At 37.5% G+C, this 72,089-nt stretch overlaps 1 long non-coding RNA gene across 1 annotated transcript; it reads left to right on the forward strand.

Annotated features, from left to right (window-relative positions):
* The first annotated feature begins 43,985 nt into the window (after nt 1-43,985).
* LOC135153998 (uncharacterized) lies at nt 43,986-54,343 on the forward strand. The gene is made up of 3 exons (XR_010293458.1): nt 43,986-44,476; nt 52,745-52,985; nt 53,358-54,343. It is a non-coding gene; the product is annotated as an uncharacterized LOC135153998 (long non-coding RNA).
* The last annotated feature ends 17,746 nt before the right edge of the window (nt 54,344-72,089 follow it).

Raw genomic sequence — 72,089 nt, forward strand, 5'->3', positions numbered from 1 at the left:
CTGAATTTCTGTTTCAACTTTTAACAGACAATAAATATTTTCAGGGAATAATTTTGCTTTACAAATTTGAATAGCATTTTTGGTCGCAAGAGAATAGCTCTCAACTAAGTAATGTACAGTCCTATGTAAAAATATGCTACTTGTATACAAAAGACTTTATATGCAAAGCAGTCTTTCAAAAATATGGAGCAAATTGCGATGCGATACCAGGAATATTTTCGTGCTCATGTGGGTGTGAAAGCTACCTTCTATTACCCTCATGACAGATGGATGGGTAAAGGTGGTGGTGATGATGATAGCAAGATAAAACTTCACTCATCACTTCAAATTGTTCCCACATCAAAAGATAGTCAATGATTGCTACATCTATTAGGTTAAAATTGAAGAGGGGAACACTGACCAATTGGATGGCAATGCTAAAAGCAAGATGGCACTCACAGACCTAAAATAATTTCCACAGGAGAGTGCATCAAACTTTGCAGCAAGAAGGGTCTTACATTGTACATCCCTGATATTTACATTAGGACTTGATACATGTATTGTCTTTATGTTTCTGAATAAAGGTCAAAGCAAGATCCAAACATTTGACCACAGACACTTCCCTGGAGTCCAGAGAGCGTTTCATGAAAGGACTTGTCGCACGTTTTAGCCGACAAGTCCAGTTTTATCTGATAGTTACCATAGTAACAGTGGTTCTCAGCCAATCACATTCAGGGAAACTGAACTGACAACTTGTCGGACGAAATATTGATGAAACACTTGAACCCCGAGGCACACAAGTTTATGAACATCAGTATCAAAAAGCTTTTTTCCTTGTTTAAAGGAGATACGAACCAATAGCGCCATCTCGAGTCCTCAACTACTACTAAATACATTAATATACCGCAATAATTGTGTTACCAAGTAGCAAAACAATTACTTTTCCTCTCAAAACATTTTAGTTTCTCTATAAAAATACAATTTTAGGTCACTTTATTCTCTGTAGTATTGAAAACGTATTAAAGACTATGTATTTAATATAACACACAGTCAATGAGAGACCACACACAGTTCACTCCCCCTTTAAAATTGTGAATTTTTATAAGTTTTACATATCATCACTGTCACATTATTTGCAAGTAATTGAAAATAATATGATTCATTGACACTATTTAAATTCTTTATTTGAACTACATGTACCTGAACCACCACAAAGTCAAGCTTTGTATCTATATGTGTACAGTATTGGGAGCAACCAGCAAGCACAAATAAACATGGATGATTTGAGCTGGAAAGTGGGCACTCTCACTTCCATGATTTGTGAATACATGTATAAAAATAGTATGAAGCAAACATGACTTGAAAGTTGGAGGGGTGAGAAAGGAGACAAAATGAAAAATAAGTGTACAGAAAATGGTTACTAGTACCTGTACATGTGTAGATTTAGATGGAAAAAAGAAAAGCGAGGGAGGGGGTGGAGAATACCTGTACATGTCCATTTCATACTCTTTAAAGGGACAGTATTAAGGAGAAGTACCATAAAGGCTCTAATTATCAAAAGGAAAGAGACCTGGAACATGATGCCAAAACACCCTACTGGTTGTTCTGTGCCTCCCCCCCCCCCCCCGAAAAGTGAGAGAAAAAAAGAATGGATGAGAAAGGAAGAAAGAAGGGGCAGAGAGACTAAAATAGCGAACAAACGTTTGTGAAGGAACAAGGATGAGATACAAAACATAGGCCCACAGTTTAGATTGATGGCATTTTACGAGATCTCCATGGAGACGCCAAGCCATTCAATATGATTTATTATCCACATACCTCAAGTTCATGTTCATGTCAAAGGTTTAAAGAAACAGTGAATGCACAATACAGTATACTGTAGTTTGCCTGTGTTTCAGAGTAAATCGTATGTATACAGTACTCATACTTTATAGTTTGGGGATCATTTTTTTTTGTTTCATTAAAATCACATAAGAAAATGGATTTTAATCAAACAGCCAGAAGAAGGTGAATTGATCAACAAAAGGCACATTGAGGCAAACACCTGACCCATTCAAAACATTCAAACATCTTCCCTGACTATGGCTGTAGAGTGTTATCATTTTTATGGAAGCTGTTAATAAAAAGAAAAAGATTTCCTCTTTTCACAGGTATTTTTATGAATTACATAGAATAGTATGATGATGGAGAAGAGATTAGAGAAACAATGCGACAAATTGTCCTTCTCAAGCAAATTCTTCCAACTTTTTAGAAACTTGAGGCACCCAAAAACTTCTTTTCAGAAAGTTGAAATCTGGGGCCTGTTACTCAAAGAGAAAGAGTACAGCGTATGTCAACTATCATGGTACAACAGATACAATTCAGAGCATTTCACGAAAGGACTTGTCAGAAGTTATATCCGATAAGTCCTGTTATATCCGACAGTTACCATAGTAACATAGCCAATCAAAATCCAAGAAATTTGTCAGATCTGACAAATTGTCAGACAAAAATATTGATGAAATGCTCCCCAGGGCCCCATCTTTCGAAGGCTTATGATTGATCCAATCAATCGTAACTCTATGGAAATCCATCAGTGTCATAATTTTTTCTAGGGGAAATTTGCAAAATGTCATTTGTAAACAAAGGAGAACACACCAAATTGTCAAGAAATCAATGAATTCATGGATATACATTCATATCTAGAAAGTCTTTTGAACAAACATGCATTTTATATGTTGACTTTGCTGACTTCCCCTGGAGTTTGAAACCTTATCATCTTTCAAGATACAGTACTTGAAATCAAAGCAAAACTCACCTCATTTCTCTGAATCCTCCATCTCGACGATGACGTCCAGCACGCAGACGGACCGCACAGCTCCTCGGATGCTCCCAACGCCACCGGCAGAAAGATTCACATCTGAAGGATCCTCGGCTTGCGTCAACGTCAACGAGACATCGAAGAAGACTATCACCATTCCAGGTATGAATAGACCGCAAAGTACTTCAACATCTGGTGGATGGATCCAACGTCGTCGGGATGCTCACACTTCTCTGCCATCAGCAAAAGCAGCTGAGAAGAGATCGATTTACAGTACTGTTTGTGAAAGCTCTACCTGTTAGGTTTCGCCGAGTTCTTGAACGATGTGGAGGAGGATAGAGCAGTGATTGTTTTTATGTTCACTAGTATCAGTACATGTATGTACATATATAAGTCCATTGGACTTCCTTCTTGATTGATCAATCACAATCCACACAAAATTATCATGTTTAGAATTTCAAACATCAAAGATATTACAGGCTATCATTTGTTTCCTATTATGTAGTGAGTTTGTACGCTCCAAAAAGTCTATTACACAAGAAATATAAGTTTCTCAATCATTCTTTGTTTCACAATTTCCCTTTATATTTCATGATTCCAAGTTTGTTGACTAACATTCACCATTCTTTTGGTCAAATCTTTATGCTTTCCATGATAAGAGTTCAAAAGCTGAGAAAAGATGATGCGAAACGCAGTTCACAGTCAAAGTGTCCACCTCCGTCTCCCTTGCTCCCACCTCAACACGAGAATGCTCTTAACATGAGAAGAAAGTTTATTCTTTCCACACTCGCTCCCTCCTCATGACGATGCACCAACCATTGCCAGATGAAAAGCGAGAGAGGATAATCAGGTGTCGCGGGAGAGCGGTATTCCAAACATCACCTCTCCGACTGTTCTTTGCATTCACAGCTAGCATCACACACATCATCTGTGAGTCTTCACTGGCTTGTAACGCTACCACCATCGCAGCAGCAAGCTGCCGACCAAGGCTGGGGAGGTGGCTGACAAACGGTTTGTGATGAGCCTGAAATGTGTACGAGTGAAAAAAGGCACGGGTTAATTAGGAGCGAATACGGTTGATCAGTTTCAAATGATTTGAGGGACAGCTTTTCAAATTAGCTCATTACCGAGGTCACTTCATTTAAATCAAGGAAGACATTTGTTGCACATGTGCATTTGAGTTTAACCGAGATTGACAGATTAATGGACTCTGTACTGTGCATATGTGTACATGTAGTTCCAACAAAATACAGCACAAAAACAATTGCAGTGAAAGATTCAAATTATCTATTCTGCAACAAGGGACTTTGATCCTTTCAAGTAAATTCCTCATTATCCCCCTCGCCCCCTCCCCCCCTCCCCTCTTTTTTTCTTGAACAATTGTAGATATATCAGAAATGTACATGTGTTTGGATTTTTCACTTATGAGAGCAGCACATTCCCAGATAAAAATACACCTGCAAGTAGGCTACCCCTACCCCAACTGTCCCTTCCTGCTAAAGTAACTAGCATTTTAGGCCCCATCTCTTTTGATTCATTGATTCATTCATTGATTCCACTTTCAAAACAAATTACATAATATACATAACAAATGTATTCGTAAAGTGAAACATAGTGTATCAATGATCAAATTAAATATCTAACATAAGTACAATGTATTTAAACATAAGGTAACCTACAAAATGTAAAAAAGTGAGAAGCCTATTAAAGCTTGTAGAAAATTAGGCTCCCATTTGGAGAAAATATACATGTTGTTACTTTGAGCGAACAAATGTGAAAATGGAATACATATTTATTACATAGATTGTTTTACACAAAATATATTGAAAGGCAGAAAATGATGAAGTAGAAAAAGAATAAAAATAGTAAAGATAAAATGAATTTTAAGTATAAATGGGGAAATACATAAAATCAAAGACAATGTATACCTGTTATTAAAGCATTTCTTGAAAGGACTTGTCAGAAAACTTTCACAACAGTTACCAAGTATTAAAAACATCTACATGTAGGCCTATAATTCTAATCGGAATAGGGAAAATGTCAGATCTGACAACTTATCCAACAACAAATGCCGATGAAAGTCACTCCCATGGCCTGGTTATTCCCCTATTCAAGTGAAAATTCTTGGGCATTTATAGTTTGCAGTATTTATCACTCAACAATATTCTCAGAATTCCTCTTTTAAATGTCACTATTTTAAATCATGGTCCTACGGTATTCAACTGCCACATTCATTTTACAAAAAAAAAAATTAAAGGCAATTACCGAGCAAACCACAGAATGGCTCTAATTTACGACCAATAAGAGAGTAGACTAAACAATCTCACTCTTCGCGGGAGTTTGGTTGATTTCTTCATAGGCGAGATCGCAGACGTGAATCGCAATCAAAGTTTACATAAAACAGTCGGTGCAAATTAGACCCATGATGCTACAAGGTGCATTCAAACAATATTTCATTTTCATCAACATTGATTCTCACTTATTTTCGGTGTAGCCACTTGACCTCGGAACTAAAGGTCACCTTCCAGCTGGAAACAGAGGAATTGCCTCTCAAAAGAAGTGTAGGGCCATACCTTTTTTTCAAATTTTCACTTTCGTGCATTTACAAAGACCATCACTTTCAGGACCGACAAGAAAAAGCTTGTTCCAAAGCAATTATGGTTTAAAACTCATTACCGTACCTCCTTTCCAAGCCAATCCCCTAAATTGTATTTTCAATGAATTTGAATTTGAATTCATTAACAAACTTCATTCATTTGGCATGAACATTTTGTTTTATGACAATGCATGTCATATAAATCAGTAATAATACATTTTCCATACATTGTAGATTTCCAATTATTATACATATGTAGGGGAAGGCGGGGTAAGTTGAGCATAGGGGCAAGTTGAGCCACCACCCCCAGGCTAATAATGAATGAGTCAGACATTGTGGTGGTGTCATTTATTGATGACCCATTGCATAACCCTCAACCCCACCACATTGTTTTCAACTTTGAAACAGTACAGAAAAAGTACTTTTTTAGTGGAAAAAATACAAATTTCAGCCAAAAAAGTAAAAAAGGCTGTAAAATAGATAAGTGCTTTTTACCCACACACATCTTTAAATATATCATAGAAATAAGAACAATATTGTTTATAGTCCAGGTATGGATTCTCCCCGGGGGGGGGGGGCACTCAGTATATAATGCATAGTGGGTATGTGCCGCGGAGGGGACCCCCATTTTTACACTCAAATTTCCGTTCCGAGGCATAGCATTTTTGTCTTATTGAGAAAAAGAACAAAGAAAGCCGCTCCAAAGCATAGCATTTTCTTCTTCTCGAGAAAAAAGAAGAAAAAAAAATCCGCTCCAGGGCTTCGCATATTTTCCGTTACGACGTTCCGGTCGCAATTTTGGTGAAAAGCGACCGCAGCTCGCTGTCTAACCATTGCCTCTGCGCTAGTGCGCCCGGCAGTCGTGCCGTAGCCCAGCTGCATGCACGTTCCATAGGGATGCATACGCACTCGCATGCAGGCGACCCGTTCCAAGGACCCCCGTTTTCACAAGCATTTGTAGTTCCGAAGTCCGTTCCGAGGACCCTCCTTTTTACAATAAGCCCGCTCCAGGGCACCCGTTTTTTGTCTCGCCCGCGGCACACCCCCACCACTTTTTTGGTCGAGTGCCCCCCCCCCCCCCGGGGGATTCTCACTCTTGTCTTAGTTTTTTACATGATGGATGCATAAGAAATATGTGGATGTGAAAATATCGCAAAAAGTTTGGACGGGGCTAATTCAAGCCAACCAACATGGGGCAAGTTGAGCCATGGTATTACTCTTATGGTAATATATTTAATTAAAAAAAATTTAAAACATAAAAAGCCATTGATATGCAGGCAGAAAGGAGCAAATTCACATGACAGTTCTTTTACTTTTAGAAGATGTTAGTATTTACATGTACAGAGAATTAGCAAATGAAAAGACTTTAAATGAAAAATTGACATCCTGGTTCTCCCGCATACATTTTGTACATAGTTTTTGTGGCTCATCTTACCCCAGACGGTGGCACAACTTACCCCACAGATGGGGCAAGTTGAGACATTTGACATCAGTTTTTTCAAAGGTCACAAAGATTTTCAGTGTGGGGGTAGAAAGTTATATATAGGTGAAAAATATTTCCCAAGAATCAAATTTAAAGGCAAGGTACTTATTTCTACAATATTACTAGTCATATCAATTCTAACGTGCAAAATGCAAAAAGTGTCACAACTTACCCTGCCTTCCCCTATCTAATATACAAAGAGAAAGGATGAATTAATTTTTTCAACAGAGATACATAGCATAATGCTGAACATAATAAGTTATTATTGAACACAGATCAGGAAGCAATGTACATACTGTTGGAGATACATGTACATGTATACATGTATATCTTTGGTGTACATCACTAGCGCACCTACGGGGGGACAGGGGGGGCACTCTGCCCCCCCCCCCCTGACGAGCCACAACCCATACAAAATACATATCCCTGCCCCCCCTGACGAGCTTGAAAGACCTTTTATGCCCCCACCCCTGACGAACTTGAATACCTTTATTGCGCCCCCTGACAAGCTTGAAGACCTTTTTTTTGTTTTTTTTTTTTTGTTTGTTTTTTTAGCTTATCAATTTTTTTTCTGGTACAATAACCTTTATTTTTTATTGAAGAACTTTTTTTTTTTTTTTTAATTTTTTTTTTTGCTTGTCAAATTTTTTGGCGGCTGATTTTGCCCCCCCCCCTGTGGAAAATCCTAGGTACGCCACTGGTGTACATGTTGGAAATATCTCTAATACTAGATACTAGTATGTAGTTTCATGGTCATGTACAGAAGACCAACATGTAATCTGGCTTTGAAATGGTGTAGCTTTTTCAAGAACAGGCGATGAAGTACATATGAGAATCAATCACACTAATTAAAAAAGATGATCTCAATTTTAATTCGATTTAAATTTATCACAACTCTCTATCAGCAAGATGAGCGCTGGATCGATGTTTAAAATTTTGGGGACAGAATTTTCATGAGGCTAATGAATTCACTAAAATCACTACGGGCCTATTCTATGTACATGTACATACATGTACATGTATTAAGGCAGTGGCGTACCTAGGATTTTCCACAGGGGGGGGGGGCAAAACCGTCCACCCAAAAATTTGACCAAAAAAAGTGGTCTTCAATCACAAATAAAGGATTTCGTACCAGAAAAAAAATTGACAAGCAAAAGAAAAAAAAAAGGTATTCAAGCTCATCAGGGGGGGGGGGGCAAAAAAGTCATTCAAGCTCCCCCTGCCCCCCCCCCCCTGTAGCTACGCTAGTGATGTAAGGTCTCGATATAATGTGTCTTGTTTCGGTTTCAAAATGTAGAGGGCTCCATTCCCCTACAAGTGTATCCAGTAGAAGAGTATGATCCCCTACATAATAATAATAATAATAATAATAATAATAAGTGTGCTGCAAGCTCGCATTACTACAATGTGGTTTTAGCGCCGGGAGCTCCCTTTAAGTGATTACAGGCTAGCATTGAACAAAGATCACTTAATGTTTTCCAAATCTTATAAAAGCTACCCACAAGACACCAATATGCATGCAGACAAACCACCCCCCCCCAAAAAAAAAAAAAAAAAAAAAAAAAAACATCACTACTCCTGATAAGAGGTACAGTTCACACTGAATTCAGAATCTCTATATTAAAGTCTATTTTAAGGGGCAGTCCAGGCTAAAAGGAGTATGAAAAAGAAAACCAAAACTACAGGAATTTCATAAAAATCAGTCAAGAAATAACAAAGTTATTGCATTAAAAAAAATTGAAGAAAAAAAATGCTAGTTTGTTAGAACTAGAGAAACTATTCAGGTATCAAAATGTAATGAAACACAAAATAATTCCTGAACAGACAGCTCTCATTTCTGTCTTAAAAAATGCATTGGATATTTGTGTGTACTGTAGGCTCACCTGCTTTTTTGCAGCATGCCCACAAAATTGTCCTACTGTTTGGCAGCTTTTTTAAGAGCCCTGTTGCATTTGCCACCTAATGGTATCTTTCATGGATTCCTTAATTTTCATTGGCTGATGTACATTGTTACCATGGTAACCATTGAATGGCAAAGTTACCAAATAACATTTTTTATGCAACAGGGTCCTGAGTGCTATACCAGTTGCGAAGATTGGCCAGTACAGAATAATCCAAAATATAGCATCAAATAGCATGATGAACGGGCTACTCTAACACAAAATAAGAAGAAAAAAAAGTTTCATACCTTTATCTGGCACAAAATATATAATTTCTTATGAATACAGAAGTTACAGTGCTGCACTTAACAAAATCAGATTCCTTAATTACTGAATTCAAGCGCATGCAAGATGTACATGTACATGGATTGCCTCTACTCGTTTGATGAATACGCTATTAAGATCCACTAATTTGTTGTATTTCAAGGACCAATTCTGGCTGGCTGTGATCTTGTTTGCACAATAGTTAAGCAGTATTTGTTCGACAGACATCTGTTGCTGCTGTATAGACATTCAGAATCAATAGTAGAATTAAACAGTATGCAATCAGGGAGCCATTAACACAGCTCAAATAAGGTGTTTAGGGGGGTCATTCAGACAGTAAGAAATTATTTTTTAAAATAGTCACCGCACAAATATCCCCTTTTTTTTAATATGTCACTTGGACCTCTATTTAACAGGAACTCCATGCTGAATAGAATATGATTCAAATATAAAGGAAAAGCAAACAGAATACCAAAATTTGATCAAAATCGGATAAGGAAAAACGAAGTTTATATGACAAATAATGATTGACACAGTTGTCTTCATGAACATGCAAGGGCCAAATTGATGATGTCACATCCCAACATGTTCTTTTGTATTTTTATCATATGAAATAATGCTTTCCATTTCAAGAATTTGAAAATGAAATGATTTTTAATGAATTATATTCATATTGCTGTACTTGTTTAATTATCATGCACACATGAATGAAAATATGAAATTCATTTTGATGAAATTTTCAGCATTCAGCTTGGAGAATTTTCCTGATTTCATAGAGATGCAGATATAATCATTCTCAGCCTGGAATACAGTACCCCCTTTTAACCAACATCTCTTCTGGCACACAGATTACATGGCAGCTTTCCTGATTTGTGAAACTTTGCTAAAAAATTTGAAGGATCAAATATGAAAAAAAAATGTTAAGCATCACATTCTCACAAAAAAAAAAGTTTTGCATGGCTCTCTCTCGATCTCTCCCCTTCCCTTTCTCCTCCCCCTCACCTCCCCCCCCCCCCCTCTCTCTCCCTCTTTCTCCCTCTCATTCCCCTCTCTCGCCCCTTCTATTTTCCCTACCTCCCTTCATCTCTATCTCTCTCTCTCGCACTCTCTAGAGCTAACAACTGTTTATTTTAATTCTGCATCACTGTGCACATTTCAACATCACTGTGAACATTTCAATTTATTTTTTAGTGTAATACTGTTTAAAAAAAAAATTGCTTGACAAAATTTGGTTTAAGTACATGTACCATTCAGTGAATGAAAGCCACTTCTGCTTTAGAGTTCTCAAATCTTTCACAGACTACAATGTAGCTGAAAGTTGTCCTTTCAAACCAAATTCAAGGCAACTTTTGTTGTTTTCTCTGTTTATTTTTGTTATAATATTCATTTTCCATTGACACAGTACTACTTTTCATTTCCGTTGTAAACAAAATGTATTTTGTAGTCAAGTTACGTCTTGGTTCTTATTCCCATCCTAGTACTAAGTACTTGAGGATCACCATCAATCAAGAAAATATTCCTTTTTTTTCCCGGACAACCCAGCATGGGATCGCACTTAATATATTTTGGTTTTTATTTGTAAATAGTGCACATCGTTTGCCAAGATCTCCCTAAAAGCATCATCTCCATCAATGGTGAGAGTTCACAATAGCAGGTCATTCATATTCATTCATGCATTGATAATGATGTCACAAACTCACAATGCTGTCTTCAGCAAAACACTAGGATAGAATTACTGAATGATTCCTTTTTCTGATTTTCATATGCTTTTCACACTGCATTTCCTTAACCCCATATTATCCTTCACCCTGGACTATCCTTAACCCAATACTATCTTTCTTTTTTTTCACACTGTCTTTCCTATAAACCCCATACTATTTGCTTAGCCGGGGTTAACGCCTTATTACCCCAGACTATTGCACAGCTTTTGAATAATCATGATTTTACCATACAGAGCGTGATTAAGGTACAATTTCCACTTCTGTGATTGGCAAATGCTTAGCCCCACTTTTCCTTAGCGCACAATACACTGCATCACACTTGTGGTGCTAGCACCGCAATTGTGGCTAACAGCAGGCTAACCCTGTTTTATTTCAGGGCCAGATAGTACCGTACTATTTACCATGCTGGGGCCTTCCCGGGAATTTTCAAGGTGAAAACTTTCCATGGGAATAAACGGGAATTTATCGGGAATTTTGGGAATTTTCAGCAATTTTCGGCAATTTTCAATAAATGTTGGGAATTTTCAAAAAGTAGCAATTTTCTGATATTTATATATAGGAATTTAAAAGATTACCCTGGCAGATGATGCTTGATTGTGCTTTGACAGCAAGTTTCAAGCCAAATATTATGCTTAGTCAGTCAGACAAGGCAGAATTTCAATTAATTTCATGTAAAAGTTGATTTACTATGTTAGCGGCTGAATGATACGTGCGATGGCAGTTCATGTACACTGCAAATGCTTTACACAAGGGATATACAGTGCGTCCCAGAAAAAATGAAACCGAGGTTTAGCGATGATTTATCACAACTTTATCATAAATAAAATAGACAAATGACCTATCATTGTAAAGCTTAGAATCTCCTCTTTCATCTGGTATTACTTCGATTATTCCTCATTCACGCATGAGTGAGCAGAAACAAACCAAAGAAAGGATGCCAAAAACTCATTTGGCGGGGGGTATCTGAATTTTAAAAAGAAAATCACATGACTAAAAAGTTCAATATCTGCTCTTTTCTTTGATACCTTAATCACAGAAAATGGTCAAGAAGTAAAAAAGTTATGATCCCTCAAAACAATGCTTGTATTTCCATAATTTCATTAAATAAACGTGTTTTCACTGGTTTCTCACAGAGGCTATCGCACGGTAACAAAAGACTTAATGCATGGCTGATCGTCAACAAAACGGAGTGTTGAGTGAGTTTGAACGCTAGCCTGTAAAACCTCTTCATTTTATGAAATTATTGAAATTCAAGCCTTATTTCAAATAACCAGAACTTTGTTTAATATTTCTTGATCATTTTCTGTAATTGAGGTATCAAATTAAAGAGCAGATATTGAACTTTTTAAAAATGTGGCTTTCTTTTTGAAACCTAGATACGGCCCGCCAAGTGACTTTTTGGTATCCCCTTTTCAATTTTTTTTTGCTCACTCATGCGTGAATGAGAAATAATCTAAGTAATTTCAGATGAAACAGGAGATTCTAAGCTTTACAAGTGGAATGCCTCTGGCCGTCTCACCTGCATCCCGCGATTCAATATAGCAGCAGTGCTGATTTTGAAAACTACTATAATACGCACAAGATGTTCAGTGTTACTTGGTTACTCTTATTTCCACGTTTTATGAACTAGATCCATAAACTTTTAAGAGTTATGATGGTAATTCTACAGATACCCCCAATTCGGCCAAAGTTCATTGACCCTAAATGACCTTTGACCTTGGTCATGTGACGTGAAACTCATGCAGGATGTTCAGTGATACTTGATTAACCTTATGTATAAGTTTCATGAACTAGGTCCATATATTTTCTAAGTTATGATGGTAATTCAACAGATACCCCCATTATGGCCAAAGTTCATTGACCTTTGACCTTGGTCATGTGACCTAAAATGCGCAAAGGATGTTCAGTGATACTTGATTACTCTTATGTCCAAGTTTTATGAACTAGACCAACACACTTTCAAAGTTATGGCGGTAATTCAACAAATACCCCAATTCGGCCAAAGTTCATTGACCCTAAATGACATTTGACCTTGGTCATGTGACGTGAAACTCATGCAGGATGTTCAGTGATACTTGATTAACCTTATGTATAAGTTTCATGAACTAGGTCCATATATTTTCTAAGTTATGATGACATTTCAAAAACTTAACCTCGGGTTAAGATTTTGATGTTGATTCCCCCAACATGGTCTAAGTTCATTGACCCTAAATGACCTTTGACCTTAGTCATGTGACATGAAACTCAGGCAGGATGTTCAGTAATACTTGATTAACCTTATGGCCAAGTTTCATGAACTAGGTCCATATACTTTCTAAGTTATGCTGTCATTTCAAAAACTTAACCTCAGGTTAAGATTTGGTGTTGACGCCGCCGCCGCCGCCGCCGTCGGAAAAGCGGCGCCTATAGTCTCACTCTGCTATGCAGGTGAGACAAAAATGGTAGGTCATTTGTCTATTGTACGTGTGATAAAGTTATGATAAATCTTCGATAAATCTCGGTTTCGTTTTTTGTGGGACGCACTGTACATTGTTGATGGAATGATGCCTATTGGATATTCTGATCTATTTACAGATGAAGAAAATCATTATTAATAATAATTATAACATCATTGTTGTTATTAGCATTATTGTTAATACTATTTTATTATCATTACTTTATTTCTCATTTATTTCTGCATAGCAGAACTTGGTGCTATTTGTGACGTTAATTTAACATTTTTCTTTCCAGGACCTGATTTTTCCCATGTAAAGACTCAAGCCAGTGCCACAGCTGCTGGTGGGATAAGCCTGCTATGCAAACCTAGTCTGCAGGCACAGACCCTGATTGAAACATGATCAACAAGTGGGTCTCCATGCAAAGACTAGCACATACAATCTTCCTGTTTCCTGAGTGAGAGGGCCTTTATTACACAAGGCATGAGTAGGCTGCACATTCAGACCCTTAACCCGAGTGAAGGCTTTGCACAGCAGAGTATTGCAAACCACTCACTGAAGGAAAGTGGTCTGGATATGCAGCCTAAGGTTTCTGCCAATGACTTGTGTACAGAAGGTCCTTTCATTCAACAAAAAGTTGTACTCGTGCTAGTCTTGTGAGAAGACCCACTTGTGGATCAAAGATCCAATAAGGGTCTGTGCATGCAGACTATATGCAGGGGACAATGTTCTCTTTGTTGTTGTATAAATGGCAGGTTGACATTTAAAGAAAAATGTAAAATAGTGTAATGCAAAGTGTTTTTTCATGTTGAATTGAAGCTTCATTTGTACATACTGTAATGCTCCATCATGTTACTGGAATGTATTATAATGTATTTATGTACAGTTTGATGAATATTTTATACCCTGGGCAATTCAAAGAACGAAGAATAGTTTAAATACAAATGAAAAGTATAATATTTGAGGATATCAATGTATAATTTTGTATTTAAAAACAGAATTTATAACTTTTTGTGAAAAAATGAAAGTTCCCGAAAATTCCCAAAATTCCTGAAAGCTGGAAATTTTCCAAAATTTCCGGAAAGTTTTGAGTCCTTTGCAACCACTTTGCTAAAACGTAGTGTGAAAACAAAGTGGGCTATTAAAGCTTAACCCCGAGAAATTGGTGGGGCTAAGACCCCCCCCCCCCCCCCTAGCCCAAACAATTCCCGGGGTTAAGGAAAGAAAGTGCAGTGTAAAAAGCATAATAGTAAACAGTGGAGTCTGGTGGAAATATATCAGTAACCCCAAAGAACAAATAATGAACATACATGTACTGTACATGTACATGTACAGTGTATGCACAATTAGTGTGCATTTCACAATCATTTGTTAAAAACTGAGACAGCAAACAGGGTTGGCTGATTTAAATCACTATGATTCTTTTATTTAACCATTGATTTAAATCACTTCTATTGAAAAGTATTTACAAATGATTGACAATTTTTTTTTTTTTTGAGGCAGTTTTATTTATTTTTTACTCAAAAGAAAAAAGATCTTTATTATCAACTTTGTATCATCAAAACATGAATAAATCCTTCTATTTACCATACTCAGAGCAATTGAAATCAAGTCAATAAAAGCAGATTAATTTTTCAAAGCCAAAGATGTAGATGTACATGTAGCCTATAAAAAGTGGTTAACACATTAGACCCATACTCCAGACTTAAAACATTTTCCCTGTAAAATATTTCTTTGTCACCTGATAGTATTAAAACTTTAATAGTTCTTGTTTCTTTAATGTCAAAATCCAAAAGAACAGTTTTTTGGAAAATATAAGAGTAGGTAAAGGGTTATTGGCAGTTCTATATTCTGAATTCACATGAACTACTACATATTGCTCTGCAACATCAACAATTTGTTCATCTATCCATAGCAATGGCACTTCAGAACCAAAAATATGCAAAAATAAAAAGGAATTTCAAAAAAGAAACCCTGAACTTTAATATACGGCTGAATTCCATCAGAAATTTTTTTCTGGATGGGTTTGATTACAAGGCCTGTTCAGACTTTCTGTTCACGACTATTAAAGTGCTTCATTCAGCTGGTACACTGAGAAAGGTTCAGTAATGCGTATAAATAAATGTATGCATGCTCTTGGTAAAGGACACTACTACATGTAAATCATGGCAACAACCATACAAGAGCCCTATGCCAAAAGTGAGCATTTATTTTTTGTACATTTCTCGATGAATGTGTATAATTAAGTGCAATAATACAAAAATCTGCCCATTGTCCCTGGTAACCCATACATGTAGTTTAACAATTTATTTTTAACATGTATTACATAAATGTTTTAGCTTTAGTTACCTGTTTTCACATTTTTAGCACAACTGCTAAGAACTGCCAAATACTGTATTCAGGTTTACTTTATTGTAAAAAAAATCATTCAAATCATCTTGCAACTTTTTTCCTATTAAACGCTATTATTACAGTAAATACAGTAGATGAAAAAATGGCAGCCGGGTGTTGCTGCCCTCTTTGAGGTGTGCTCTTTATCAAGACTTTCCGATAAGAATTTTCGATATCCTGGCGAATCAATGCGAGCAACGAGATCTGAACACACGCACGTAGATTACAAGCGCAAAGCAGCGACACAAATAGCGATATATAGCGACTGGTAAATACGTCTGAAAGGATGATGACGTCATCCAAGATGGCAACTTACATGTACGTTGACCAACGAAAGGATCGAAGATGACGATGTTTCGATATCATTTGAAAGGAATTAGCGGTAACTGCGGTCTAAGATACGATACTTCTGAATTTTATACATTTTTCGGGCATTATCGTGATATTGGGAACCACCGTTCACTTCATACAGCAGCGCTTTATTCAGTCACACGCACGGTTCCCTATTTCCACCTCCATTCACTTTGTACACAAGTGCGCGTACACTAATCGACGAGTGGTTCCCGAAACCACGATTTGGCCTTTTTTCGTAAATATGGATGTTATTTCTTTTTCATAATGTGACATTTTATGTACAAAAAAACGATCGGAAAATCGGGTTTCCGAATATTAGATCTAACGTTACTGCTAATACATTGTCTACATGTACGTACGGGCCTCCAAGGTCTTCAGTCTGTTGGTGAGTGAGCCAACGCAGTTCAGCGGAACAACCAAAATACAGAGACTGAAGCTTTTGGTCTACTGCCAGGCCTGTCGTGCGTATGCTGCTCGCTCCGGTCCCCATCGGAAAGGAGTACATGTAGTTGTGAGCTTTGGTGATCAGTTCATTTCAGGCTCTAGTCACGTGAAAAAGCATTCAGCTATGAGGCATACCACGTTCCTCATTTATTATGAGCATTAAGCATTTGTTCCTAAGGAAACTGCACACCAAATTACGCTTATTTACTAATCAAAATCCATAAGAAGTGTACTCTATTCTATTGGATACTGTACAAAACATATTGAATACCAGCCTTTCATGTATTATTTTACAGTTGTATAGTAACCTCTCTTTATCTCTTCTTTCAAAGTTTCAGGATCACTCACACAGCCACATAAAAAATTTGATAATCAGATTTTTCTACAATAGCGCTGAATAAAGACAAATGGCAATATATATCTAAGTAAATCATTCATTACTTTTATTAGTAAAAAAATAGTAGAGATGGCACATTAAAATCAAATGGTATTTTTGCAAGATACTTTTGTTGGTTAAAGAAATAGTACAGATGGCACATTAAAATACAACAAACAATACTTCAAATTTAACATGTCTAAAATGATAATTACAAATGATATGTTTCCTCTTTTATTTCCAAAAAATCCAAAAGATATTTGAATTTTAATATATTGATTTGTGACATATAAGCCGGCAGCTTTCCCATGTATAATGAATTTTCAAAAATATACCAGTATGAAACTTTCAACTACGGTACCGGTAAATGTCATTCTCGAAAAAAAAAATTTAATGGGTTTTATTTATTGTACCTTCAGAAAATATTTCCCACCTGGTCCTGAAAAGAAATATCAGTCATCACAAAACATTAAAAATTTGAAATTTATGCATTTTATAATTATACTGTATGCCTACGTGTATAGCCAGTTGTTGTGTGTCCGGGCAGGTCGTGTATCCCGGACAATGATTTCAAACAGCCATTTCATAAATTTGGCGAGGAAATTATGTACGGTATGGGGTCCTAAAGCTACGCACCACTCACCGCGTATGCAACATCAATGGCAACATGCTCACTCTGTGTGGAATTGCACTGCAGAGTGACAAACGATTCCTATTCATGTTTTTCACAGAGGCTGCAATAAATCATAAAATGCAGAGAAAGTCAGCAACTCTTTTGGAATTTTGGAGTTAAATTCACTTTAAGTTCATATCTTCCTCCAATATATGTTAGAAATTGTGGCACAGAAAATACGATTTCTGGGCATCATAAATCGAGTGTGTAGCTTTAGGACCCCTTCTACATCAGGCGGCTAAATCAAGAGGTGTTCGGAAAAACACTGCAGGATTTTCGTACGAGTGTTGCATAGTGAGTTTTGTGATAATTGAAGGAGGCAGCGTAGCTGTCAGAGCGCATGTTTCAGATAAGATCGTAGATCTCAACATGAGGTGTTGGAGTCCCGCTCATGTCGGAACGCGTCTAACAACAAATCTGATGCTATAGCGTTGTGTGTAAGCGTGCCTCACCACTGTATTCAGTGCAGGTGTGAATGAAGTTGGAAAACACTCTGTCCATCGGAAAGGACGCAAATGTTGGTCCCGTTTATAGGAGAGTCACAACCTATGCACGTTAAAACCAATACACTATTCGTCAAAGAGTAGAGTGTTCACCCGGTGTACTGCACCTGCTGGCCAGGGTACTACAATACTGCAAGAATCTTCAGGATTGAAGGAGGCAGTCAGTGTAGCTTGAAACCTTGAAACCTAATTTCTTCTTGGTTATTAGGATTTAGGGATCTTTAGGATATTTACCACAAATTAGTGAAATAATTTGTTTAAATATAATTGGCTTAGTTTTTATCGTTTGAAAATAAAGAGCGTAGCTCTGTCCCCCCATCATTATACAATAATTATTAGGACAAAGTGTTATTTAGGCAATAAGACAGAGAACATATTAGTGAAAGTGAGACCACCAAATATAGACCACCTCTTTTGAAACCGACCACCTCACACACATTAAAATTATTGCGTATTACTTTCTTAATCTTTATTATACCGAGATTTTTTTACCTGACTGCTAAGAAAGCACGAATGCCTGTGAGCAAGCAACCAGGGGACCAATGGCTTAAGGTCCTCTCCCAGGAACCTGGTAATGAGGATAAATGCCTTACCAAAGGGCACTAACGCACCACTTGGGAATCGAACCCGGGTCATCGGGATCCGAAACCCCCGCTCTACCGACTGACATAACCTTGTTCATTGAATCAGTGCCGACTGAGCTATCGCACCTCCCTCAAACCTCCGCTTCACTGCGCAGTCCCCCCTGTTTGCGCACACGCGTATCTGCGCGATTCTAGTTAAAGAAGATACGCAACGAGCACGAACTTTACACATGCAATGCATAGACAGGCATTCATAAAAAATCTGACTCAAAATGGTGGAAAAATAATGAAATTAGGGCATTTCATGTTACGACCTCAAAATGCAGCCTTTCTCATCAAAATCCCTGAATCATGTGCAAAGTGAAAGAGTGCGCAGACCACTCCTAGTACCAATGAGGTCCAAACATTACATGTATGGACCTCATAGGCGACACCAGTGTTATTTTTGGTTGGAAATCTTTGAGAACAGGATATTTCTATTTTATATAAACATTTACAAGTTACATTCATGTATATTGTCTAAATTTCAATTCTACAATGTACATGCATTGTTAGCAACAACAAAAAAATGAAAGAAATTAAGGGAAACTTACATTTTGACGAGTTTTTGCTGATTTTCTTGGCAGGTGCTCTGCTCTTCTGACTCGCGATCAAAGCAGATATGCAGATTACGTGATACGCGTTCTCGTCAGCTGATCGGTTGGTTATTCTTTTCGCCAGACGTTGATAATTATATATTTCATAATGCTAGCATTCATCGCAAATTTAGGTGAAAGAGATTGAATTTAAACGGCGCAAGCTTTAATTTTCTCAAAAATAACATTTAATTAATTGCACAAGTTTCGCCTTGGACAAGTAGGATAATTTGGTCCCATGTTTGCGTAACTACGGGGGGGGGGGGGCGGGGTGTCCCTACCAAGTACCATACACCCACTAGCCAGCAATTATTGTTTTTTCTCTTTTTTTAAACCAAAATACCTCCCCCCCAAAAAAAAAAATAGATAAATAAATAAAAATAAAATACGGTTAAAGAGAAAGAGAATTGAGGAACACAATATGCTTTATTTTTTCCTCTTTTACTGTTTAACAAGACTTATAATAAAATATTAAATGGGGCTTAATTAGAACACCCTTTTTTTAAAGTCAAATTAATAAAAAATATTCCTCCTCAGGATTTGAGCTTTCATGAAATATCAATCTTTTTCATGAATACCGAAAATGCTAAAAATGTCCCAATTTTTTTATTGGTATATAAAGCTTTAGCTCATGCGTTGCGCCCGTCTTATTTTAATGTTATACAATTTTATGCTTTTAATGAATTTCTAATTCTCAGATCTTGTTGCAATCCGAGTGGTAACTATAATGAATTATTATTATGTTTCATGAATCGTTCAAAATTAATGTGTCTCTCTATCAGTTTTGAATATTTAAAAAATGTCAGCTCATGCTTTTTGCTCGCAATATTTTGATTAGTAAGAATTTCTTATCTTGTATATGCGAGTTTGATAGATAAATTACTAGAGAGAGAGGGGGTCCCTCGGCTAATTATTCCCATTTTTTTATTATGCTCGTGTTCAGAGTGTTTCAAAGTCTATGAATATGAAGGACAACTTTTTAATAAAGAACACAGTTTTAGAGCGTTAGAGCGTGATTTATACCTACAACCGCTTAATCCTGTCACTGTCGGTATGACATTAAGCAGTTGGAACTTTCTGATTCCATCAGCTTAATAAATTTTGCAACATGCGCCAGTCCAACAGACAGACATTTGCCCAAACAGACTACATCTCAACCTCTGCTCATTTCTTTTTGCACAGACACATAAAATCTCGACCTACCCATCACCTTTCTCACTATTTTCTCCTCCCTTTTATTTTCCATTGATTTTTCTTTCGTTCACTTTTTTTGTCCTCTTTTTCCTTCTATTTTTTTTCTCGTCTCACCGCTTTTCCTCATCCCCCAGCCCCCGACGCCCACGCAGATTCGCAAACAATATAAAGCGTACTGTTAGGCAAGGGCGGAAATCTCGCCCCAATGCAGTGGCGTACCTAGGATTTTCCACAGGGGGGGGGGCAAAATTGGCCGCCCAAAAATTTGACAAGCAAAAAAAAAAAAAAAAAAAAAAAAAGGGTCATCAATAGAAAATAATTATTTTCGTACCAGAAAAAATTTGACAAGCAAAAAAAAAAAAGGGTCATCAATACAAAATAAATATTTTCGTACCAGACAAAATTTGACAAGCAAAAAAAAAAGGGTCATCAATACAAAATAAAGATTTTCGTACCAGATAAAATTTGACAAGCAAAAAAAAAAAAAAAAAAAAGTCTTCAAAATCTCATCAGGGGGGGGGGGCAGAGTGCCCCCTGCCCCCCGTAGGTACGCTAGTGCCCCAAGGTAGCCGGGACCAGAGGCTGGAAAATTTGACAAGCAAAAAAAAAAAAAAAAAAAAGGTCTTCAAAATCTCGTCAGGGGGGCAGAGTTTCATAATGTGCCCCCTACTATTTTAGGTGAGGGGGACATGTCCCCCTGGAATTTGCGCCCATGTGGGTGGGGGTGTTACGCCTCCCTTTCGGAATCATTATGGAAGAGTGTAAATACTCGCTGTGATTTCGATCTCATACCCGGTCTCATACCTATAAAAAAAATAGAACAGCTACGCCTTGAACACAGGCCAAAATGCCTAACGATTTCTCCGCGGCATTAACAACTATCGTAAAGGGCGCTCCATTTCATAATAAAGATGGATGCCTAGCTGTCTATGACGACAGGGCTTGTCGCGAATATTTCCCAACAATTGCAAGAAGTGGTCTGAAAATACAAGAAAACAACCGGTGAGTACCGATTTAACATTCTTAATGTATAAAATACATTATAATGTAAATGTAAAATTTAACAATTTCTAGCTAATAAGACTTAGTTCTAAGCTAGGGCGGCCCAAACGCGCGTGAGCGAAGTCCCACTTTATTAACACGGGTAAGTATTGCGGTGTCGCCTAGAGTGGATGGGGGGTCAGGTGTCCGGACACTTTTTTGAAGCCTTTTTTTTGTCTTTGGATTACCCTAAAAATATAAATTCAATAGTTGTAATCATCTTCTATTTTGTTCTCTATAATATTTCGGCCTTATCGTGAAATTTGTCACCTCTCTTCTCGTGTGTGTCGGTGTGTGTGCGCTTGTTGTGTACAAAGTCAATGGGAGTGGAAAGATGTCACCACCGCTGACGAAATACACGGCAGTGAATGGATTGGTGACATAAACCACGATGCCAATATTTCCTACATTTTGTACTAAAAATTGATGAAACTTCACCTATAAATTTTTTTCAAATGACTTCCTAAAATTGATCGTCCGGACACACAACAACTGGGTTAGACCAAAAGCTTCGGTCTCTGTTATGTTGGTTGTTCAGCTGAACTCCGTTGGCTTCACTCACCAAATACAGAGACCGAAGTTCTAGCGCGATCTGTACATACAGGGGACTCAATGGCCATATGTTTATGTACTTAAGATCGGATAAAACGGGGAAGTGAATTTGCGCGACAGCCGAGGTAAGTCACTGTTTTTGTTCCTTTTAACTTGATTTTTCTCTGTTTTTTGGCAATTGATGCCAAGAGGGAATATTAATTTGCATTTTGGTCGCGTGAATTTTCAAAATTTTGACTCATTAAACTAAAGACAAAATTTGAAGAGCCCCGACGGGGGGATTTTGCATTGCAAGTCCCCTAATGGTGGGTGCACGCTAGCGAGCCGTCTGTGTATGAGGAGAAATTTAAAAAAAAAAAAATGTTAAAAAACTCCTCGAAACAGACGGCTGCCAGCTGTCTACAACTGGGTAGGCCCTATACTATTTTTTCTGGTACCGGTATTTTTAGAACAAGCTTTTCGTCAGGGCGAACATCCCACTTCTAAATCTAAGTTAGAACTAGGCCTACTATTATTAAACCAGAATAAGTAAGCGTGATGTGCCAACCCTGGTATTTTGCTGACTGAACGATACAGATACAGAATACAGTGGGAAGGCCTCGTTCGTAGGATGAGTGGGGCAGCTAGAGCAAGGCGAGCGTACAAAGGCCAGGGGCCGGGCTGACCCGGCACGGCGGATGATGAGAAAATACCGTACCGGTCGTACCGTAAGTTGTACGTTGTTGTGCCAGTAATGAGCCGTACAATTATGCGCCATAATTTGAGAATACGGTAGGCCTACCTAAAAATGGTAAGATGTAACGTTACACTGCTCCCAAAATTAAAGAAAACATGTGCCTACCACTACATAGGTTCCTTCCTCAGTTAACTTCTGCTCCGCTGTACCTTTTGCATGTGTTATTGGAAGCTGCTACTCCAATGCTTGACTCTCCCCCTAGGCGAAAGCTTCCCGTTACTGAGAAGCCATTTTGGTTGATAACCTTGCTTGGCCTTTTGGCAGGCGAAGTAAAGTGATCGCTGAATGGCTGCGCAAGTTTTAACGACGGCGATGATTGGTCAGTTGTTTTACACCTGTTAATTGTTTTGCAGAAGTACGGTATGCGAGGTCGATTTGACCATGATTTGAGCATGGATCCATGATTTGACTATGCTTCATAATGCTTGTAAGGCGAAGCAAGGGCAGGTCCAAGTTCACACTGTTGTCAGAATCGTAGATTTATGAGATTTATATCATATTACCTGAGTAATGGAACATAATGGGTAGAAAAGCCACATAATTTACAAAGTTAATACTAGTAGACTTGTTAACTGCAAAAAAAGGGGTGAACGCTGCATTTTTTAGTACAAATGTCTCACTTGGCACAAATGTTCCTTGAGTCAAAAGAAAAAGATTCATCCAAAGAGACACGCTGTATCTATGCAAATAAGCAAGTAATTTGCATAAATTTGCATATTAGGTCGATATAGTGAAAACAAGTATTTAATAATATATATTTAACCAGAACTGCCCTAAAATTGGAAACAAAGACTTAGGATAAGCAAGAGAAGAAAATTGTCATAAAATAATTGGGATATCCTTGTTTATTATTACCTAATTTACATAAATTATGCAAATTATAATTTAAAACAGAGTATTTTTTTCATGTATCCTGAATTATTTTAAAAGCACAGCAACTAATACACAATGCCAACATTCTACATGAAAGAGAATATATTAGCGAAAACATCGAAATGCTTCATGACAGTATTAGTGTCTTAATTTGCTTAGAAAGAGGGAAAATATGTCAAAATGTATGACGTGATATTGCGCTAAAACGAGACCAAAACAACCTCTATGTCACAGTCACACTCACGAATCGGACAATAAAGCGATCAATGGTATGTCATTCGAGATAACACAATCTCAATACAATAGCTTCCATCGGCTTCTCGTATCGCTTTTGTTGGTGTGTCTGCCACACCGTAATCTATGGTATATACGGGTAAATTCATTTCGGTATCGGTAAACACTATTAATTTTGTTTTATTTGTTTCTCTTGGAAAATTTACAGTAGACATTGCTTTGCAGGTTACTGCGCATGAATCATGACGAATGTACCCCACCTCAATCCATATTTTAACTTTGTTAAAATATATATCTTTTGGAGACCCCGAAGTGGCAAAACTGCATTCCCCCGCAGCATTCCCGTTACTTTACAAAACCAGTTTGACTTGTATAATCGACTTGGAAAAGACAGATGTATGAGACATCAGTTAACATGTTTCCTGAAGATAGTTTTTTTTTTATTTAAGCCTACGCCCACGGGAGCCCTCCGAATTTACCCCATCTTCTCTCTGTATTTCGACAATAAAAAACATCGTGTTTTAAAGCCATCGGCAAGGCAAACTGCGTTTTTGGTATAATAAAGCAACTTTTATATCTATATTTCATATCTATCTATAGTAATATTATTATTATTATCATTATTATTATTGTTCTTATTATTATTATTATTTTTATTATTGTCCTGCCGTTTGTAATAGTGCTCTAGCACAGTAAAGCTATTACCCAACAGGCATGACAGGAGCATGCCTAGGATACCCTTTCCCTTTTTGGTTTTATGTATTAAAAATAGTTTATTGTCTTTAGAACTCTTAAAAGATTACTTTTGTTTGTAATGATATCTTGGAATAGATTGAGGAGAAAATACTCTACAACAGCAGGAATCAAGCAGAAGCTGGAAAGAAAAAAATGTTCAAAAAATCTAGAAATTTTTGGGAGGAACTTATGAATTCACCAAACTGGAGTTAAAATTCAGTAAATTGACCAGGTGAATCATCATACACTAGTCAAAATGAACCGCGATGGAGTCAGATTAATAATTCGTGCTACATTATTGGACATTCTAGGCGCATTCTAAATATTCTGACTGCATTCTGAGTGCATTCGAAATATTTTTGTCATTTCTTTTGGCCGTCCCGAAGGTTTTGGTCATGTTCAAAACATTCGAACGGTGTTCGAAGTAGATTTGAATGACCGACTGGTGGTCGAACAATAGTCCTTTCATTCATGCCAATTCTGCTTGATTCGGAATAAGTGTGATGGGGGCTTTAACATCTCGCAGTGCACCTCTGCTGCATGTGGTCACAGACAGGGGGCGTAACAGGGGTCGGTGGCCATGGGGGGGAGGGGGGGGGGCGGGGGCAAGAGCCAAAATTTTCCCGGTCATATCATGGTATGAACAGGATTTTTTTATGATTGTGCCCCAAGCACGGGGCGAAGCTCAATGCGTGATTAGTACAAAAAAGAAGGGGGTACAGCATATGGCGCGCCCAGCAAAGAGTTGCTTAATATAAGTCCCGAGCGAGCGAAGCGTGCGAGAAAATACATCTAGGCGGATCCAGGGGGCGAGGGCCCCCCCCCCCCTTATTGGCAGAGCAAAAAAGGGAAGAAAGAAAAAAAAGGAAAAGAGAGGAGAAAAAAGAAAAGGAGGAAGACGATTGAATAAACAAGATTAAAATGAGGGGAAGACTTGGAAAATAAAAAGAATCTTTCATGTCACTATACAGTCTAAAATTTTCGCTCGCACTTCGCGCTCGCATTGCCTGGTAGGTGATTTACATAACTTGTTCAATATGGAGCTTAAATATCAAATTTGGAAGTCAATATACAAAACATTTTTCAACTCGGAAATCGAACTTTCATTATTTTGTGTTATTTACTAATTGATTTTTATAAAGTGCTCTGTCAAAATGTCAGTTTTATGGTCAGAATATTAACATTTTCTGCTCACGCTGCGAGCTCGCAAATTTTGATTTATCAGGTACTTATTATTTCGTGTATTCCATAAAGTTGTTGTCAAAACGTATCAGCATTTTGATTGGAAAGTTATGTATGTGTCAACTTAAATCCCCTTTTCATGACAGTTTATCAACAATTTCGGCTCGCGATTTGCACTCGCATTAATTCAGCGCCCTAATTATGCATTAATAAATAAAATATCAATTTAATAATCTTCTTCTTCTGTGTTGAATTCCTCCGTTCACTGGAGAACTGCAAGCCTTTGGTTGCAGAACAGCAAGATAAAATAAAATAATGAGCTATTGGTCACTGTTTGCAGCAGCTTGATCAACAAGGCGCTGTCTTGAGAAATGTATATCAAGCACAAATTGGAGAGTAACTGGATGAAAATCAGGAAACTGATATGAGACATTGCCAATTACACCAAGGAGGATAAGTCTGGTTCTTGCAACATGAAGATAAGTGTCTGTATTCGAGTACCTTGAGAGCACTTTAATTGTATCCTCTGGAAAATGTTTTAGAAGATTATTTCTCAGATGGGTATAGGCTATGCATTCACTAACAAAGTGGAAGACAGTTTCCGCAGGTGCATGGCAAGCAGGACAACTTGGGTCGGAAACTAGTCTGGAGATCTTGCACAGTCGACTTTGGGTGAGATAGGTGCTGGTAAGAAGTTGAGCTTTCATGCTGATGGCTACCCGGAGATGTGCAGGGTGAATGATGGATGGGAATACATGATAGGGAAGCACCACGTCAGTATCATGGAACAGAAGAAGGGATGACTTAAGGGAGGTTTCTTCGGAGAGAGATGCAAGGGCTTTACATTCCACTGCATTTGTTACTCTCTTCTTCCATGTCAGATACGAGCAGCCTTGCTGCAGGAGATCCAGTAAAGATGGAAGATTGTACTTCTCTAGAAGAACCTTGAGGGTTTTAATGGTAGGAATAGTAGGCTCCTGGCAGACAACACTCGAAAAGATCCTGTGCTCAATTCTGTCCTGAGGAAGAGAGATAATCTTTCCCAGAAGACGCAGATGTAGGAGATTAATTGAGTCAGATAGAAGGGGAATCCCTGTAAGCAGAAGAACAGCCTCCTGTGCAGTTTTTGGAAGACCAAGTAGCTTTTTGAAAAGGTGACTCTGCATCACATCCAAGGCCCTCTTATCTCTATCCGGTAGGTTAAGAGCCTCAATTCCGTACAACATTCTGGGGGCACAGAATGTTTTCCATAGTGAGGAGACAATGACAGGGGACAAACCACTCCGGTAAGCACCAGTACCTGTCAAGCTGTACAGAGCCTTATTACCCTTTTGAAAGATATCATGGGTGCGATTCAGTTTATTAGAGGAGCGCAAGACACCAAGGTGAGGATGGCAGGCCTGAACTGGAATGATGTCTGAACCAAAGTGCCACTGGAAATCTGAAGAGTTACGTCCTGGGTTGAAAATCACTACAGCACTTTTGGAGGGATTGATGGTGTAGTGCCACTGTTTGGTGTACTCCAAGACAATATCTAGCATACGCTGTAGATCTTCAGGGAGGTTGGCGAGGAGTACTACGTCATCAGCAAGCACAAGAGTTCCTGTGTATCTGGAAAGTACTTTACAGCCTATGCCACTCTTCCTAAGCTTCTGTATGAGTCCATCGATGTAGATCAAATAAAGAAGGGGAGAGAGGATTCCTCCTTGTCGTACACCTTGTCGGATAGGAAACCAGTTGCTCTGTCTGTCCTTCCATGCAACAGCTCCAAGAAGACCTTGATACAGCTGAAAAAGGATGTTCCACAGGTAACCTGTCACCCCATCATGATAGAGCTTGTACAGAAGACCATCGTGCCACACTGTGTCAAATGCCTTGGCAGCATCGAGGAATGATGCATACGTTGTTCTACCATGTTTAGTATTAGCTTCAATGATGAGGTTGAGAGAGGCTGCTGTTAAGGAGCAGGAGTGCTCTTCTTGGAAACCACTCTGTAGTTCATCAGGGATCCCTCTTTGATGAAGCTGTTCTAGAAGTTTGGGTTTTATAAGCAACTCCAGTACTTTGCAGAAAGTAGATGACAGGGTTATCCCTCTGTAGCAAGAGGGATCAGTGAGAGGTTTACCATTCCCCTTGTGTAGTGGTATAATTATTCCATATTTGAAGGCATCTGGAATGAAGCTGTGAGCAACAAAGGTGTTCATAATGACTAAGAGCAGATTTCTTGCCTTTTCGCCACCAAAGAGCACATGCTCAGCCGATATCTGGTCAGCACCAGCAGCCTTTTTCTTCTTCAACTGTCCTATGGCTTTATCTAAGTCCGTTCTTGTGAAAGGTCTTTGGTTCGGAGTACGTGTACTGATTACATCAGCCAGTTTGTCCACTGTATCAGTAATGGTTGATTGATAATTATTACCAGGGTTGGGCATGGATAGCATCTTGAAGTACTCTTCAAAACCTTGAATGGTAGCCTTGCCTGTGTAACTCTTACCATTGACTATGAGTGTGTCCACATGAGAGGCAGCAGCACGAGATCTTCTTTCCTTGATCAACTTATAAAACAGCCTGTCGTCCCCTTTCTTGGCTCTCTCAATTTGTAGAAGCCGGCTGCTCTCTAGGTTATGCCTTTGTTTCCTGAGCTGCTTACGAAAAGCTGCCTTGTCCGATCTATATCTTATCCACAAAGGGTTTGCTTGTGATCTATTTCTGCCACCTAGCTTCCACTTCTTCCAAGAGAGTTTCATGGCCTTGTATGTTGAGTCAACTGATGAGCTCCATTCAGGCTTCTGACGCTTACGCTTCTTGCCAGAAGCATATGGCAGATTTCTCATGCTCACATTCAACATCGCTTGAGATAATGTATTAAGCATGTACTCAGCATGTTTTCCCGTCAAGGAGGCTTCATCAGGTAGGCTGGACAAAAGCTGGTCACAGATTTCGCCAATAGGTGTTGAGTATACCTCCTGAATCTCTTGCGAAGAGGCCTGGTTCCACTTAATACGGATATGGTTATACTTATGGTTTGTCATGTTAATCTCCTGTCTCGCCTCCTTACATGGGTGCAAGTGGGACTTGAATGAGGCTTTTATTGGCAGGTGATCTGAGGTATTTAGAGGGTCATCAGGAACCACCATGTATTCGAAGAATGAGCCTACACTAGCGGAGTGAGTAATGATGTGGTCAATGTAGGATTTCTTTGAACCGTCATCACTTATGTAGGTGTAATCACCGGAATTTCGGTAGATCATCCTCAGACTAACCAAACTATTCTCTGTGAGATAATGATGTAATAGTTGGGCTTTCTTGTTCCAAGAAGAAGGCAGTCCTGTGATATCAGCATTAAAGTCTCCCATAAGTATTACTTTAGCACTAGGGTACTGACCAATTAGGGATGAAATTTCTGTCAGGGTATCAGCATATTCAGCATGGTCAGCTGCACTACTTCCAGATGGCATATATACATTCACAAGTAATAAACTCCCAGAACAGTCCTTGTCACAAATATGTGCACACAGCAATCTGTTGGATGTGGTATCTACAATGGCACAGGCTGCTTGAAAACGGCGATGAAGGAAAAGAGCTACCCCACCTTTTCCACGACGAGTGAGTGATGGGCTGGACAATCCGTTATCAAAAGATTTGGCATAAACAATATGGGTGTCATTAAGCTCAGAAAGTTTGTGTTCTGAGAAGCTCTGCAGCCAATGCTCCTGTACTGCTACAATATCAACTGATTCCAATAGTTTAAAAAGGTAAAACTTATTTGGTTCAAAACCTCTCATGTTGAACGACAAAATTCTTATACATGGAGGGGATTGTGTTGATTGCTGCTGGGAGGAGTTGTGAGAATGGTTGGGAGAGATTCCTGGTTTAGAAGAAGGGCATGATGCAGAATGACCTGTAGGTGACTCTGTATAAGGAGGCTGTTGACTTGTGGAATAGTTGGGTCTGAGAGGAGAAGATTTAGGGCCGCTGATGCTGCTCGGAGAATTATCGGTGCCGCTATTTCAGTGTTCCGACCGTGCCGAAAAACCTGGTTCGATGGAGGTGACATTGATTTATCATCTGTACAAAACTTGTTGCCAATTACACTGCTATCTCTCCTTTGTGTGGGTATGGAGTGATTAGAGTATACCTTGTTCCTGTTCAACACAGTTGAGTAGAGTGGGTAGTGTTCCTGTGAAATAGTCGGAGGTGGGGGCTGCTCTGGTGCCAATGACGGTTGTGGTCTTGGCACCTCTGGTCTTTTTTCCTGTACTGTATGCGATGTCCTGTTCCTGTTGGTCTGAGTTGGAGGCGAGGGCTGATGTGGTGCGAATGAGGGTTGCGATCTTGATATTTCTGGTCCTAACGTATGTGAAGTCCTGTTTCTGTTAGTCTGGGGGTTGTGATGACCAGGTCTGGATGGAGGTGTATCTCTTAAATGGGCTCCTGAACCTGTGGGTCTTGGAGTATTCAACCGAGTTCTTTGGTTCTTTGGTGTTGTACACTTCCTTGTTGGTTGTGGCGGAGAGGGGTAACCCCCTTCATGGGATTTTCTACGCCTTCGTTTTGCACCAGTTCTTTGGCTCCTCATCTGAGTTGGCTCAGCATTACAGTCATCACCAGAGGAGAGATCAGAAGCTTCATCCCAGAGGGCTCCAAACCTATTACTTGTGGTAGTAGGAACCGAGTATTTGTTGTAAGTCTTCTTTCCATACGGATCTGCTGTTGTCTGTTCTTCACCAAGTACCTCAAGACCATTGTTAAGGCACAAAGCAGTGAGATGGTCACAACGACATTGAAGAGATTCTGAGGTAAGTCTCAGTTGCCCTTTTGTTTCATCTTGCACTTAATTCGCAAGAGGAATAGAAAGATAGTCATCATTTTCATATGATGAAATGTCGTAAGGATGTCTCGGTCCTATGTCAAAACTCAAAGTAATAATAATGGAAAATATCAGCTCTTTATTAAGTGCGATCCATATCCACCTCACAATTTTTATACAAAGTGCTTGAAATATAGAGCTGAAATTGAGCCTTTTTAGATCGAAATATCAAATGTTTTAAGCTCGCGCTTCGCGCTCGCTTTGATTTTCATGATAAAAGATTATTTAGAATGCCTAGATTCTAGGATTTAATCTGAAACACGCGCGCGCATCTGCTCGCATTATTAATGTAGGAAGATCCCCTATTACCAGTGGCGTAACAGTGCCCCCCTGGCGGATTTCACCGGGAAAATAAAAAAAACGGGGAAAAGAGAAAAGGGAGGGAGAATGAAAGAGGAAAGAAAGGGGAAGGAAAGGGGAAAAGGAAAGGAAGAACAGGAAAGGGAAAAATGAAAAGAAAACGAAGAATTTTTTTTTTTTTAATGGAAAAGGAAGGAAAGCGGGAAAAGGAACGACGAAAGAAGAATATTTGAGAAAGAACAAATCATTCCGAAATAGGCCTATGTAATGCAATAGCATGATGGGAAATTAATTAAAAGGTGACAAATTGGCAAAAATAGCGGGAAACGAGGGTAGAATGGAATTAGTCAAAAGCTAAATTGGAAAACAAAGAAAATGGACAAGAAAAAAATTAATAACACGACCGGGCTGCCGGAGATTGAAAATAAAGAGCGGGCAGAAAAGAGCATACAACATTGTGCTATGAGCTTGCTAAATTTTATGCAAATAAGCTACCTGGGCTTTGCTCCAGACCCAACGCAGTAAAGGCTCTTCATCTATAACCTTCAAATGACTCTATAACGCGATTTCTTTTTTTTTCCATATTGCTATGTTTTGCCCCCTCAGAATATTTGGTTCATTACGCAACTGGGTTGAATAAATGTGTTGTGTAAAAGCTATATTCTGTATATATCCGCGATTTGATTAAAAATAGCGGCAATCTGCATGCATTGATATCAAGAAGTTCAGGGGGCTCCGCCCCGGACCCCAACCACATAGCACTGCCGTATATGAGTATGGCAGGGACCGCGGAAGCGGGGCGGGTGGGGGGGGGGGGCTGGGAGGGCTTCAGCCCCCCCCCCCCCCACTTTTTTCCAAAACCGTGTACAAAAACGTGAAAATGACCATATGATTGTGATTTTTTGCATGGTCAGCCCCCCACTTTGAAAACCGTTCCGCGGCCCCTGTATGGAAGGGTTGGGCCATGGCCCCAAAAGTTCTACACCCAAGAACAAAAAAAAGGAGGAAAGAAAAGCAAATGAAAAGTGTAGGATATGATTTTATTTACTGAATACAATGTCAAAAAATATCTCATAATTAGGTAGATTCTCGATCATATAAAGGTAATTTTTTTTTCTCGCTCGCTTCGCTCACGCGGGACTTATCAAGGAGCTTTTTAGCACATGCGCCACACAGCGCCCTTCGTTTTTTTTTGGTACTCTTCACGCTACTGCCGCGAAGAATCCTGTTCACAGTGGCGTACAGACCACAAAAAAGGAATGGAAAGAGAGAAGAGTGAAATGTATTATACTTTGGATATCATGTCAAAATCTATCACAAAATTTGATTTTTGTATTAAAAATGTCAATTTTTTTACTCGCTCGCAACTTTTTTTTAAAAAGATAAATTCTGCCCGATACGCAATATCTGTCCCTCTCAAAATCGTCGCCTCATTACACAATTACGCCTTTTCATACCATGATATGACCGGGAAATTTTTGGCTCTTGCCCCCCCCCCCCCCCCCCGACCACCGACCCTGTTACGCCGCTGCCTATTACTCATCCTTTTCATGATTCACAACACGTGAACAGAGCGTCCAGTTTTTAGGTCTAAATCTCGAATTTTTCTGCTCGCGCTTCGCGCTCGCATCAACCTATCCTGTTCACGACTATAAATATTTATTAAAATTTTCCATTCTTTATTAAATGTAGAAATGTAAAAATATTTAAGCTCGCGTTTCGCGCTCGCATTATTTGATTGTTGAAATATTTACGTCTCCATGGCTAAGTGCAAGCAGTCCTTAACAGGTAGGGCCTACTTTTTCGATCAGTTCAAAACGTATATAAAAATTTTCTGCTCGCGCTTTGCGCTCGCATTATTAATGTAAGGAAGATCCCCCATTACTCTTCCTTTTCATGATTTACAAAACATAAATAGAGTGTCTAGTTTCTAGGTCCAAATCTCGAAATTTTCCGCTTGCGCTTCGCGCTCGCATTAATGGTTAAGTTATATACCTATTCTGTTTAAGTTACAAAAAATGCTTAGAATTTCTATTCTTTAGATAAAAATGTCAAAAGATTTAAGCTCGCTCCTGGCGCACGCATTATTTGATTGTTGAAATATGTAACGTCTTCATGGCTAACTGCAAGCAGTAGGTAGGCCTACCTTTTCGATCAGTTCAAAACACGTATCAAATATTTCTGCTCGCGCTTCGCGTTCGAAGTAATTATTTAGTTGCATACACATCTTTTTCAGGATATCAAACATTGCCTAGAATGTTCAAATTTTAGGAAAAAATACATAAAATTTCAAAAAAAGAATTTGCTCGCGCTTCGCGCTCGCATTAGATATATAATGATTATGATATTATATATTTATTTTGATTTATAAGAACAAAGCTAAGAAGTAACTATTAGGACTACTCCTTCAAAGAAACAAACATAAATCATGTTCGAGTGACCGTGGACGATCGGGGAAAATATGGCTAAAAAAATTCCGGGCCCCTCCTATTGGCGAAGGCTGGATCTACCTCTGTTGTTGTTATTATTTTTGTGGCCTGTACGATACATTTCCATTATTCATTTGTACACTCACTCATATAGAGAATGAAACCCTTGAAACCAGCTGAATCCATATCAAAGAGAAAAATCAAAGAAACATATTGTTGAAAGTTTGAGGAAGATTGAATGAATAATAAGAAAGTTATGAGCATTTGAATATTGACATCACTAGTGCCATGTAGATCCTCCCATCGGCAATGCGACCAAGATCTGTGATATCACACACGTACAACTCCCTCATTACTTTAGTACTTATTTCACTTATATTCTTACTTTTATAGAGTCTATCACAAGGTGAGGTGTTCTCTTTATGAGATGACAAGTACAGAGGCTTCACAACATTATATCATTGATGAATCGTTTGTCATATGATTAGAATGAGCAAAAAGAGATGTTTTGTGGTATATTTTCAGTATCCAAATGGGAGAGTTGTACGTGTGTGACATCACAGATCTTGGTCGCATTGCCAATAGGAGGATCTCCATAGCATTAGTGATCTCGACATTCAAATGCTCATAACTCTTTTATTGCTAGTCCTATTTTACTCAAAGTTTTGTTGATCTTATTCTTTGATTTTTCTGCTTTCACAAAAGCTAACTTGCTCCAAGAGTTTCATTCTCCTTTAATCTCATTAGTTATAGTCTTCTCTACATAACTCGAAAATCACCCGACTTCCAAAACTTCTCTCCCTTTTATTTTTTCTCTCTTTTTTCCTTTTGCTCCTTTTTTCATTTTTTCCCCGACGGCGGCGCAGATTTACTATCGATACCCAGAGTAGTTTTGCACCTTTCCCCTTCCACACTCCCTCCCCCTTTAGCGACGACCCTGACAGTAACATGTATTTCATATTACACATTTATTATTTTCTCTTTTTAAACCTCAGAAGGAGGGGTTTGTTGACAGGCATTACACTGTCTTGGTTTTTTTTTTTTTTTTTTTTTTTGGGGGGGCCTAGACAGTGCTTGCTTTTTATTAGCAATCTCGCGCATGCTGAGCGTGGGGAGCTTTCTGTTCCATCAGTGATTAGAACGTTCCGTTTTAAGGTCTAAGTTTTAAAAAAATCTAGCTCACACTTCGCGCTCGCATCATATATTTAGTGGGATCCATGTCCTCTCCACAAATTTTCTATCATGTTGACAGTGCTTCAAAAGTTCCTTTCGGGTACATCAGAATATAAAAAAATCAGCTCGCGCTTCGCGCTCGCATATGTTTGTTGAAATACACAGCTTGTTTAGTTAAATAATGCGGTATCTGAGTTTGTTCTTTACATAAAAAAATTGTGAACATGTTATTTTTTAAGTAAAAAAAACAAAACAGTTTTCAGCTCCCACTTCTGTACCGACAGTGATATTATGTGTTTGAGGTCTAAATCTCCGATTTTTTTCAGCTCACGCTTTGCGCTCGCATCATTATTTAGTTAAAATTATCCCTTTTGGATCAGTAAATCAATATTTTCAGCTCGCGCTTCGCGCTTGCATTCTGTTTATTGGGATACACAGCCTGTCCAATTACAGATGCAGAATCTGAGTTTGTTCTAACTAATAAAAACGTGGAAAAAGTAAAAAAATATATATTCGCGCTCGCATCATTCATTGATACCCTCCCCTTTCTTAATTACAAAAACTGCATGGAATACCCAATTTTAAGTCTAAATTAAAATTAAAGAACGATGAACCCAACTCGCGCTTCGTGCTCGATTACTTGTTTGATTAGATACCCTTTGTTTTTCTTGATTGCTAAAAGTGTTTTCATTGTTTAGTTTTCAGGTAGCAAGAGTTATTTAATTCTATGTCCACCTTCTCCGTGGTTACTCTCAGCTCGCTTGTTTACTGTTAGTGTTATGTTTTTTTTTTAATAAAACCATGCTTAACCGTCCTTATTCATGAGTCACAGCAAACAGTCATTAACATGTGCTTTTTTAAAATCGGTTGATTAAAACTTTCAGCTTGCGCATATTATTCATAATTACAACAAATGTCTTGAATTTGCAAATTTCAGATCTTAAAAGAAAAAAAACATTCAGTTCGCGCTTAATTCGCTCTCACATCAATTGCTTAGTACTATGCTCATCCTCTTCATGATTACATTGCTTCGAATGACCTGTTTTAGTTCCAAATCTACAAAAATTCAACTCGCGCTTCGCGCTTACTGACCGTGTTCGTTATTAACCAGTCGAGATTTCAGGTCGAATATCTCAAGATTTTATCCACTCACACTTCGCCCTTGCTGTATTTGACTGGTTAGAAATGTATCCTATTCATGAGTCACTGCAAATAGTCCTTAATATGTTTTTTTTTTTCAGATCAATTAATTAGATTTCAGTTGATTTGAATAAGAGTTTGATACCAAAAGTTGTTAGAATGTTTAGTTTTCTGGTCGGAAATTTCAACTCGCGCTTCGTGCTCGAATCAAATGTTTGATTAAGACATCCATCCTCTTCGTGGTAAAATCCGATTGTTCAGGTAGAATAATTTTTTTAGCTCGCGCTTCGCACTCGCAAATTTCAAATTGGTAAGATAAAATTATATGTGTTCTATTCATGTATCACTCTTAACAGGTCTTTTCACAAGCCAGTATAAATTTCAGCTCGCGCTCGCATGGATAGATATGCATCTAGTTGATGATTACAAAAGCTGCTCAACATGTTCACTTTCCAGTTCTAAATATATGAAATATCAAAAGATTTGAGATTCAGGAAACATGAATTACCTCATTTTGTTTCTAAGAATTAAAACTTAGTTAGGAATAACTCCTAAACAAATAATGAAAAGATTTTTGCGACCGCGGAGGGGAAAATGTGAATGAAAATATTCCCCCGGCCCTTCCTCCTATTCATGAAAGCTGGATCTGCCTCTGGGTATGACAAAAGAAAATGTTACTGAGGATAAAGAGGAACTTTAAAGAGGAACCGACGTCACGACTCATGGTCGTCGGACGTCGGTAATCGGTACCGATATTTGTCGGTAGTCATGCAGGGCTTCCACACCCCCTACTAGAAAAGGCCTCGCGACGCCCCTGGTTACTGTATGATTGACCATAACCAAAATCATTCTGGTGCAATTAATCTCATATGTTATTATTCAATGTCATGTCAACCGCGTAGCCAGGATTTCATTTTGGAGGGGGCGGTAAATGCACGCGAAGCGTGCCAACACTTACAGAGCGCGCGAAGCGCGCTCCCTGGGGTGGGTGCAGGGAGGGAGAGTTTCACCCTCCCGCGTGAAGCTTTTGGTGTTTCATGAAATAAAATGAAAAAAAAAACCGTCTCTCTTTGTCTCTAGTACCTATATCAGCTCCAATTCAGTTGACTATATTGTGATTTTGAACTTTGTTTTCAAAAGTGACTGTGAACGCACAAAAAAGGAATACAATAGAACAAATTAAAATAATAATAACCCCGCGCGTAGCGCGGAAGCTAAAGCGATTTTTTTGCCATGAAAAGGGTCCCGAGAAAAGGGTGTTCTCAAAGATATATTGAATACTTCCCTTGAAAAGATCAGATTTGATTACAAACAATTTAGCGACAGTGCATATCTTTAACTCGCAAAACAGAGGAGAAGATGTGTATATGACGGGAGGAAGATATTCCTCCCGCGCAGAGCAATGAAACTCTGAAATTTCAAAGGGCAGACGTTTCATCAAATGCAGATATCTCTAATACCCCATCGGCTCTGATTCAATTGATTTTGTAATATTATTGAACTTCACTACAAGGAAAATAGTGCGCAAAATGTTGAAACTTCTGTGATTTATTGAAATTATATATAAAAAAGGATGCCTAATATCTTTGACTTATCCTGAAGCGCTTAATTTTGAATTATAAAGAAACTTAAGTGTCATTCAAAATTTCAAACTGAGGGCGCAAAACATGACAGGAGATGAATGTGCAAGGAAATGACATGAAGTTTAATAGAATTTGATAAAAATGTTGTACTTTTTTTATTTAATACGACACAAATTTTATTCCTTGCTCTTTTCAAATTACGAACATATTTGCCCCCAAATTATGGTTGTTTAGTAATGAGCTGAAAAGCGGGAAAAGTTGACTTTATGGAGGTGACGGCAGAAATTGATATAATGATTTTACCCGCCCGGAGCCGACCCGACCAGAAGTTGCGCAAACAATAAAAAAAGATAACTTCATATACTTCGGCCTAACCTTACTCTAATTCCATGCCCTAATGTATACATTTGAACGCAAGAAACACACATATAGCTGAGGTGGAAAAACAGGGTTAGAGAAAGGGTGGCCAAACAATGGAGAACTTCAATATTGGCATTTAACCGCGCGCAGCGCGGAAGCAAAATTTTTAGAGCAAGAGTGAAGGAGTTTCTCTTTTGAGAAGAAAAAAATAATAAAAAGAAAAAAAACACACAAAGCTACCTTTCCTCCCTTCCCTTTGCCTTTTCTCCTCTCTTTTTTCCCTTCTTTTTTTTTTTTGGGGGGGGGCGACCGCCCCCTGGCTAAGCGCCTGTTCATGTGTTTACATGCCATCTGGAATATTCTATCGAGGCATAAATGGGTGACACCTGTGAACATAGACTAAGGGGAACTTCAAAATGCAGTAGCCAAAATACAATTAAATTTAGAGAGAGGAAAAACAACAAGATGAATGCCTCTGGCCGTCTCACCTGCATCACACGATTCAATATAGCAGCATATAGCAGCACTATAACTCGCACAAGATGTTCAGTGATACTTGGTTACTCTTATTTCCACGTTTTATAAACTAGACCAATATACTTATAGAGATACGATGGTAATTCAACAAATACCCCCAACGTGGCCAAAGTTCATTGACCTTACATGACCTTTGACCTTGATCATGTGACCTGAAACTCACACAGGATGTTGGTGATACTTGATTACTCTTATGTCCAAGTTTCAAGAGTAAGATCCAACAACTTTCCAAGTTATAATGGTAATTAAACAGATACCCCCATTATGGCCAAAGTTCATTGACCTTTGACCTTGGTCATGTGACCTAAAATGCGCACAAAATGTTCAGAGTAATTCTTGATTACTCTTATGTCCAAGTTTTATGAATTAGACCAACACACTTTCAAAGTTATGGCGGTAATTCAACAAATACCCCAATTCAGCCAAAGTTAATTGACCCTAAATGACCTTTGACCTTGGTCATGTGACGTGAAACTCATGCAGGATGTTCAGTAATACTTGATTACTATTATGTCCAAGTTTCATGAATCAGATCCATAAACTTTTAAAGTTATGATGGTAATTCAACAAATACCCCAATTCAGCCAAAGTTCATTGACCCTAAATGACCTTTGACCTTGGTCATGTGACGTGAAACTCATGCAGGATGTTCAGTAATACTTGATTACTATTATGTCCAAGTTTCATGAATCAGATCCATAAACTTTTAAAGTTATGATGGTAATTCAACAGATACACCCAATTCGGCCAAAGTTCATTGACCATAAATGACCATTGACCATGGTCATGTGACATGAAACTCAGGCAGGATGTTCAGTAATACTTGATTACTATTATGTCCAAGTTTCATGAATCAGATCCATAAACTTTTAAAGTTATGATGGTAATTCAACAGATACACCCAATTCGGCCAAAGTTCATTGACCATAAATGACCATTGACCATGGTCATGTGACATGAAACTCAGGCAGGATGTTCAGTAATACTTGATTGACCTTATGGCCAAGTTTCATGAATCAGATCCATAAACTTTTAAAGTTATGATGGTAAATCTACAGATACCCCCAATTCGGCCAAAGTTCATTGACCCTAAATGACCATTGGCCTTGGTCATGTGACGTGAAACTCATGCAGGATGTTCAGTGATACTTGATTAACCTTATGTATAAGTTTTATGAACTGGGTCCATATATTTTCTAAGTTATGATGACATTTCAAAAACTTAACCTTAGGTTAAGATTTTGATGTTGATTCCCCCAACATGGTCTAAGTTCATTGACCATAAATGACCATTGACCATGGTCATGTGACATGAAACTCAGGCAGGATGTTCAGTAATACTTGTTTGACCTTATGGCCAAGTTTCATGAACTAGGACCATATACTTTCTAAGTTATGCTGTCATTTCAAAAACTTAACCTCAGGTTAAGATTTGGTGTTGACGCCGCCGCCGCCGCCGCCGCCGCCGCCGCCGTCGCCGCCGCCGCCGCCGCCGTCGGAAAAGCGGCGCCTATAGTCTCACTCTGCTATGCAGGTGAGACAAAAACAAGATACTGCACATAGCAGGCTGTAAATATATTTATATATATATTTGGGTTTTTTTACAGCCTGCTATGTGCAGTATCTTGTAATCTCTCATAAAGAAAAAACTTAAAAATAAGAGAGTATGTGTCCTTACGAACTGAGACAAAAGTGCTCTCTGGTGTGAAGCCTCTGATGAAGACAATATTCCTTCGATATCTGCTGCCTTTTGGCAGTGTGTATCGACTAACAGCATTGTTCTCTCTATGATATATATTTTTAGCATTCAGTTAGGAAATGTCTTGTTGTTTCAGGCACTCCACAAACATCGCATAATCCCGATGGATGTATTTTGAATAGAAATAGGTTTTGGTTTAGATGGAATATCTGTATATATTTTGAAACTAAGCGCTCTAGAAATTACCCCCATACTTACTTACTTAATCAAGAAATCATTGAAAGATGGGAAATTCCCTAGTTGTTGGAAAGCTGCTAAAATTGTACCTATACACAAACATGGTGATAAGTCCTCTCCTGACAATTTTCGACCTATTTCACTGTTACCCTGTGTGTCCAAGATATTAGAACGTGTTGTGCAACGCCAACTACTAGAATATCTCCATAAGAATGACATTTTATGTGAACAACAGTCTGGATTTAGGCCGTTGCATTCCACCACATCAACGTTAATCAAAGTCACCGACGACTGGCTGAAAGCCATGGATGATTCCAAATATACGGGTGCTGTATTTATCGATTTGCAAAAGGCTTTCGATACCGTAGATCATCAAATCCTAATTAAGAAAATGAATAATATTGGTATACTAAGCTTAACCGGCCAATGGTTCTATAGCTATTTAACCGGTAGAACATGTCAAACACTCGTTAATCACTCTCTTTCATCTACCAAAGTCACCTCATGTGGGGTCCCACAAGGATCATTATTAGGGCCGCTTTTATTTATCATCTATGTTAACGACCTTAGCATCAAAATAAAGTCAAGTAAACTAAAATTATACGCTGACGATACAGTACTATATTATTGCAATGCCTCAGTCCATGAAATTGAATCTACTTTAAACAGCGATCTACTTATTCTAAATCAATGGATGACTGAAAATAGATTAAGTGTTAATTACGAAAAAACAGTCTGCATGTTAATTGGCAGTCGTCATATGTTGTCAAAAGACAAATGCCTGAATGTAAATCTAGGCACGAACAAAATCAAACAGGTTAATGATGTCAAATACTTAGGTGTAATTTGTGACGACCAAATCAAATGGAATACTCATATTGATAAAATGATAAAAAAGATAGGTCAAATGGTTGGATTTCTTGGTAGGTTAAGAAGCTTTCTAAACGAAACTATTCTCAAACTCATTTATAAAACTATTATTCTTCCCCACTTTGATTATGGAGATATCATTTATGGATCGGCCAGTAAATACCTAACGGAAAGACTCCAAAAACTCCAAAATCGCGCTGGTCGTTTGATTTTATATATAAATCGTTCATCTCGCACATCCAATTCTGAAATCCACAATGCCCTTAATTGGAATACTCTTTATACCAGAAGAAACAAACACTTGCTAATTTATATGTTTAAATCACTAAATAAAATGACCCCGATTTACATTTCAGACTGTTTTAAAACATCCACTCATGAGTATAACTTACGCTTTGGAGACAAGTTATGTACTCTTAAACCTAATACTGAATTCTTGAAAAGAACTTTTGAATATAGAGGCGCCAGCTTATATAATAATCTTCCTGTTTGTGCCCGATCTGTAACAAATCTACATGCTTTCAAAAATTGCCTTATGACATTAGACGCAACGTCTCACCTTACATAATTTTCAACTTTGGGATTTCTAAAACCATAGGCCCATTCTGTCCCGGGGGGGGGGGGGGGGGGGCGGGTGTCGGGGTTGTCCTCTAATTTTTGTCCATTTGTATTATGTGTAATCATAATGTTATTAACAATCACCTTTTTATTATATTGCTAGCATAGTTATGATCATGTATTTTATCGTAGACACTCATATCCTTTTATTTATTTAGTTTTTGTTTGCTTGTAAATATAACAGTTTTAATTAGCTTCTTTCTGGACCCCATGGAAGACCAGCAGTGTCGTGCCTGGCACAGCTGAATATGGGCTATCCAGCCGATTCAATTTTGTTGTTTCTCTTACTCTTAATATATATGTATGTATTTGTCTTTTTTATGTATTCTGGATCGGAAAATAAATACTATACTACTATACTATAATGGTTATAGTTTCGGTCATGTTCGCTCATTTGGTTACGTATGTAGCAGCAGACGATGCTAAGCCTGCTACTATATAGTATACTTATGCAGACCCTATTGCAAATAAAAATCAATTCCGGACTCGATATGTGCTTCCTCAAACTGTAGCTATATTATAAATATCAGTAGGCAAAGCTTTATAGTACAAGAACATCGTTACTTTCAACATTAAATGCGTTTATTAAGTTTGTTTGGACTGTATTAATTGTTTCATATGAAAAGGGTCTAGGAACGGAAACTATCATACGTTAGTCACGTGACGTTGTACACAAAAATATGCCATGTTCTGCCTGCTCGATCTCAAAGTTTGGGAGAAAATGAGATGTAACCATCATACCATTCCTAAAGTATTATAAACATCAATATGTAGGTAATCTATTTAGCATTGAGATGACAATCAATCTCGACCTTTTTTTACCTTTACGGATATTCCAGTGGGAAAACAAAGGTGCCAGTGTCTCGAAAATATTGTTTCAGAACGTTTGCCATAGCAAGAGTTGTGAACATGGACACTTTCAAATGAACAGCTAGACGTAACTGGTGCCTATTGTAATAATATTTACATCAAATTAATGGAATTGGACAAATTTTTTACACTATTATCAATCTGGTGTGAGATTATGGATTTCTGCAATATTACGTTCATGAAACCACTGTTCCCTGCGTTGAAGCTGTGTGTTGACTTTCGAACACTCAAATGCACGCGACTAACCATTATGTAACATGATTTCACTATTCTTGTGGTTAAAAGAATATTTAAAAGTTTCTGCTACATATTTTTGGATTCTTTTTAAGGGGATACAGTTTCGTCCTCCCATCTATTTTGCCATTTTTGCATGTAATAGAATTTGATCATACTATTTGATTCTCTTTTGTTTAGTGTGTTATGGATGTCGATTGTAGGATATATTCAAGCACTTTAGCGGCCTTATCTACAACCTCATTTTAATGCCCAGGTATCCACTCATAACAAATATGTATTCCTTTTTGATGAAGTTGTGTCTGGAGCATCAACAACTCATAAATGAACTGTTCTTCGTTGTTATTTTTCAAAGCTTCTAGTGGGAGTGCTCCAAGAGAGTCACAGAATATAACTGCTCCTGTGAGTATAATCCTGGTACCTGTATTAGTTTAACCAATATAGTGAAAGAGAGTAATGGCTGCTAATTCTGCTCTGTATAAAGATGTATTGCAGGGGCCGCGGAACGGTTTTCAAGGGGGGGGGGGGGGAGGGCTGACCATGCAAAAAATCACAATCCTATGGTCATTTTTACGTTTTTGTACACGGTTTTGGAAAAAAGTGTGTGGGGGGGGGGGTTCCTGAAGCCCCCCATCCAGCCCCGGGCCCCGCTTCCGCGGCCCCTCCTGTATTGTTATGTGTCTAAATGATTTAAGCGTGGTATAAAAATGGGTTTATTGGGTGTTGAATTAGTCTAGATCTGGGCCCCGTTGTACAAAGAGTTATGATTGATCCGATCAATCGTAACTCTATGGAAATCCATCAGTGTCATAATTTTTTCTACAGGAAATTTGCAAAATGTCCTTTGTAATCTAAGGAGAACACCCCAAATTGTCAAGAAATCAATGAATTTATGGATATGCATTCATATCTAGAATTTTTTTGAACAAACCGTTTGTTAAAAAAAGTGCATTTCATATGTTGAATTGGTGGCTTTCCATACTTACGATTGATCGGATCAACCGTAACTCTTTGTACAACGGGGCCCAGGACGTTAGTAGTTATTTCTTCGAAAAGCCCTACCCGACTCACTCGTATGTCCTACGGTCATAAGGGGTACTGGGGCCCGCGTCTTACAAAGAGTTGTGATTGATCCAATCAATCGCAGTTATGGAAAGCCAGGAACATCAACATGTATTATGCATGTTAATTCAATATATTATCTTACTATGATGTATATTTATGTTTTCTTGAAAATTTGCTGTGCTTCTCTTTGTTTACAAAAGACATTGTGCAAATTTTCCTGTAGAAACTTTTGACACCGATGGATTTCCATAGAGTTACGATTGATTGGATCAATCGTAACTCTTTGTAAGACGGGATCCTGGTGTATGGGTTGTATCATGGAGCTATTAACACTGTGTTTATAGGGATAGGATAGCTCCATGGTTGTATACCCAATCTCTAATAGCTTCATGGTATACCATATATTGCGCATTTATTGAGTGAGTGAAGGGATTTCCGAACAAATAAGTACTACCTTCCAGATGAATGGGCCCTGGGTTTTCCCACGGTGGGTTTTCCCCGCGACTAGTGTATGGGGGAATCCCCGATAGTGATGTCATGGACCTTCGCTCGATCGCAAAGCAGTGCGCTTGTAGCGGCCATTTCTATACAGGAGCAAGCCAGGCCACAACCACCTCGCATGCTTGTGTGAGTGGCCACAACCACTGTGTAACATTAATGGTGGTCCCTTGAACTTGAAGCTAGTTCGAAAAGGAGTACCAGAAGAATGGAAAGAGGCAAGCTCTATCTACTCAACCTGATCTGACACTGTGACACTCACAAGAAAACGGTAAATTGTGCAATTTAGTTTTGAGAATGGAATGGAGATTGACCCATCATTGCACTAGCCACTAACTGTTAGTGCGAATTTCAATATAGCCTAGTAGTCCAGGAAAAATAAGGTTTGACCGCAAACAAATTGCAATAGAATTTTTTTCAACGCAATGCATTTCCATGAAGTCCCCAAAATGACATACTAAAAGTCCAGAAAAATCCATTTAGTGGAAAGATGTCTAATTTGCATATATCCAAAATGGCGGCTACCGTAAGAATTTTTTATGATTATTGATAGTAGTACAAACATTGTTCTGATCATAGCACTTTCAAAAATTATGATAAAAGCATGAAACTTTTACCAGTGTTATATCTTACCATAGGCTTCATTTTAAAATCAGAATACAAGTCATATTTGACCTCTAGAGGTCAATGACCTTAAGGTCAATGACCTCTAAATATAAGAAAATTGATGCTTTGCATCATTAATACATAATAAATATGGTTATAATGAAAACAAAATGATTCAATATTGACTTTCAAGGTATCTTGATATTTCAGAAAGAATTTGGTGGGTTTTAAGTCTTGACCTTTGACCCTGGAGAGCTGGAAAAGGTCAATGACCTTAACATCTTAGAATATTGACAAGTAGCATCTCTGATTTATGAACAAGTTTCTAGTGTAAAAATTGCAATACAATTAATTTGAGCACGATGCATTTCCATGGAGTCACCAAAATGACATACTAAAAGTCCAGAAAAATCCATGTTAGTGGAAATAGGTCTAATTTGCATAAATCAAAAATGGCGGCTATCGTAAGAATTTTTGATGGTTATTGATAGTAGTACAAACATTGTTCTGATCATAGCACTTTCAAAAATTATGATAAAAGCATGAAACTTTTACCAATGTTATATCTTAATTACCATAGGCTTCATTTTAAAATCAGAAGACAAGTCATATTTGACCTCCGCTGACCTCTAGAGGTCAATAAACTTAAGGTCAATGACCTCTAAATATCAGAAAATTTATGTTTTGCATCATTAGTACATAATAAATATGGTTATAATGAAAACAAAATGATTCAATATTGACTTTCAAGGTATCTTTATATTTTAGAAAGAATTTGGTGGGTCATAAATCTTGACCTTTGACCTTGGAGAGCTGGAAAAGGTCAATGACCTTAACATCTTATAATATTGACAAGTAGCATCTCCCATTTATGAACAGGCTTCTAGTGTAAAAATTGCAATTATTTGAGCACGATGTATTTCCATGAAGTTGCCAAAATGACATACTAAAAGTCCAGAAAAATCCATGTAGTGGAAAGACGTCTAATTTGCATGAATCCAAAATGGCGACCATCATGAAAACTTTTCATGATTATTAGTACAAGCACTGGTCTGATCATAGCACTTTTAAAAATTATTATTGAAGCATTGAACTTTCACCAGTGTTATATCTTACCATATGCTTCATTAAAAAAATTGGATGCAAGTCCGATTTGACATCCGCTGATCTCTAGAGGTCAAATACCTTAAGGTCAATGACCTCAAAAAAAAAAAATGATGTTTCGCATCATTAGCTCATGATAAAAATAGTAATAATGAAAACAAAATTATTCAATATTGACTTCCGAGGTATTCTGGTATTTTAGAAAGAATTTGGTGGGTTATAAACTTTGACCTTTGAAAACTGGAGAGCTAGAAAGGGTCAATGGCCTTAACATTTTGGAATATTGACGCTAAGCATATATGATAAACAGGCCTCAATGTGTAAAAATTGTAATACTATTTTTTCAACACATTGCATCTCCATGAAGTCTCCAAAATGATATACCAAAAGTCCAGAAAAATCCAAGTGGTGGAAAAGCGTCTTATTGGCATCAAAAGTGATCCAAAATGATTAATCGTAGTAGTACAAATACTGGTCTGATCATAACACTAAGAATATGATTAAAGCGTAAACTGTCATCACTGTTATATTTTATCATCTAGGTTTCATTTTAAAAATCGGATGCAATTTAGAATTGACCTGTGCTGAACTCTAGAGGCAATGATAATTGAAGTCGGAATATCATAACAATTTATGTTTTGCATCAAAACAATTCGTTAACTTATAAGGCCCCTTGATAAATGAGAAAATTTGCGAGTATTAAAAGTTGTGACCTTTGACCCTGAAACTTTCAAAGGTCAATTCGTTTAGAATATTAAACTTAACTAGTTTACTATGTGGATATCTTCCATGGGACCAGTCCAGTGGAGCCTTCACCTGGATATTGAAATTGAAGGAACAAAAAAGGGAAAAGGTAGCACGCTACGGTGACACCACTCTGAGTAAATGAAACATTTTGATCTGCCGCCCAGATGTTCATTTAATCATCTCCGATTTCTCGTCATGTCTGCATACGGAAAAAGATAAAATGGCAATATCTTAGATTTCGTCATGTCTACATCCTGTGTGAGAGATGATCAGATGGCAAGATCTTGGATCTCGTCATTTTTTTACATCCTGTGGGAGAGATGATCAGATCTAAGATATTGTCATCTTATCCTTTTCCCTAAGAGTTGTAGACATGACGAGATCCCAGATCTTGTCATCGATCATCTCTCTTACAGGATGTAGACATGACGAGATCCAAGATCTTGCCATCTGATCATATTTTCTAGAAAATGTAGACATGACGAGATCACAGATCTGGTCATCTCTTCTAAAAGATGTTGACATGATGAGATCCAAGATCTTGTCATCTGATCATCCCTCCCACAGGATGTAGACATGACAAGATCCAAGATCTTGCCATCTGATCATCTCTCACACAGGATGTAGACATGACGAGATCCAAGATTTCGTCATCTTATCTCTTTTCCTTAAGAGATGTAGACATGACGAGATGATTATATGAACATCTTAAGCTTCCATACTTCAGAATAGCTTGTCAGCCTGTTTAACAATGTGCTACACAGTCCTATCTCCCAGAAATTGTGAGGAATTAAGGCTGAAGTAATTCCTCAAACCTGGGAAAGATCCAAATGTGCCTAAAAGCTACAGGCCAATCACCCTTTTCTGATATCTCTACAAGCTACTTGAGCATCTCATCCTAAAAAAAATGGTCCCATTATAGAACAACATATCATATTCCTAGCCAGGCTGGTTTTTAACTTTGGAAATAATATACAGGCTAGGTTCTCAACCAGACTCAGTTCACTGGGGACTTCCGACTTGATACGGTAACTAACTAACGGGTGTAGAAAATTTTGTTGAATTAGCAGCTGCATCTGATACTGTGGTCTACTCGTACAACTATACAAATCATTGATGACATTCATCTGACCAAAGTCATCAAACTTCTACAAGAAAACAGACATCTCTTTATGGAGCTCAACAGGAAGACCAGCAGGCAAAGAATTCAAAAGAACTGACTCTCTCAGGGTAGTGTTCTTGCTTGAGTCCAGTCTTCAAACCCAAAGACCAAGGTTAGCTTATTTCATCCCCACAATCCTCATGCTTTGAGGAAACTCAAAACAACCTATGGTTTGAATTCCATTCCAGCACTGCGACCATGCAATATATCTTGGTGTCAACCTTGATCAGTCACATTTAGAGTGAAGGTGGAAAGTGAGGATCCATAATAACCTTCTCCGGAACTGACAAACTCCTCCACCAATACTCTGGTACAGAGTGAGCATGTGCTGTCTTGGACACATCTACCTCTAGACAACACTTGTGGGACTATCACAAATTATCTAAAGCCAAAACAATGTGAAGGGTCTGTATTTCCTGTCAGGTATTGCCCATCTGATATACGCAGACCAGTAGCTATACCACAGAGCTCTCAGCGAAGATATAACGTTCATCAAATCTATGATGCCAAACTAGCTGAAAAAGCCTAAAATCTAGGAAACATATTTTTAATTCTGTCCAACCACTGACAGAGTCACCATTACGCAAGTTATGGGAAGAGAAGTGCAGTGCCAACCAGCATCGTGGTAAGCTGCATCTCCCTTCTAATGAGCAACTACACCAGGTTACAATCTAGATGGGAAAACTTGCAAGTCTCTCGGGAAGTATACATAGATGATAAGTGCAAAAAATAATTGAGGCATTTCATATATCATTTCAATACCTCCCAATGCTCTAACCTCGGTCAGGAATGTACTAGCCAAAAAAGACATGGGACCCGTTTCATAAAGAGTTACAAATGTTGTAACATTGCCATTATGACAACTACCATGGTAACCTTGATTTCGATAGGCTGCTGAACCCTAATGCCATGGTAGTTGCCATAATGGCAAAGTTACTCTTTATGAAATGTGCCCCTAGAGTTACAAACGTACAGCTATACATATGATATAGTTTTGTTATTTTAAACAGACCATTTGGGTAAAGATTGCAGATCTCAACATTTTGACTACTGAGGAAAGTGAAAAGTCAATTACCTCAAAACATTATCATATCAACCAGTGATGCCGAGTAACAATATTTTTACATTTAAGGTCAAATTTCTTTAGAGATCCTCAAATTTCAAACACAAGTTGATATAACATGATGCTAATCAAGAACTTTGGATGCAAAACATCAATATTTTTAAGTCATTGGCCTTAAGGTCATTGTCCTCAAGAGGTCAGGAGAGGTCAAATCTGAATTGCATTGGAATTTTAAAATGAAGCCTATGGTGAAAGTTAAATGCTTTTATTATTTTTTTTTAAGTGAGAAAGTCAAAAAGGGGCCTAAGCTTTCGATCCTAACAGAATCTTCGTCGGAGGCAAAATGACACAAAAAAAATTTAAAGTGGTATGATCAGACCAGTGTTTTTACCATTATTTGTAAAAATGAAAAATTCTCACGATGGCCCCCATTTTGGATTTATGCAAAAACTAGATGTCTTTCCACAACATGGATTTTTCTGGACTCTTAGTATGCCATTTTGGAGACTTCATGGAAATGCATTGTGCTGAAATAAATTGTATTGTATTTTTTTTCACGAGAGGCCTGTTTATCATAAACCACTGATGCTAAGTATCAATATTGTAATATGTTAAGGTAATTGACCTTTTCCATTGCTCCAGGGTCAAAGGTCAACATTTATAATACACAAAATTCTTTCCAGAATATCAGGTTACCTTGAAATTCAATATTGAATAATAATTGTGTGTGCATTATTATTATATTTATCATGAGCTAATGATGCAAAACATTAATTTTCTGATATTTTGAGGTTGTTGACCTTGAGGTCATTGACCTCTAGAGGTCAGCAGAGGCCAAATCTGACTTGCATCCCAATTTTAAGACAAAGCCTATGGTAAGATATAACACTGGTGAAAGGTAAATGCTTTAATCATAACTTTTCAAAGTGCTATGATCAGACAAGTGTTTGTACTACTATAAGTAAACATTACTGAAAATTCTTGCGATGGCCGCCATTTTGGATTTATGCAAATAAGACGTCTTTCCACTACATGGATTTTAAAAACACTTTTAGTATGAAATTTTGGGGACCTCAAGGAAATGCATTGCAGTACAAAAATTATTGTGCAATTTGTTTGAGGTTGACCCCCTAAATCAGTATTTTTTCCTGGACTTTAAAGCTAACAAATTTTTCACAAATTTGGAATGAAATGTGGTTGCGTTTATTTTGATACACACTGTACAGCATGATATAGCCAGCGGGCGTGACTTTGACAGCCCCCTGAGAGGGGTAGGCATTAATGTACCAGCCTTTTTATGTAGCTGATAAAGAAAAGCCTAATCTTAACTAAGTGGTTAAAAAGCGCAGATAAATGCATACAATCTTTCACTACTGTACTGTACACGTTATACATATTAGTCTACGAAAATGTATACAAAAACGACATTTGTAAAATTTGAATATTCAACTTTGATACCTTATAAATTTGTTAAAAAGAATGACACCAATTTAGAATTGCATCCACATCATAATTGTATATCAATAAAGTTTTCTGAAACATTTCAAGGTAATTGCTTAATTTTTCTCAGATTTATGTAAAATCATGTATTTCCAAAATTTTCAATTTTTGGGAAAAAATGACAAAAATGCAGTTTTCTACTAAAAAATCTCAGCCAAATTATCTTTTTATCCCCTATAAATAGTACCAAATTGTAGGAAATTTATTTCTCTCTTATATGACACTAATTTTGTGGCAATTACATGTTCCATGTCAAAATCTATGTACGAAAATTCAAATTTTTTGAAAATTTGGCGGCCATTTTGGATTTATGCAAATTAGACGTCTTTCCACTACTGGGATTTTTCTGGACTTTTAGTATGTCATTTTGGGGACTTCAGGGAAATGCATTGTGGTAAAAAAAATTCTATTGCAATTTGTTTGCGGTTGACCCCCAAAATCAGTTATTTTTCCTGGACTATAGGGCCTCAACTTGCTCAAGTGATGTTCTTGCAAGGCTCCGCTCCACTTCACTACCACTACAATATGCGTACGGTAGTGTAGCGGTAGTGAAGTGGAGAAGTCGGGGTCGAACCTTGTTTTATTAGATATACAATGTTTTTTTATGGTTTCTTGTCAATTCGAGGGTGCTGATCTGAATGACGCCACTCTTGACTCTTGTAACCTTGAGCATTTTCCTGCAAATTGGCAAAATCCAATATGGCCGTCAAAATATGCAAATTACCCATGAAAATCATAAAATTGCCCACAAATTAAGTTGTGGAATATTTTGGTGCTTAAGTGCAAATTTTTGTGAAAATTACATGAATTTCATTTTACTTGTGAAACATTCTTCAAAGTTCAATGGTGGGCACCTTTGACTTGTAGCTTAGAAAAAAATTGAAATTTGCCCCATATCGAGTAGTAGTGAACTTAAACTTTTTTTGTCCATCATAATAAGTTATCCAGTTCCATCTAACAGATTTATGACTTAACTTTATCGCTCAAGTATTATTCATCTAATGCTGTAAATTTCAAGACAAGATATACATGGGAAAACACATTATTTGGCTACAAAGAAGGAAAACCTCCATATTCCATTTTAACATTTTAAGAAATGGAATATGTATACAACCATTTTGAATTGTTTGTGAATGTTCATTATTGTAAATTGTAGGCCTATAAATTATTTCAAATTGTCAAGTTATCTGTCAGATTCCATCATGGCCTTTATTTTTATTGTTGGTATTATTACTATTATTTCTGTTAGTATGTTATTAGTATTATCCTGTAGTATTGTAATATAGGAGTGGGCTATACAGTGTGTCCCACAAAAAACAAAACCGAGATTTATTGATGATTTATCATAGCTTAATCTCAAATACAATAGACAAATGACCTACCATTGTCAAGCTTAGATTCTCCTCTTTCATCTGAAATTACTGAGATTATTTCTCATTCACACATGAGTGAGCAAAATAGGGGATACCAAGAAGTTAGAGGAATAAAAGCAATATAGCTATATGAAGCTGCTTGCTACTGTTCAAGAGGTATCGTCAAATATCCAAGAACCACAAGATGATGAAATCTACTTTTGGGCTGAAAAAAGGCTATAAAAATTGGTAAATTTAAGTAAAATCACCTTTTAACTCTACAAATAATGGTTTAAAAGTACTAATTTGGGGAAAAACAAATTGCCTGCTCCCTAAAACATATGAATGGACACCAAAACCAAAGAAAAAGACCACCGAATAAAGAATTTGTGACAAAACATGTGATTTTGGGGGGTTTCGGCGGCCATTTTGGATTTTTGCTCAGCACACTTTTTTCTCGGACCCAAGACAAAAAATATTGTCATTTCATGTTGAGATACATTACAAGCAATAAAAAAAAGACTGTTCCCATATTGAAAAAACAAAAACAGTATTTTTGACCCATGTACATGTATAGCCCACTCCTAATTGTAACTAGATTTAGTGATTGCTTCTATTTGTTATGTTGATATAATGAAACACTTAATTATATAAAAATTGAAGCTTAGTGAGCTTGCAGCTTGGTTCATAATATTATTCATGTATAAGACTTGAAAATATTTTAAAGGACTGGTAAAGCTAAAAACTTTCTTTATTATAAATGCAGTGACAGACTGCACATTGAGGAATAATAAAATTTAAAAAAAAATCTTCCTCCGATTATGATTTTTCAAGTAGTGAAAAAATATATTTTCAAAAAAACAAAGACAAAAAAGGGTAGAAAGAAGAGTATTAAAAAGAGTATGTCAACTTGAGCTTGACATGGGTAAACACCTAATAGATGAGTACCAAACTAAAGCCAAAATGAACCTTAGTTGAACTTTTCTCTCTTCTGTATCTTTGCAGAGCAGGAGGATATCTGTGTTAAGAGTAGCTGGTCACCTGCAAGCTCAGTCTGAACCCATCCCATTTCATGTTTCCACCATGCCTAAGAACAGGGGATCACATCGAAATAGGAAGAGGCCTAAAGCATCTGCAAAGCATGGATCAACACAGTCAAAAGATGAGAACACTGAAGGACCCAGTACCGATCCCCAAGGGACACCGGGAAACAGAGAAGCTCTTCCTGTCATGGATGCAGCCACAGGTCGGTGTGAATAAACAAGAACTATTGATGAGATGAGAAAACATTCCTTATTCCATGATCACAAAATATTTACCTGTCTTTTGGTAATATTTTGCTTGTGGGGCTGCGAACTTAATACTGATAGTGTGAATTAATTAGAAGTACAATTTGATTTACCTGTGTAACATTGTGTCTTCTATAGTTTTTCACTTAATATGATCAAGATATATTGTTCATTTAGGTGTTGTGCCTGTATATCCATTAATTTATTATTTTTTTTTATGGAGGACACTATCAGAATGATAAAACAATTAGGTGATTCCGAGAGCAACAATCAGTAGCAGGGGATCTGTGTGCAATAGCTGACCTCTATATTGATCTTCTTTCCCTTAGCAATGACCAAAATGAGACTTAAAGGGGACGAGAGTCAAGAAGACAGTACCCTACTCCAAGGCAACAGTTCTCTCCCTGATCAACCCTCAGCTAGCGTCAGTGAAGTACAAAGGGATTTGCTGGATAGCTTACCAGGTATGTACATGTCCTTGATGGCCGATTCCACCCCAACACCAGGGTGAATTGAATAGATCTAGGAAAAAATCTAGACAGCAACAAAGCTTGTCTTTGGGTTTGGTAAAGGGTCAACAATGTGTATTAAAACCGTTTCAAAGTAGTCCCAAATACATGTACGTCTCAAATCCATCTCAGCAAAGTGAGATGCAGTACACGTCAGATGGAATGGAGCATCAATTCTTTGGTAATTATATACTCGCAATTTACCGACACCCCCCTCTCCCCTCGAATTTTTTAATGTACTCTAATGCTTTGAAATTTCTAAATTGCTTGCTCTCACTTGTGTATACCTACATGTATATGAAAATAAATACAGGATGAATGTTTTCAGACAACATAAATCAAACCATCAAAATAACCTACAGATCCCAAAACTTACAGCGATAGAGAAGAGTTGTAAATTCCCTTGAATTGAAAATGGCTGTCAAAGTGAGTAACCCATTAATATTTTATCATCTCTAACGGATAGTTTGTGTGTTTATACTGCATTTTGATAACCAAAATAAAAGAAGATTTAAAAAGTAGTGAAGAAAAAATGTCTTTATAATGATAAATAAATGTACAGTTCTCATACAGTGCATATCAATAAAACGTTAATACTAGGATAAAGTCTTCCACATTGAAAATTATACAACATATGGATATTTTTTCCCATATATCCTTAGGGTTTGGTTTCATCTATCAGATGAAAGTATATTTTTGATGTATTCTTATGCCTGGGTGAGCACTGTCCATTTTTGTAAAGCTCACAGAAATCGGTTGGCGCAGAAATGATGATTTTGACGCTCAGTGTGTCGATGGAAAACAGCAAAAAAAAGACCTAACTGCACTGAACATTTTGATCTTTTGGGAGACATTTCTGGTTAATGGAAATAAAAACAGATACAAATTAACTTTTTATAACGTTTTTTTTCTTCCCTAAATAAAAATTTTAAAGGTCAAGTCCACCCCAGAAAAATGTTGATTTGAATATATAGAGCAAAATTAAACTAGCAAAACGCTTAAAATTTCATCAAAATCGGATGTAAAATAAGAAAGTTGTGACATTTTAAAGTTTTGCTTATTTTTCACAAAACAGTGATATGCACAACTCAAATGAGACAGCCGATGATGCCCCTCACTCACTATTACTATTGTTTTTTTATTGTTTGAATTATAGAATATATATATATATATTTTATAAATTTGACAATAAGGACCAACTTGACGGAATCATATAGTATAAAACAATGCTAATTCCACATGTTCAGGGAGTAATTAATCATTGTTTCACTTGGCAATGAGGGAAAAATAGAATTCCATATTTCATATAATAAAATACAAAAGAAATAGTGAGTGGATGACATATCAGTCTCCTCACTTGCATACCAACCGGGATGTGCATTACTTAAAAATGTCATAACTTTCATATTTCATATCCGATTTTGATGAAATTTTCAGTGTTATGCTTTTTAGATTTTTCTCTTTTTATTCAAATCAACTTTTTTTTTTTTTGGGGGGGGGTTAACCTTGTCCTTTAAGCCTAGATAAACATAAATTTTAGATTGTTTGTGCCGGCTGGATCTGAGGACATAAGATGAAACAAACCATTGTATAAACCAAAAGCTATTTTCATACACCTCCAACCTTATTTCTTTATTAATTTTTTTTTCATTTAAAAGTGATTCACATTTCATACTTATTTCTCCACACTTTCCCAAGGCATGACAAGGGATAACAATAAAAATCAAGCCTGCTATTTCATGTGAATCACTGCTTATTGCTACATGTAAAAGTCCGTGGGGGGGGGGGGGGGGGTACTTAGGTTTGGTTTGGACGGGGGTGTGCGGCTGAAGGTTCAAAACCCATACTTATATTTATGAGTCATTTTGGCTAAAAAGGTACCCATTATTAGGAATTTATTACAGGGGCAGGTCCAGGATTTTCCAAAGGGGGAGGGGGGTCACATTTTCCCCTGGAAAAAAAAAGGTTATCACGCAAAATGTAAGGTCATTTCATATATACATATATACAATGACACTCGAGGATCTGGCTAAATCTATTCGCATCAAAGGAACATCACATAGTACTAGTCTTAAATGGAAGTGCATATTTGATCTGAACGATAAAAGGTGGGAATCCTATTGCTCATTGGGTTTTCATTGTACAACTGTACCATTGATGTAACATTGCGTTGGTTTCAATATAAGGTTGTGCAACGTATATTATTTACAAATGATTTGCTTTTCAAATTGAAATTAGTTTCAGTAAACAAATGCACCTTCTGCCGAAAAGAAATCGAAACGGTTTTGAATCTATACTCGGAGTGCAGGCATGTTAATCACATTTGGAAAGAGTTAGAGGTTTGGATTAGGACCAAAACCAGTGAGACTCTACACTTTTCAGATGAAAATAAAATATTAGAATTTATTTGAAAAAACAATTGTGCTCTTAATTGTATTTTTATTATAGTAAGAAAAACTGTATATGATTGTAAAATAAACAAAACAATTCCTCTTTTCAGTATCATTAAATCCTCAATGATCAATTATTATCAAAATGAGAAATTCATTGCCCAACTTAATTTCAAACAACGCAGATTTGACAAAAGATGGTTTCGGTTGAAAAATCTTTTTATTGTTTGACTTCAACATGTAAAATTATTTTGTTATACTTGTCAGTTCATTGTTTATATTAGTGATTGTATTATTCATTGTGCTCTGTACCTATTGATTTTTGATTGCCAATAAAATCCCTGTGGAGGGGAAAAAGATTAAAAAAAAAAAAAAATCATAGTACTAGTCTCCCGAGGGCCATAGTACTATGTGATGTTCCTGAGTGCGAATAGTTTTAGCCTATTCCAAGAATGGGTCATTAGGTGGTCTGTCTATGACAGATCACCTCTTAATTTCGTCAGATTTTTCTTTATTTTTTTTCTTTATTTTTAATGGCTATATTTGTCGCCAAGATATCTCGAATTTGACTGTGTCGATTTAATTGAATTTCAAGGCATCTATAGGGTCTGTCATGGAAACGCCAAAATAAGCTTTTCAATGTCATCGAGTTATGATGACGTCATCTAGACGCCATTTTGTAAAATCACATTATCAATCATATCTCAATTATCAATTATCAAAAATCAATCAAATTCACATGACATAAACTTCAGATTAAGGGTCATCAGGTCATGTCATCAAAGGTCACCTGTAGGCCACGACGCGCGCGTACGCGCGCGTAAAAAATTTAAAATGCTCAAAATCATTTTTTGACCAAAACAGAGTACGTTTTAGGTCATTTTAAGCATTTCAAAAAATTGCGCGCGCAAACGTATGCGCGCGCGTTTCCGCGCGTAACGCCTCAATGCAACTCAGAAACACCGTTTTTTTTATATCATTGCATTGATAATATAATTTTGAGCAATTTGATGCCTTGATCAACCTTCTACGATCATTAATAAGGAAATTAACACCCGTTAAAGTTTGCAGCACGTGTGCGCGCGAGCTCTCACTATAGGCCATATATGGGCAAAAACATGCCTATAGAAAATCCGCTGTAGCTCTTCAGAACGCATGGGGACCCCCAATTTTTTTTTCATATTTTGATAGAGTATGAACTAGAGTTATAATTTCATGTCTCATTTGACCCTCAATTATATTATGACGTCATCAAAATGGCGTCGGAAGTCAAAATATCCATTTTGCGTATTATGACGTCATTATAATTATGCAAATCTGGCTCTAACTCCGTGAATATTGGTCAATTTTCACCCAATTTTTTATATGTTGTAGCTTAGGTCTTACTCTTCCTGAGTTATTCCCTTTATTTTTCATTTTGATAAACAGATCATCCTCAAAAATTGCAAATAATAAAGGCATGTCATTTTTACTCATTTTGTGTGTAATCTCTATGGGACATGACTTTTTCTCAAAACTAGATTCTACATTCTTCTATTTCGTAAGCCATATCTCCAATTTTTGTTGCCAGTTATCCCTGAGCTTTTAGTATGGTGTAGCTGAGATTCTAAGCTTTCGGTTGTGTCCCTTTATTTTTCGATCAGATGCCGGGATCATGCCCGTATTCTACTTGCAAGATTGGATTTGAGATTCTCGTGTTTTGCTTACGTGTAAAGTCTATGGAAAATATTCTAGCTCAATCGGTTAGGCGTCAGACTTGCTTCTCATTCCATCATGCGGGCAGGGGTTCGAATCCGCGGGTGAACATGATTTTTTTTTTAGCTATCTTGCCCACGATCAATTATAAGAATTCTAACAAATAATAGCTAAAATATTGCAAAATAAAACAGATTATAATTACTTTTTTATATCATATATATTTATCTGTCTGTCTATCTACCTACATGACATATCTATCTCTCTGTCTAATATATATCTATCTGTTTGAATATGTCCCTCTCTCTCTATCTATCCATATGTCTGTCTATCTACCTACATTGTATATCTATCTGTCTGTTTATCTCTCTGTCTCTCTCTGTCTAATATATATGTATCTATCTGTTTAGATATGTCTATCTATCTATCCATCCATCTGCCTGTCTCTATCTATCTATCTATCTATCTATCTATCTGTCTGTCTGTCTGTCTGTCTCTATATCTACATGTATCTATCTATCTGTCTATATATCTATCTATCTATATGTCTGTCTCTCTATTCATCTATATGTCTGTCTCTCTATCTGTTTCTGTCTCTCTATCAATCTATATGTCTGTCTCTGTAGATAGATATATAGATAGATAGATAGTATCTATCTATCTATCTATATATCTATCTATATGTCTGTCTCTCTATCTATATTTCTGTCTCTCTGTCTATCTATATGTCTGTCTATCTATATATCTGTCTATCTATCCATGAAGCTATCACGAGAAGGAGAACCATCTTCCAATTTCTCTCTTAATCCTTTGTTATCGCTTCCTTGAGGCGAAGGAACGATATCTAACATCGATCGGCGAGCCGCCAGGCGAAAGTTAGAGCCCGCTTACATAACGCGATAGGACCACGCATGAAGCTATTACGAGATAGCTCGTAATAGCTTTATGATATGTCTGTCTCTCAAATCTATATATATGTCTGTCTATCTATCTGTCTGTCTATCTATCTGTCTGTCTCTCTTTCTATCTATATGTTTATCTATGTTTTATTAATATAACCACCAATCATCTATCTATCTATCTATATATCTATCAATCTATCTCTTTATCTATAAGTCTGTCTATCTATATGTCTGTCTCTCTATCTCTATCTAAATGTCTATGTTTTATTAATATAACCACCTATAATTTATCTCTCTATCCATCACTCCATCCATCTAATATAATTATCTTTCTTGTATGTACCGTATCTGTTTGATTATGTAAATCTGTTTGTCTATCTATTTTTCAATCTAATATCTGTTTAAATATTTTTTTCCTGTTTATCTATCTATACGACAGACCACCTAATTCGTCCGCATGACGAATTAAAATCTAGTTGTATATTTGTTTTATATCCCATGCCCCATGTTTAGGGATTTCTTCCAAAAAAGCGACCAATTTCAGCGGCACATCCCTGTATGCCTTATTTTGTGAGTACCTCCGGGTGTAAAAACAGATATACTAACGATGGTCTAGGTGTTTGGGGAGGGGGGGGGGGGCAAGGAAATAAGTTAGAGAGGAAAAGGATATCATCAAATCAATCTTCTAGCTAAAGTCACTGGCTCTTCATGATTAACGTCTACTTTTCTCCATATAACTTTATTTCCAAATTTTGTGCAAATCCTTTTTCATGAGCTCTTTAAAAGTAAGTGGTGCTCACTCAAGCGGAAAGATTTGTCGATAGTCACATCTCAATTCATTCACTTACAGAGAGCTGTACCAATATATAAATGTGGAAAAGACTGTGTAGATATTTTTTCCAATTTAAGGCATCTCTATGCGCTTCTACAAAAAAACAAAAAACAGAAAAAGACCAGGGTAGAAAAAACCCAGGAAATTGACCAAACTGTGGTTCACAAGAAATGAGGTATGGATATTTCATAATATTCGTGCTTTATATTTAAGAAAGACCAACTAGATTAAAAGATGATCGACGATTACGATTGATCATAGTGTCAAATTGAGTGGCACAGTTTCCAATTTGGTTGTCGAGGTACTTATTTCGAGCACTAAAATATGAAATTGAATGCTTATTTTCAATCGTGATCGCATTCCGGACGAGACTGGTTAATGTCAAATTAATTTTTGATAGTTTGAGATTGACTGGGAAAGCCTATAATACAAAAATAATAACAAAAAAGAGGATTAAGCCCAAATTATGATTTTAATGATATAAATTTTCTAATGCTACAGTCACTCAGACATTTGCGTTACGTTATGTCCGTGTTGCGTTCTAACAGTATTTTTTTTTCTGAAGATCCACACGGATGCATTCCTGTCATAATCAGCAGTGAAAATAGTGAAATATTCGTTCATCCAAGAAAACAGAAATAATAAGGAATAATTGGATAGAGGATGAACAAAAAGTAAATTAAACGCAGGCCAAAGTGTTTGTGTGACCATAGACCTATTACGAATGGACAATCAACGAATCCCCTCCTTTGACACAAAGACCGTCGCCGTTAATCCTTTTATAAACAGAGCGCTGGCCCCGCTGGCAGCTGACACCCATCAAGCCGGTCGTTAAAAATGCTCTCACCATGCTCTCACTGATGGACAGCGGAAATCAATTGTACGCTGCTCCTACACATGCGATGTTGTTCGTTCACTTTATCAACAGCAACGCACAGCAGCGAACGTTAGCGCTATGAAAATGATAGCAGAAACAAGAAAACAGGCGTGCATAAACGTATTTTTTACGTACATCGCACACAACCGTAAATGAAATGCATTGACATCACCTTGCAGATCCGTATATCCATGGCAAAAAAGCACTTGAAATTCGACGAAAACATCTGCGGAAAAACGTTAAAATTCCATCTTTTTCAGACAGTATTGATGTCGATAGTAGCGCTTACCTTCGGTCAGAAGTTGATTTTCATTTGGGCATAAAATTCCACAGGATTGATGAAATTTAACAGGATTTTTTTTGATGGACAGACGACAATCGCACATTATAGACAGCCTAAAATAATGTACTGAAAAACCGGATATCAATTGCGCATTGCATTCTAGGTAATGTAGGGACTTTCCCTTTTGGCAATCGGGGCTAAAACATGACCGCCTTTGGTCGAAAGAGGGCCAGTGATCGCTCGGTGACGTTCAATAGGCGAAAGGATCTTGTGTAAACAATCGCCCCGGGCGGTGGTCGTAAAAACCGCGTAAAGAGAAAGTTAAGGGTTAGACAGCGATTTTGACAGCTGGAAACAGGTGGTGGTCATAAAATACTCTCGTTGAATGTCCATTCGTAATAGGTCTATGGTGTGACTGTAGTCTAACCTTTCCGGGGGGCGAAATTATTTTTCCCACCGAGTTCTGGACCGACATATTAGTGCTGCAAGTCAGGCGCCATGTTCGGGTTCGGTTCGGTTCGGCAAGGTTCGGCAGAAATTTGCCGAACATTGGTTCGGTTCGGGGTTCGGTAATGATAGACTGATAAAGCTATAGTTCATTCAGGTATACGTAGACAATTTGTACTTGATTGACTGCATGTGCTCGCGTGTACCTGTCACATCAAACCATTTTATCTCTATCTTGTTGACATGAAACTATGAAAGTTATAGCGCTCAACGAATCAACTGTTATCTCGAATTTGATTATCTGATGACAGATTTATTGGGTAACTCACAGTTCTAAAATGGCGACTCTTCCTAGTCGTCCATACCTGGACCACACTTTGGATACTTGCCAAATTAACAACGCTCGCACTCGTACCAGCTAGGCCAGCGCATGCAGTCCCCTTAATTGTAGCGGGACTCTGAGCTCATGAATATGTATATATACAGTCGGCGGCCAGCGCCAGTGCACTGAACTGTAGGCATAGTAGGGCCAGGGGCGTGTCGAAGAAAGCGTGCTTATGTAATGCGCCTTTCGCTAATTGGCTCGATGGGTGAACTAAACCACCAATCGCATGTCGCTGATTGTCGCATCGGTACATACAGCCACGTGCTTTGTCTGCTCGCGAAACTCAGCTCACTGATTTAAGAGCAATTGCCGAGATTTCTATGATTTCATTGGTCAGATTTCATGCGACCATGAACATACAGACCAAGTGGGATGCAAAGTTTTACGACTGTAATGGGACAGGGGGAGTAGAGTGATCATCGAATTGTTTATGGTTAATTTGAGAAGTTGATAAGAAAGGAAAAAAAGAGTAAAGATTGGGGGTCATTTTCCCCCAAGAGATGAATGTTTCCGCATGGCTTTATCTTCATTCAACTTGTCAACGAGGGGAAGGGGATCTTGCTATATGCTATACCGTAATCATTCATGAGTGTTTTATTTTTATTTTCATCTGATTATAACTTCACCTCATCTCATTTCTATATCATTTGTTTTGCGTCTCTCCTTTCCATCTCTAACAGTCACTCACTTTATTTCCCACTTTCACTGGATCTCTCGTTTTCAAAACTCTTTACTTCTCTCTAAAATCATGAAAACTAGACAGTAGCGAGCCGACACCTCAATAATAATGTCAATCACCTCAATCAGATCTTTATTCGCCGCCGCAACAATACACGAGTTACGATCTTAATCACATCGTATCGTAATTCGTAATATTAATGGTACTTCATCTTTCACTTTCAGTTTATTGAGCTCGTTCATTCAAAATACTTTGAAGATTTTCAAACAAGAATCTTGTTCGCCACCTAAAAACAACAATATTTTAGATAATTAGATTTAACCAATGAACACTCATACAGTTTTGGTTTTCTTTACCATGCTTCGGCGATTCGGCCACAGCGAGAGATGATGAAAGCCAGTAAAATGATTATAGCGCAAGCTCGCGCAACATCATTCATCGGATCTCCTTTCTTAATCAGGGCCGTAAAAACCACATGAAAATGAAAACAAAATCTAGTAACCGCAAAATAAGCGCATACTTCCAACATACAATTGCAAAGAAGATTAAATAGAGAATGCGCAAATATAATCACTAGAAAGGGTGTAAACTTATAAATTTATTAGCTGAAAGCCGTTTTTTTTTTTTTTTTTTGCCGAACTTCCGAACCAAGTCTTAGTGTTCGGTTCGGTTCTGTTCGGTTCGGAAGTGCCATGTTCGGCGAACTACCGTTCGGTTCGGCGGTTCGGCTACAGCACTACGACATATGAATATTCATGACTTGCGTCTTCGGATTGAGAGTACGCATGCGCGTGGACTTTGCCTCGACCAGTGCCGATCGTAAGCATTCACGTTGCTCAGAATGAATTAGCATCGTCAAATTACCGGTACCCTTACATAGTTACATAGGCCTTATAGGCTTAGATCTATATATACATCCAATTCTTAAACACTTATCAAACTAGCTGCCATTAATGGCAAGACATGTGCTAGGGTAGGGCTAGCTTAGGCTAGCGCATTAACTTTACCTCAAATCTGGACCTGTCTAATGCCTAATAAAAAGTAATACTACTAGGAATAGCCGACTAATGCCATGGTTAACTTCGAACTTGTTAATTCCGAACTTTACGTTTGATTAGGTTTGGACCAATATTAGCTTATTTACCATGCATGGTTTAATATGTCTAGTCCGTATACAGAACCAGTCCTAGATCTAAAATAAATATCTTAGTTCTAGTCTAGTCTCTATATCTAGACTCTGATCTACGCGCTATCAGCATGGAACCACTAGTGTACCAAAGGGGGGGGGGGCAGACTGCCCCCCTGACGAGTCACAACTGATCCAGGGGACGTGCCCCCCCCCCCTTGAGAAGCCAAATTAATAATTTGTAATGTCAAAATGCAACGAAAAAAGACGTATGTCCCCTCTTTTGAACGTGAAGATCTTTTTTTTTTCTTTTCAATTTTTTTTCAGCTACGAAATCCTTAATTTTGGGTGAAGACGGGGATCAAGATCACTGACGTTAATTTGTGCCTGACGTTAGAATACGTTCCATGCACGCACTGGTGTACCTAGGATTTTCCAAAAGGGAGGCAAATTTTTTAGAGGATATTTCGTCCGCGAAAAAATGTGACAAGCCCCCCCCCCCCCCCCCCCCCCCCAAAAAAAAAAAGGGTCTTCACCCCAAATTATGGATTTCTTAGCTGGAAAAAAAAATGACAAGCAAAAAAAAAAAAAAAAAAGATTTTCACGTTCAAAAAAGGGGACATACGTCTTTTTCATTGCATTTTTACATTCCAAATTATTAATTTGGCTTCTCAAAGGGGGCACGTCCCCTGAATCAGTTGTGACTCGTCAGAGGGACAGTCTCCCCCCCCCCCCCCCTTGGTACACTAGTGGTTCCATGCTGATACAGCGTAGATCAGAGTTTAGATATAGAGACTATATAGACTAGAACTAAGATTTAAAAAAATTAGATCTAGGACTGGTTTTGTACACGGACTAGACACATTAAACCATGGCAAATAAGCTAATATTTGTCCAAACCTAATCAAACGTAAAGTTCGGAATTAACAAGTTCGAAGTTAACCATGGCATTAGTCGGCTATTCCTAGTCTTTTTTTTTTTGGGGGGTGGGGGGGGGGGGCAAGAGAGCACAAAGCGCAAGCTAAAATTTTCAAATGCTTAAACTGAAAATGAGTCATTTTTATAGGACTCTTGTCAGTTTTCATATTTTTTTCTGCTTACAACCACTTTTATTAAACAGTTAATTAATTATTAATTATTAATACTTATTGATAATATTAATAATTATTAATTATTAAATTATTTTTTGTTAATTATTATTTCTTGAAACCATATTGACACAAAAACAAATACGTTGTTTATTTCCTTGAAACTGTAGAGAAATGAGATTCAATGTTGAACGATATATGATTAAAAAGAAGTAAACATTTTTTCCCCTTTGTTTTGTCAATCTGACCCAAAACAAATATAAAATTTAGAAGAGAGAAGAAGAAGTCCCACCACCAAGAATAAACTTAGACAAGGGGGAAAGGGAAAGGAAAAGATGGAGTAAATGTGATATTATTTTTTGAACAATCTATTGCAAAATTAGCTTTTCTTATAGAAAGAGGGGGACACATTTTGTTCACTCGCTCGCTTCAATCGCTTTCTTCTTCTTTTTTGACAGAAATTTTGCTCTATATATGCCATGCTTGGCCCCTCAAAGTTTCTGGATCATCATGCCATTGACATAACCCATTTGGATATGACACATTTGGAGACTGTGTTCAAGTTTACCAAATCTTTTCAGAATATCATTAAGACTTAAAACATTCTTGTTGGCCAAAGAAAATAATACAAGGAAAATCCTAATGGAATAGAAATCAACCTTGTTATCGTTCTTTAGAGTTAGCTTTGTTTAAAGTATGAAAATTGTTGTCAAAATTGCAGTCAGATGTAAAAATTATTCTTGTCATCAAAGCACTATTATCTTGATCATGACCATTATTATTTACTGTCATTATCATCATATGATTACAACACATTACCAATACATAATGCTATTTTTCATAACTGATGTATTCTTTGTTTGAATTTCTTGATAATGGTGACAATTACAATTGATGGCACTGCTAGTACACTTACTACTGCTGCTGCTACTGTTACTGGTGATTGGTAGTATTGACCATTAGCAGTGGCGTACCGTGGGTCACGGCATTGGGGGGGCACCAGCAAAAATTTTGAGTCGCTCAGGTATAGGCCTATTGACCTTATATAGAGACATTTTAAGGACTGTGCCATTAAACGGATATGTAATGTATCTCACTGATCAAATGATGCGAGCGCGAAGCGCGAGCTGAAAATTTTTGAAATTCATACCTAAAAAGGGTCAAAATAAGCTATTAAATAAAAATAAAAAAATACGTATCTATCTCGCTAAACAAACAATGCGAGCGCGAAGCGCGAGCTGAAATTTTTGTATTTATTGACCCCAAACAGAGACAGTTTAAGGATTATTTTTTAGAAATCAAATAAGAGAATACATATCTCACCATACTCATCTAATTTGAGTGCCAAGCGCTTGCTGATTTTGTTAGAAAACATGAAACACCTTTTGTAGTCATTGTAATCATGATTAGAATACGCATCTCACTAATCAAATATTGCGAGCGCGAAGCGCGAGCTAAAAATTTAGGAAATTCAGACCTGAAGAGAAGCATTCTAAGGCTTGTTTGTAGGAATTTACGAAGACCATACGTACTTCACGTACAAAATGATGAGAGCGCGAAGCGCGAGCTGAAAATTTTGTATATATTGACCCCAAACAAGGACATTTTAAGGACTATTTCTTTTTTTGAATCCATTAAGAGTATACATATCTCACCATAGTCATCCAATGCGAGTGCCAAGCGATTGCTGATTTTGTTAGAATCACATTCAAACACATGAAGAGCTTTTTGTAGTCATAGTAATCATGATTATCATACGCATCTCAGTAGCGCTAAGTACGAGCTGAAAATATAGGAAATTCAGATCTGAAGAGGGGCATTCTAAGGCTTGTTTGTAGGAATCTACTATGACCATACGTATTTCACTAAACAAATGATGCGAGCGCGAAGCGCGAGCTGAAATTTTTTGATATTTACATTAGAAAAAGAGACATTTTAAGGACCGATTTCAGGAATTCATGAAGAGCAGACAAATCTCATCAATCCACTAATTCGAACGTAAGCATGAACACGAACAAGGATTTTTTTTATATACAGACCTTAAAATGGGGCTATCACTTTAAGTAGTCATGAAAAGAAGCATATGTCACTACATAAACAGATAAAACAATAATAACTCGAAGTGCGATGATATATATTTGGTGCATATTGACTTGAAAACAGGACGTTTTGGTACAACATGATTGTACATGTATATCTCGTTAAACAGACAATGCTAGTACCAGGAATAATGAACAAATAGGCCCTGAGCACATTATGTTTCATAAAGTTATGAAAAAAAAATTCTTATGTAATATAACACAACATATAATATATTATAACATTATAATGTACAATAAATTCTTCTTTCCCCCTACGTTTCTTTCTTCTCCCTCTTTTTCTCCCTTTTCTCCCGTTTTTTTTTTTTTTTTTTTTTTTTTTGCCAGCCGATTGGGGGGGGCACGTGCCCCCCCATGCCCCCCCGTAGTTACGCCACTGACCATTAGTGTTATTAAATATATATTAAAAAAACAATTGAAACGTTTATAATGACTTATTAAAACAAATGAAAGTACAAAATACAAAATGCCTTGAAAATGCCTTTAAAAAAAAAATTCAAGGCTCAAAATTTTCAAGGCCAAGGCCCTCTCGAGGCCAAGGCTTTGAAAAAGTAGCTAGGCATTAAGGCGCCTTAAGGCCAAGGCCGCGAACATCAAGGCACTACAACACTGATTAGTGTAGTAGGTTTCACGACACACCATGTATCTTTCTTGGGCAGATGTTGGTCCTGAAAAGGACCACCCAATCTCGACGTTTCGACAAGTGTGTTCTTGTCGTCCTCAGGAGAAAACGACAAGAACACACTTGTCGAAACGTCGATATTGGGTGGTCCTGTTCAGGACAAACATCTGCCCAAGAAAGATACATGGTGTACCGTGAAACCTACTACACTATTCTTCTTCGCCATGGAAACCTTCAGAAATTATAACACTGATTAGTACTAGGCATTAAAGGAGAATGAAACCCTTGAAACCAGCTGAATCCATATCAAAGAGAAAAATCAAAGAAACATATTGTTGAAAGTTTGAGGAAGATTGAATGAAAAATAAGAAAGTTATGAGCATTTGAATATTGAGATCACTAATGCCATGTAGATCCTCCCATTGGCAATGCGACCAAGATCTGTGATGTCACAGACGTACAACTCCCTCATTACTTTAGTACTAATTTCACTTATATTCTCACTTTTATAGAGTCTATCACAAGGTGAGGTGTTCTCTTTATGAGAGGACAAGTACAGAGGTTTCACAACATTATATCATTGATGAATCGTTTGTCTTGTGATTAGAATGAGCAAAAAGAGATGTTTTGGGGTATATTTTCAGTGTCCAAAAGGGGAGAGTTGTTCATCTGTGACATCATAGATCTTGGTCGCATTGCCAATGGGAGGATCTCCATAGCATTAGTGATCTCGACATTCAAATGCTCATAACTCTTCTATTGCTAGTCCTATTTTACTCAAACTTTTGTTGATCTTATTCTTTGATTTTTCTGCTATCACAAAAGCTAACTTGCGCCAAGAGTTTCATTCTCCTTTAATTAGACAGGTCCAGATTTGAGGTAAAGTTAATGCGCTAGCCTAAGCTAGCCCTACCCTAGCACATGTCTTGCCATTAATGGCAGCTAGTTTATTAAGTGTTTAAGAATTGGATATATACAGGGGCCGCGGAACGGTTTTCAAAGTGGGGGGGCTGAGCCAAAAGTGGGGGGGGGGCTGACCATGCAAAAAATCACAATCGTATGGTCATTTTTACGATTTTGTACATGGTTTGGGGAAAAAGTGGGGGGCTGATACACCCCCAGCCCCCCCCCCCCCCCGCTTCAGCGGCCCCTGATATATATATATATAGATCTAAGCCTATAAGACCTATGTAACTATGTAAGGGTACCGGTAATTTGACCATGCTAATTCATTCTGAGCAACGTGAATGCTTACGATCGGCACTGGTCGACCGAGGCCAAGTCCACGCGCATGCGTACTCTCAATCCGAAGACGCAAGTCATGAATATTCATATGTTGGTCCAGAACTCGGTGGGAAAAATAATTTCGCTTCCGGGGGGGGGGGGGGGGGTATTCTCAGGGGAAGTTGTGTGGGGGTATTTGCCTTTAATTTGCCCTTGGAGGTAATTGTCTAGGGTACGGAGCCTTTAAAGCGCCATCGACTTGACGACATGGTGAGATACTTAATCTTGCCATGTTGACATAATAAGGCGAGATATTTTGTCTTGCCGAGTCGACTTATAAAAAGTTATGTCACCATGGCGAGATGTCTGGAGCCTCTCCGGGACTTACACACTTGATATCTAGCCATGTCGACATGTAATTTTTTTATTTAAGTCGACTTGGCAAGATCAAATATCTCGCCATGTTGACATTATAAGGCTATTAAGTTGATGTGGCAAGATAAAATATCACCATGTCGATAAAATAAGCTCATTAAGTCAACATTGCAAAATAAAGTATCTCGTCAAAAGTACCACAAATCAGAGACAGAAATTTCATGAAGGTCCCACATATATGGGGCCAGGGGCGGGGGCCACTTGCATTGACGAGTGGATACCATGCGCGACCCCCAAAACACATAAAAAGGATGTCTTTTTCAAGATAGGGCATGTTACGTACGTAACATATTAAGGGTGTCAAAAACACTAAAAATAATGAAAAAAGGGTATCTATTTCACTCGGAAAGCTACGTGTTAAGGGTAAAATTTGCGAGGGTACAAGACAAAAATGTTTTATAAAGGATGTACTTTTTGCCCCAACAGTCAACACTACGTGCTTAGCAGTCCGATTCGTACGAGGTGTTGGAGTTCGGGCCGTACTAAACCCAATGGCAATGATGTAGATCTAGATAAAGGTAAACCGACGACCGAGGTCCTTGTTTATGGGTTCAAATACTTGCCAAGGGTATCGTTTTGCTTCCATTACTTGTTAAGCGTAGGGTTTCACACGTCAATACTTGTTATTAAAGGGGTGCATTTTCAGAATTGAGACCCCATGGTCGCGCATGGTATCCACTCGTCAATGGAAGTGCCCCCCCCCCCCCCCGGGATATGGAGTCAGCCTGTCGGATGTACCGGTACATATTTATGGAATTGCCCTCAAAGTTAACTTTTTTCAATATCTTCGTAAAAAAAGTTTTATAGGCCTATGAAACTTGAACAAAAGGATAATCAAGTATTACTGATCATCTTGCCTGAGTTCCACGTCACATGACCAAGGTTAAAGAAAATTTAGGGTTCAATTAACTGTACCTATGTTTGGGTGTCAATATAGAAAGTTTTGATAGCAAAGATTAAGGTTTTGTCTCGCTTGCATAGCAGAGTGAGACTATAGGCGCCACTTTTTCAACGGCGGCGGCGTCAACATCAAATCTTAACCTAAGGTTAAGTTTTTGAAATGACATCATAACTTAGAGACTATATGGACCTAGTCCATGAAACTTGGCCATAAAGGTTAATCAAGTATTACTGAACATTATGCCCTAGTTTCAGGTCACATGACCTAAGTCAAGTTCATTTAGGGTAAATGAACTTAGACCCTGTTGGGAGAATTATTTTCAAAATCTTAACCGAAGGTGAAGTTTTTGAAATGACATCATAACTTAGAAAGTATATGAACCTAGTTCATGAAACTTGGGCATAAGATTAATCAAGTATTTGTGAACATCCTGCTCGAGTTTCACGTCACATGACCATGGTCAAAGGTCATTTAAGGTCAATGAACTTTGGTCAATTTGGGGGTATTTGTTGAATTACTATCATAACTTTGACAATTTATGGATCTAGTTCATGAAACTTGGACATAAGGTTAATCAAGTATAAGTGAACATCCAGCCTGAGTTTGAGGTCACATGACCAAGGTCAAAGGTCATTTAGGGTCAATGAACTTTGGCCAAGTTGGGGTATTTGTTGAATTACCATCATAACTTTGAAAATTAATGGATCTAGTTCATGAAACTTGGACATTAGGTTAATCAAGTACCACTGAATATCCTGTGCGAGTTTCATGTCACATGACCATGGTCAATGGTCATTTAAGGTCAATGAACTTTGGCCATGATGGGGGTATTTGTTGAATTAACATCCTACATGTAACTCTGAAAGTTTATGGATCTAGTTCATAAAACTTGGGATATAAGAGTAATCAAGTATCACTGAACATCCCCTGTGAGTTTAAGGTCACAAAACCAAGGGCAAAGGTCAGTTAAGGTCAATAAAATTAGGCCATGTTCGGGTAATTGTTGAATTGCCATCATCTTTGAAAGTTTATGGATAGAGTGAATGAAATGTGGACATGGGTGTAGTTGACAAGTCTAAAGTCACCGTTCAAATGTCATTTATGGTCAGTGAACGTGGTATTACAATGTATGTCATTATATGAATGGTGTTTTTGTGAATGATTATTTTATAGTAGTTTTCAATGTTAGGACTGCTGCTATATTAAATCGCATAATGCAGGTGAGAATGCCAGAGGCGTTCCACTTGTTGAAATGTATTTATTACTTTGAAAGTAAATAAGTACCTTTTTTTCATGAAACTTGGACATAGGGGTAATTAAGTATCACTTATCATCTTGCATGAGTTTCAGGTCACATGATCAAGGCCGAAGGTCATTTAGATGTTGTGGACTTGTTGTCAATATAAAAAAATAAAAAAATAAAACTTAAGACTAGATTTTAATTCGTCATGCGGACGAATTAGCTGGTCTGTCGTAGAAAGATAAATACTAGTAGATAAACATACATAATTATTTACATAATTATTTAAACAAAAGAGTAGATATAAGATTGAAAGATAAATAGACAGTCAGATATATTTAAACAGATACACATAAGAAAGATAGATAAAAATACATAATAATTGAAACACATAAATATATATTAAATTGAAAGATAAATTGATCGATAGACAGATATAGATATGCGAACGATAGATAGATAGAACATAGCTAGAGAAAATAGATAGAGAGACAGACAGACAGACATACAGATAGAGAGATAGATAGAAAGAAAGATACATGTAGATAGATAGATAGATAGATATAGACAGATAGAAAGATAGATAGACAGACATATATATAGATAGATAGAGAGAGAGAGAGGGAAAGAGCGAGATACAGACAGATAGATTGAAATAAAAAGTATAGACATTTTCAAACAGATAGATATATATTAGACAAATAGATAGATAGATAGATAGCCAGAGAGACATACATATAGATAGATAGATAGATAGATAGATGGATGGATAGATAGACATATTTAAACAGATAGATATATATATATTAGAGAGAGAGAGAAAGAGAGATCGGTAGATAGATAGACAGATAGATAGATATACTGTAGGCTTACAATGTAGGTAGATAGACAGACAGACATATGGATAGATAGATCATAGACCTATTACGAATGGACAATCAACGAATCCCCTCCTTTGACACAAAGACCGTCGCCGTTAATCCTTTTATAAACAGAGCGCTGGCCCCGCTGGCAGCTGACACCCATCAAGCCGGTCGTTAAAAATGCTCTCACCATGCTCTCACTGATGGACAGCGGAAATCAATTGTACGCTGCTCCTACACATGCGATGTTGTTCGTTCACTTTATCAACAGCAACGCACAGCAGCGAACGTTAGCGCTATGAAATTGATAGCAGAAACAAGAAAACAGGCGTGCATAAACGTATTTTTACGTACATCGCTAACAACCAAAAATGAAATGCATTGACATCACCTTGCAGATCCGTATATCTATGGCAAAAAAGCACTTGAAATTCGACGAAAACATCTGCGGAAAAACGTTAAAA

This window comes from Lytechinus pictus, chromosome 4, assembly GCF_037042905.1.
Source record: "Lytechinus pictus isolate F3 Inbred chromosome 4, Lp3.0, whole genome shotgun sequence".
Lineage (NCBI taxonomy): Eukaryota > Metazoa > Echinodermata > Echinoidea > Temnopleuroida > Toxopneustidae > Lytechinus > Lytechinus pictus.